The sequence below is a fragment of the Canis lupus genome, unplaced genomic scaffold, assembly GCF_011100685.1.
Source record: "Canis lupus familiaris isolate Mischka breed German Shepherd unplaced genomic scaffold, alternate assembly UU_Cfam_GSD_1.0 chrUn_S1672H1866, whole genome shotgun sequence".
Classification (NCBI taxonomy): domain Eukaryota; kingdom Metazoa; phylum Chordata; class Mammalia; order Carnivora; family Canidae; genus Canis; species Canis lupus.
The window spans coordinates 856-71,090 of record NW_023330519.1 but is presented as its reverse complement, the minus strand read 5'-3'; the positions used below and the strand labels follow the sequence as shown (position 1 = coordinate 71,090).

General features: G+C 49.7%; 2 protein-coding genes and 1 long non-coding RNA gene across 4 annotated transcripts in view; 1 reads left to right on the top strand and 2 right to left on the bottom strand.

Annotated features, from left to right (window-relative positions):
• Positions 1-12,014, top strand: part of LOC119868876 (39S ribosomal protein L21, mitochondrial-like) — a 13,365-nt gene extending 1,351 nt beyond the window's left edge. Inside the window, exons 2-7 of one of the 2 annotated variants that reach the window (XM_038589133.1) lie at positions 2,653-2,710; positions 5,256-5,341; positions 6,397-6,560; positions 8,932-8,984; positions 9,920-10,023; positions 11,900-12,014. In XM_038589133.1, the coding sequence (XP_038445061.1) occupies positions 2,653-2,710; positions 5,256-5,341; positions 6,397-6,560; positions 8,932-8,984; positions 9,920-10,023; positions 11,900-11,964 (530 nt within the window). In that variant the 3' untranslated portion in view covers positions 11,965-12,014. Of the gene's footprint in view, positions 1-2,652; positions 2,711-3,315; positions 3,494-5,255; positions 5,342-6,396; positions 6,561-8,931; positions 8,985-9,919; positions 10,024-11,899 lie in introns of those variants that run through there. The other variant, XM_038589134.1, reaches the window with a different exon arrangement.
• Positions 12,015-42,839: 30,825 nt separating this feature from the next.
• On the bottom strand, positions 42,840-44,002 carry LOC119878504. The gene is made up of 2 exons (XR_005386955.1): positions 43,484-44,002; positions 42,840-43,030 (listed from the first exon to the last, which is right to left on the bottom strand). It is a non-coding gene; the product is annotated as an uncharacterized LOC119878504 (long non-coding RNA).
• Positions 44,003-59,414: 15,412 nt separating this feature from the next.
• Positions 59,415-65,800, bottom strand: LOC119878503 (uncharacterized protein C2orf16-like). Its single transcript, XM_038589132.1, is given in 3 exon segments — positions 59,415-63,859; positions 63,862-64,072; positions 64,075-65,800. Coding segments are annotated over 3 exon segments (5,493 nt in total). The 5' UTR covers positions 65,524-65,800; the 3' UTR covers positions 59,415-60,026.
• Positions 65,801-70,235: the final 4,435 nt, after the last annotated feature.

Genomic DNA, 70,235 nt, shown 5'->3' with positions numbered 1-70,235 from the left:
AGGACGACCCCCTGGGAGAGGAGGGAGCACATTTGTTCCTTCCGGGGTCCAGGACTGAGCCAAGGCCGTAGATGAGTTACAGTGAGGTGGCTTCCAAGGGAGGCGCAGAGTCCACTGCCAGGGCATATTCCAACCAGGGCTTCATTCATTCGCCCACCATTTACTGAGCACCTCTTATGCGCAAGCACTGATGGGGGGAAGGGTGGAATACATCGTAGACTTAAATAATCCCTGCTCTTAATGGTGCTAGTATTCTGATGGGGGAAGGGTGGCTGTGGAAAGACAGGCAACTTTTTTTTTTTTTTAAGATTCTGTTTATTTATGAGAGACACAGAGAGAGAAGCAGAGGCACAGGCAGAGGGAGAAACAGGCTCCATGCAGGGAGCCCAACGTGGGACTTGATCCCAGGACCCCCAGGATTAGGCCGTCAGTTGAAGGCGCCGCTAAGCCACAGAGCCACCCAGGCTGCCCAAGAAGGAAATTTTTTAAAATAAATTACATAGTGTATTAGAAGCTGGTGAGTCTTAGGGAGAAAAATCAAGCATGAAGCGGGTGGGAGAGGGTCAGTTTTAAATAGGATAGTCCAGGAAGACCTCTCTACTGAGATGCTGTTTGAGTCCACCCAGAGAAAATGGGGGAGGGAGGTTTCAGGGGAAGAGCAGCCAAGGCACGCACGCTTCGAGGCAGGCACTTGGCATGTGCCTGGCATGTTCCGAGAATAGCCAGGAAGCCAGAGTGGCAGGTGCAGAATGAACAAGAGGTAGAGTCTGAGACATGGGCTCAGAGCGAGCCAGAGAGAGAGGGGGCATCACACTGCCCGTGCCCTGTAGGCCCTTGTGAGGGTTTTGGCTTTTCTCTGAATTAAATAGGAAGCTCTTGGAGGGTTTTGGCAAAATAGTGACAAGATCTGACCTGAGTTTTCACAGCGTCACTCTAGCTGCTGCACAGAGAAGGGAGGTAATGGGGAGAGCAGGGTGTTAGTAATAATTCCAGCAAGATGTGATTGATGGTGGCTTGGGGGATTTAGGTGGTCAGACCCTGGATCTCGAAGAGAGAGCTGATCTGCTGATAGCTCTGAGGGTGTGAGAGAGGAAAGGGTCAAGAGGGACTGAGATTTTTTGGCCTGAGCAACTAGAAAGGTGACATTGCCATTTTGTGAGATGGGGAGGAAAAGCAGGCATGAGGGTGAATCTGGAGCCTTTGTAGTTTTTGAGATGCCTGTCAGACTTGCAAGTGGTGACAGCAAATGGACAAGTGGGTGGTCAAATCCAGGCTGCAGGTGTAAACCTGGGAGTCACCAGTGTAAACAAGATACTTAAATCCATTCATCTAGATACAATCACCCGAGGAATGGTCCCAGAAAAAGAAGAGATACGGCCGAACGAGGATCTAAATCCCAGGCACAGCAAGGTAGTAGAGGAGAACCCAGCCCAAGATACCAATAATTGGGAACACCTGCTAAGAGGTAGCTGTAATAGGGTGAATTTCATGGAAAGTACATTGTAGCTCAATATTTTAAAAAAAAATAAAAAACTAAATGCAGGACGACTGGGTGGCTCAGCAGTTAAGCACCTGCGTTCAGCCCAGGGTGTGATCTTGGAGTCCCGGAATCAAGTCCCACATCCGGCTCCCTGCATGGACCGTGCTTCTCTCCCTGCTTCTGTCTCTCATGAATAAATAAATAAAATCTTTAAAAATAAAAAATAAAAATCAAACACATCAGTAGATGCAAGAAATGTTTGGCGGGATTCGATATTCATAACGACAAGTCAAAGAACTAGATAGAGGAAACTTTTAATTCATTTTAAGTAGACTCCACACCCAGTGTGGGGCTCAAACTCACGACCCCGAGATCCAGAGCTGCATAGTCTACCGACTAAGCCAGCCAGGGGCCCCCATAGAGGAAACTTCAGTAACAGGACATCTTTAGAGGCAATGAATAAATAAATCCTCAACAGTTACTGAGTTGCTACCCTCTCCTTTTCTCTTCTAAGCTCCACATTTGATTTCTGGGCCTTTGTCCCTTGGTGTATTAGTCATCTACTGCTGCATCATAAGTCACCCCAAAACTTGGCAGCTTAGCGTGGTTGACATTTGTCATGTCCCACCATTTCCAATGGTCAGGAGTAGTACAGGAGCAGGTTAGCTGGGTGGTTCTGGCTCTCAAGCTGCCCTCAGGCTGTCTGCTGGGGCGGGATCTTCTGTTTCCCAGCTCACAACCTTAGTCATGGGCAGGAGGCCTCCATTCTACTCTTTTATAACGTAATTTCAGAAGTGTTGTGCTATCACGTCTCGGCCACATGTCATTGGTCACAGAAACCAACTCCATTTGGGAGGGACAGCATGGGTGAGCCTAGCAGGAGATGGGCTCCTCAGGCCGTCTGGGAGGCAGAGAACAGCATCTGACCCTACGGGGCACTTGGCGATCAAGGAACAGGTCAGTGGGTGAGGGTTCTTGTTTTAGGCCCTTTTCAATGGTGTGATGAACAGATGGACACACACAAGTAATAACCACAAGCAATGGTGTTTTAGCTTTGTCAACGGAGATTTTTTCCACAGACACGTTGTGACCTGGTGCTCCAACTCCAGCACCAGCAATGAAGAGCAGTGGCATTTCTTACCACTAATGATCACTGTTTCTTGTTTCCTCAGCTTCCCTGGGATCTGCTTCCCAAAGATTTGGTTCACAGAGTACTTCAGTTCCACAAGGGTAATGTCAAAACATGGGTTTGAGTGACTCTTCCTTTGTAGGACTATCTTTCTAAAGTCAGAACGGCCTATGTGTGGGTTTTCAATGATATTTACATTTTCTCATACCTTTTTTGATAGTACTTTTAGAACCCTTGACATAAACATCCATGGAACATCCAGAGTCCAAAGATGAATGTGCTTTTAGGCCTTGCATAGCTGTATTTTATTTAAAAAATCTAGTAGCTCCCGGGATCCCTGGGTGGCGCAGCCGCCTGCCTTTGGCCCAGGGCGCGATCCTGGAGACCCGGGATCGAATCCCACGTCGGGCTCCTGGTGCATGGAGCCTGCTTCTCCCTCTGCCTGTGTCTCTGCGCCTCTCTCTCTCTCTGTGACTATCATAAATAAATAAAAATTTAAAAATAAATTAAAAAATAAAAAAACTAGTAGCTCCTAATTAGAGGCTTCTAACCGGAGAGCTAGAATCACAAGAAGGTTGGATCAGAATTTTTAGGAAAAACTTAAATATCTCTTGGAAGATCATATTCAGTATTAAAATATCACTCTTAGAGGAAAAAATCTTTTTTTAATTTTTTTTTAAGATTTTATTTACTTTGGGAAGGGGAAAAAGAAGGAGAGAGAGGATCTCAAGCAGACTCCCAGCTGAGCCTGAAGCCCAAACACAGGGTTGGGTCCCAGGACCCTAAGATCACCACCTGCGTTGAAATCAGAAGTTGGATGCTTAACCGACTGAGCCACCCATGCACCCCAGGGAGAAAAAAACCTTTAATGTAAACTACAGAAGGTAAATTTGACAAAATCCCACCCAAATTCCCAGTAGGAATATCCAAAAGCAGTAGAGGGTAAGAGTGAAGAGTAAGGAAGCTCCTGGTCCTGTCCCAGTCCCACCCCTCACAACCCAGGGGCCCATGAGCAAAGTAGTCCACTCTGAGCTTTGTGCAAGATGGATATGGTGTTAGTATCTCTCTCAGTGGAGTCCTCTGCGCGTTCAATAAATTTGCACATTTAAAGAGCTTAGGACTAAATAAATAAATAAATAAAAAATAAATAAATAATAGCTAGCTAGCTTAGGACAGTGCTTGGCGTACCATGAGTTGTTATGGGGTATCAGCTGCTCCTGCATTCCCAACTCAGAAGTGGGAAGATTCGGGGGGCTTTTATGTTTCTCAAAAGATGAAGTCGAAAAACAGAATCAGATTAGAGAGAGAGAGATCCTAAGGCAGAACATTAGTTAATTTGAGTTAATCTTTCTCTTTCCCCATGAGTTCCAGGTCTCCAGCATCTGTTGTCTTATAGTCTGTCTCATAGGGAGGGCCGGGCCCAGCAAGGGGACCAGAGCTCCCACGATTGGACTCTCCTCCTCCTTGTCTGTCAGAGATCATTGCTTGGCCACAGGGTGGGAACGTGTTTCCAGGTGCCCTGAGATTAGCACAGTGGATGAGCTCAGTTTCATTTTTTGGCCGGTTGACACCAAAGTGATTAGAGCCACAGCATGGGGAGCATTCGTTGTACGCACCCAAGTGGGGCTCCTGATGGAACTCTGCAGCAGAAAGACGGACATTTCCCTCTCTGGTGGCAAACAGCAATAGAAGCTTTAAAACCATTCTGAATAATTCAATTTGGGCTCTACTGAGCTCTCCCCTCTCCATAGATTTCAGGAATTCAAGGCAGAAGTAGATCAAGAAGTGAGAAAGACCCTGCCACCTTTTGCCTCTGTGCTCCCTCCCTGTGCACCCAGCTTGTTTCCTCCAGGCCGAGCGGAGGGAGGGGCAGACCCTGGCTGCAGCAGCACTGCTCCCGCGTGCATCTCCACACTGCCCGGTCCTTCCGGGCACACCATCCCTCCTGATCCTGCACAGCCTTGGGGACAGGTGTTTTTGTTCCCATTTGCTCAGTGAAAGAAACTGGAGCACAGAATAGTGAGATGGTTGCCAAGGTCCTGTTAGTCTGGTGACAGAGGCGGGGCTCCAACCCCTGTCTGTGCACAAAGGCCAAGCAGACTCTTACCTGGTGGGAGTTAGAGGTAAGGGCTGAGCAGCAAAGTGTTCCTGTCACTGGAGCCCTGCCCTCAGAGCCCCTGAGTGTTAGACTGGCACTGCAGCACGGTTGGGAGGCAGAGAATGTCTTGCCTTTGGGTGGAGCGTTGGGGGTGGCAAAGGAGGGGCATCGATGCAGCCCACACCTCTAAGAGAACGTGTGCCCTGACAGTAAGAAAAAGAGTCCTGTCTTCTCGGATGAGCCACCGGCCCAGGGGGGTAGTTCTTCCGAGGAGGGGCGCTTCTGGGATGAAATGGTTGGAATTCCTGTTTTGATTATTGAGTAATTAGTGGATGTTTCTTGAAATATGTGGCCCTTCTGAGAGGATGTGCGGTCACACAGAGGGGCAAGTATGTACTGAGAGTCCCGTGTCCACATGGCCCGGGGCCTCCTGGGAGCATATGGCAGGCATAGCCCTGTCCCCCCAGCTTGAGCACAGCCGTTTCTCACAGATCCTGAACTGTCTTTTTCCATGGGCATGCCGTGTACATGTAAAATCTGTTTTACAGGTACGTTCCTAAAACATCACTGAGTTCACCACCTTGGCCAGAAGTTGTCCTGCCAGACCCAGCTGAGGAGACCAGACACCATGCAGGTAACAGATGTGGAAACGAGGGCGGTACCCCCTATTTCTCCCCCGACAAGGTGGTCCCCTGGCCACAGAACAGGATCTCACATTTCCAGGGGCCCTGAGACTCAGCACGGTGTGAATGCTCAGGCTCTTTTTTGCCGCTTGACACAGATTCAAACCCTCGCGAGCACCAGCCACAGTCCAAGCAGGCAGTGTAAGCAAGGGAGGACCCCCGGCTCCACCTATGTCCACGCTGTTGGTGGAAACACAGTGGCAGGAAAAGATTTCTCCGCCATCAGAAGAACCATGTGCATGGTGGTCAGTAGGTGTGGGTGCAGCCTGGGAGTTGGAGAAACTCGGGGTGTCAGGATTCCTGTCGACCCAGAGCGTGTCCCGTGAGGAGGGACAATGTGGCCGGCCACCGTTGCCACGAGGGAGCGCGGTGTCCTCTGCCTTACAAGGCTGGAAACGCAGGTCAGCGCGTGGCATCTTCTGGTTTTAAAGTACCGTTTGAGATGTGGTGCCAGATAAACAGTGCTCTGCCCTTTCTCCGGGCGCAGCTCGGGCCTGACTCTTTCCAGGGCAGGCACCGTGCACTCCTGTCCCAGCACCCAGCCTCAGGCCAGGCTGGGCAGGTCAAGGCTCACAGATGCTTATCAGACAGCGAACAGGGCAGGAGAGAAGGGATCGCGACCTGAGGTGAGGCAGTGGAAGCCCGGAGCTGTGCGGGCTGTGCGGGCAGAGGCTTCCAGGTGGACCTAGCACCACAGGGTGTAATTCTAGCTTTTCCTGGTTTGCAAAAAGGCCTCTGCTCTCACTTTGCTAGTCCTCTGGCTTTTTCTTACAGAAGACTGGGAATCCAATGGGGTGAAGGTCTTTGCACCCCAGAGTCACAGGGACGGAGCCAGGTGCACCTAGTGCTCAGGCTAGAGAATCACGGGCGGCAGCCCCACCGCCACTTCCCATCCCACTGAGGGAGAGCAGGGGACCTGGGGCCTTGTATGACTGTCCCTGCAGGCCTGTGCCAATGTGAGTAGCTGACCGGCTGGCCACCTGGCCTGCTTTCTCCCCACTCCTAGAGGTCGTGGGGAAGGTGAACGAGCTGATCGCCACAGGCCAGTATGGCAGGCTGTTTGCTGTGGTGCACTTTGCCAGCCACCAGTGGAAGGTGACCTCTGAGGACCTGATTTTAATCAACAACGAATTAGACATTGCATGTGGAGAGAGGATACGGCTGGAGAAGGTGAGTGCAACAGGGTCTGTGTGCCCCAGGAGTTCAGTCACCAGGTGTGCTATCCTGGGGAGCCTTCCTCAGGTCAGCGGGAGAGGGTGAGCAGAGCCAAGGGACAGGAGAGGGCAGGTGTCCCCTTGGGGGTGGCTGAAGCCCAGCAGGGCGAGGGACTGCAAGGGCAGCTCAGGAGACTTCCCCTCACAGGGAGGCGGGCCACCCTTCCTCCAAGGAAAACACGTGTGCTGATGGAGCTCCCGTCTCAGGAGCACCCTCCCTTAGAGCGTAATGAGCATCCCGGTTGCAGACAGGGGTTCAGCCCCACACTGACGGGGCGAGTGTTTCTGCAGGAACACTACTGTGGTGTTAGACTTGATGGCTGCTGCTTTTAAGCAGAAGGACTGGTTTTAGAGGCATTTCCCAGGGACTGGTATGTCTACCGGCCATTCCACACTGCTTGGTCTGCATGTTTAGCCTGGTATTTCTACCCATCACTTACAATTCTTCTTGTTGTTTGGGGCAGACTTCTTTGTTTTTTTCTTATTCTATTTATAAAAGTATATCAAATGTAAGTTTTCAGGGGTGCCTGGGTGGCTCAGTCAGCTGAGCATCAGATTCTTGTTTTCACCTCAGGTCGTGGTCTCAGAATCAGATCAAGCCCCACATCGGGCTCTGCACTCGAGATAGAGTCTGCTTGGGACTGTGTCTCCCTCTCCCTCTGTGCATTCTCTCACCCACTCACTCTCTCTCTAATAAGTTCTAATATATATTTATATATGTATATATGAGGTTTCTATATTAGATCGTTTTTCTAGGATGTGTTTAACTGCTAACATAATGTGCCATAGCATATATGGGTTTTTTTATTGATTAAAACTCCTCTTTTGTGGTTGCAGAGTTTTTGTGTATTTAAACCAAAACTCTGGTTTTTTTAAGATTTTATTTATTCATTTGACAGAGAGAGAGAGAGACAGAGCACAAGCAGGGGGAGCAGCAGAGGGAGAGGGAGAAGTAGGCTCCCTGCTCACCCAACGCAGGACTCAATCCCAGGACCCCGGGATCACGACCTGAGCCAAAGGCAGATGCTCAACCACTGAGCCCCCTTAAACTCTTGTTTCTAAGATGCTGTTCTCAGCCGGTGAACTGAGCTCAGAGCTGAACTAATCAACCATATAGGGCTTCAACAGCCAGGAGGACTTACTTCTCCTTAATGACAGTGGCTCTGTCATGAGCTCACGGGCAAGGGCACACTTACTCTATATAACATCTAAAATAAGTAGGAGACTTTAGAGGTGTATCTGACCATTTTTGAAAGGGAATTTTTTTTTTAGTAATTTACACCCAACATGAGGCTCAAATTTATGACCCCAAGATTGAGAGTCATGCATTCCACGAACTGAGCCAACCAGGTACCCCCTATAAAGATATCATTTTGAAACATTTCACATTAACAAAAACATTCTAGAAACCACCACCTAACGCAAACTGTTTTTCCTAACTTAGGAAATGCAGGGATCCCTGGGTGGCGCAGCGGTTTGGCGCCTGCCTTTGGCCGGGGGCAGATCCTGGAGACCCGGGATCGAATCCCACATCGGGCTCCCGGTGCATGGAGCCTGCTTCTCCCTCTGCCTGTGTCTCTGCCTCTCTGTCTCTCTCTGTGTGACTATCATGAATAAATAAATAAAATCTTTTAAAAAAAAAAAAAAAGGAAATGCAGTAGAAGAGAACGTGTCACCCTGAAAGTGACTGTAATACAGTGTTTTGATTATTTGTCATCATCGAACATATGAAGTCCGTTGATGTTGTTGTAAAATACACTTCACCTTTAAATATTTAAGCTTTATGTCATTGGGTGTTTTTCTCATCTGCCCTTGTAATGCAAAGATGCGTTCATCTGAGGCCGCACTTGGCCATGCAAAGGACAGTTGTTGAAACATCCACGTGGAATTTTGCAATCTTTAAAAAATACACTTGAACCTAAATCTTGGCAGAATTAGCAGTGTTATAAACTGCTTCCAAGGACACCGCAGTAGGATTTTCGCTGTATATAACTTTCTATAAAAAGTAAAAAAAAAAAAAAAAGCCACCGTTATTTACACAGGCGGTTGACACTCTTCTCTGGAAGCACAATCACCGAGTCAGGTACTCAACGACGCTTGTCCTGGCTGCACTGATGGGCCTATCTGGGAGGTAGCCGCAGCTCTGTGGCTCAGCAGCCAGGGGCTGGCTCACATTCCCGCTGGTTTGAACCCTGAGGAACAGCTAGTAGGCTGGCAGATCAAGTCCGTAGCACGCTGTTGGGTGGCTGGTTCCTTCCTCATGCTCCATTGTTTGCATCACTGACTTTTCTGTCACTTGCTGGTAACATGCCTGTTTCATTTCCCAGGTCCTATTGGTTGGAGCTGACAACTTCACGTTACTTGGCAAGCCACTCCTTGGGTAATGCGCTCACTAATGCTGGGCTTTGTCTAGGGCCTGCACGATCTGTGAGGGAGGCCATGCAGAGGACACCCAGGCCAGACCATTGTTCTATTACAATTTATTACAGTGGAGACTTGTACGATTTGTTGACAGACCACCCTGTCTCTTTTTTCTTCTCTTCTCTTTTCTTTTTTGTAAAGTAAACACTCTCCCCACATGTGGCTCAAACTCACAACCCCAAGATCAAGAGTCCCACACTTCTCCAACTGAGACACCAGGTGCCCCTGTGCTGTTCTCTTTTATTAGTATCAGGTTATAATTCACATACAGTATCGTATCCATGTCAGGTGTACACGATGTCTTGGTACATTACAGAGTGCAGTCCGCCATGGGCCTATTGCCCTGGGTCACCTCCCAAAATGATTACAGTGTTGTGGACCATATTCCTGGTGCTGAGCCACCCCCCCATGGCTGGTTTATTTCACAGCCAGAAGTTCACACCTCTTAGTCCCCTTTTCTTTTCTTTTCTTTTCTTTTCTTTTCTTTTCTTTTCTTTTCTTTTTTCTTTTTAAGATTTTATTTATTTATTTATGAGAGACACAGAGAGAGAGAGAGAGACAGAAACAGACACAGAGAGAGCGAGAAGCAGGCTCCATGCAGGGAGCCTGACACGGGACTTGATCCTGGGTCTTCAGGATCATACCATAGGCTAAAGGCGGCACTAAACCACTGAGCCACGTGGGCTGCCCCCCCCTTCTCTCATTTTGCCCATTGCCCCTGCCTCCTCCCCTTCTGTCGTGCTTCTTTGAGGTTTTCAAATTATCTGCAGGGAGGGTATAATTTATAATCAGCAGAAAAGAAAGTAAAACTTTGTTTTGGAAATTCTTACACACCATTAGTAAGATTGAAAAATAATTAAGAAGGTAGGTCATTGTTTATTTTCTTCTTTCTAGAAAGGATCTCGTTCGAGTAGAAGCCACGGTCATCGAAAAGACAGAATCATGGCCAAAAATTAATATGAAATTTAAGAAGAGGAAAAACTACAGGAAGACGAAAGGTGAGTTAGACAAAGTGTGGCTGGTGCCCCGTCCCCACTGTGCTCGGTCCCCCACTATGCTCGGTCCTGTGGCTGCTGGCAGGGACAGCGGCCACCGACACGGGACGGAGCTCAGCCCCGGTCTCCTGGGTTAGATGGGGCCGGGCAGGTAGAAGTCACTCGTAAGCAGAGCAGGGGTGTGGAGGGAGGGGCCCTGGGACCTCAGCCACTGCCACTGGACCACAATGTGCCAGCAGGTCACAATGGCAAGGGGAACATTTGCCTTCACCTCAGACTGGCACAGCGTGTCCCATGACCCACGGACGGGCATCAGTGGCAGCACCATTTGTGCCAGAAGCACCAGAGGTGACTCCTGTCCAGCATGGAGACTCGAAAAATAAACGGGGTGGGGCAAGGCAGTCCTCTCAGCAGAGCATTCCCCCCGCAGTGCCATGAGCAAACTGCCACTCCACACGAGAACCGGAAGGAATCTTAGATAACTGGTGGGACCTGAGCAACACCTGACCTTGTGCCTCTGGGTACATATATCCAGGGGTGGAGGGAGGCCTGAGGAAGAGGGCCGTTGGTTGACAGAGAAGGGAGAGCCAGCGTGGGATGGGGTGAGGAGCATAGGGTGAAGGGCCGTGCAGAGTGTGGCTTGGTGATGAAGTGAGTGTCCCTCTGATGGCCTCACTGCCGGGCAGGAAGTCCAGGGGTCTCCTGGGGACAGCGGGGGTGGAGGGAAGGTTCAGGTGGGAAGGGGTGAGGTCAGGGGTCAAAGTGAAGGAGCAAAACTGACTATGGACGAGAGAGAGAACTGGCAGGGTATGTCAGCCCGGGAGCTGCGTAACGTGCTGGCAGGTACAGCATGAGGGCCAGGGGCAGGGGCAGGGCGGATGCTGACCATTGGTGTCCAAATACTTGGGCTGCACAGCGGGGGGAGGTGGCCCTGATGTGGTTTAAGGAGACCCGGAGTAGAGCAGCAGCAGTGAATGTGAGGGGTGATTTCACAGCACAGACCTCACCCATGGGTGCCCCCCTCCCGCCAGGTGTGAGGGAGCAGAGGGGCCCTGGGGTGGGTTCAGCAGCCAGTTAGCGGGAAGAGGAGAGGAAGCCTCCTGCGGTGGCTCTTTGGGGCACGCTGCAGGGGTGTCCCAGACTATGGTACGAGAGGTCGGGAAGGTGAGGGCATCTCCTGAGTGAGGGCAGTAGCCCCCAGGTGGGGGCCAGGCCCCACACATCCAAGATGGAGGGTCCTGGGACACATGGGGTCACAGGAGGCCCCAGGTAGGTGCCAGACCAGCTGTCACTCCACTTTCTGCCCCTCCCCATCTTGAGGGAGTGCCAGTTGAGGCCTGGCCTGTGCTCCCCCCAACTCGTCCTGTCCCCATTAGCTTTCTTTGGTCCAGTCCGTGGCCACCCCCCACAGCCCCTTGAATCAAAAGCAGGAACAGGCCCATCCCTGCAGTAGGCACCCCTGGAAGTCACAACCCCCCGTAAGGTGGGGGCTCCTCAAGCCTAGGACCCACAGGTGTGGGATCCTGTCTGGGAAGTGTATAGCATGCACAGTCCTCAGTCACCCTCATCACCACTGGCCTGAGCTGCCAGTATTGGGGAGGTGCTAAAATACCCTGACAGAGTAGGCTGGCTCCGCCTCAGGTCAGGTTCACAGGAGCCTCTCCTCCACCCTCTGCTGCTTCTGAAGGGGCTCCCGGAGCATGGGGCGGGACAGGCACGTGGCCAGCGGGGTCCCCATGGGGCCTGGGTTCCGCCTGGGGAGGGCCAGTGCCAGGCCGACCCCCCGTGGAAAGAGCAGGTGGTCCGGCCACAGGGTCTCACTGTGGCTCATGAACACCGCAGACGTGGCCAAGCTGTGACCCTGTTCTCTCTCTTCCAGTTATCGTGAACCCACAGACTGTCCTTCGGATAAACACCATTGAGATCGCTCCATGTTTGTGCTGATCCTGAAGCTCATGTTTACAGAATGTAAAAATAAACCCCTGTTTTCTGGACACCCGAGTTTCTGAATTTCTATATAAAAAGCTTTGCATTCCTGTGACAGATTGTTCTAGCTTGAGTGCCACGTCTGTGAGCTTAGTTCTGTAAGCAGCAGCCTCCCCGAGCCAGAGAAGCCTGGAATTCAGGAAGAAGCACGAGCACGGCCCTCCGGGGGCTGCAGCCTGCAGGCTTGTTTGAGAGACAAAGTCGCGTTCTTGGCTGCTGTCCACTATCCACCCCACTGCAGGTGGCGGGGTCCCAGGGCGTGGTGTGGGGACACAGCTGGGCCCTGGGAGCTCACACCACCTTCTGGCAAGGTGGGCAAAGTACGAGCACACCACATCTCTTGAGTGTGCTTGTTTCTCGTGATTTGCTCTTTTAAGAAGCTGGGATTCAGACCAGTCTGGACCCAGAGCCCCACTCTTGTCCTTTGCCTGTGGTCAGTGGGGAAGGGGAGTGGCAGTCTGGCCAGGCCGGGGCGGCGGGGGTGGGGGGTGGGGGGGAGGATAGGGGGAATTGAGAGTGAGGAAGTGGCTGGGATGTGACAGTAGCAGACAGCAAAGGGGCCAGAGGTGTTTTGGGGCAGATCCTAAAAGCAGCCACCTGTCCTGGAACGTAAGCGCACAGGGAATCCATCAAGGAGGGACAGCAGGTCCTGGACCCGGAGTGGCCCAGGGAACGGGGAGCTGGTTGGGGACGGGGGTGCTCTCTGCTGGCAAGGCCCTCTGAGCTGTGTCATTCCCAGAGGCAGGGCCTCCCCCAGAGAACAGTTAGGGCTTGTGAGCCACACAACAAAACCTGTGGGACCATAGTGCGTGCTTTCTTCTGCAGGGGTCCTGGGAGAGTCCGTGGGGGGTCATCGGGTGGTGCCTGCCATGTGGAAGTGACAGCTCTGGGGGTGCATGGAGCGGCCGCCCCAGAGGAGACTCTCCTGTGTAATGCCCTCCGTGGGAGGCAGGGGGCGCAGTCCCGCAGGACCAGGACGCCCACATGGGCTGCCAGGGCTTGGTGCTGGGGCGTGAGGGGTGCTGGGCCCCAGCCCTGCTGGTGGAGCGCTCTCCCCTAAGGCCACGCCTCGAGCTTCTGAGGACCTCCCTCATGCTGACAGCTGTTGAAAAACATGTGAGACAGAAGTCACCTTCCCGTTCTGTGCCTCTGGCACATGTGTATGCTGGAAACAGAATAGGTTCTGGAAGGCCTGCTCTGGCCAGGCAGTAGGGCTCTGGGGCTGCAGGGCGCTTCTGGAGGGTGTGAGCCCCAGGCGCTGCGGGACCTCGGGGCAAGGTACCCAGGCCCTGGGCTTCGACAGCCTCCCCTGGTGAATGGGGGAGATCCCAGTACCCGCCTCACTGGACCATGTGATGGGAAGCGCCGGGCCCACGTTCACCATGTGCAGCGTCTGCTCTGGGGAACTGGTGACGTGCCTACAGAGCATTAATGTGGCAGATGAGCTAGTGAGCGTTTGCTGCTTTTAAAAACGACTAAGCTTGGGCACCCGGATGGCTCATGATCTCAGGGTCATGGGATTGAACCCCACATTGGGCTCCATGCTCAGCAGGGAGCCTGCTTCTCCCTCTCCCTCTGCTCTTCACTCTGCTCGTGAGCTCTCTCACTCTCAGACAAAATCTTTAAAAAACTGGACTAGCCTTGTTCACAGCAGGCAAAGCGCAGAAAGAATTCACGTGTGTGTCAGCAGGTGGGTGGATAAGCGTGGGCAGTGCATAGTGCGGTGGAATATTGTTCAGCCATGAAGACGGTGAAGTCCTGATGCCGCCCCGTGGGTGAGCCTGAACACCGGATGCCGAGTGGAAGAAGCCAGTCACGAAAGGACACACGCTGTGTGATTCCACTTGTGTGAAACACCGAGAATTCGCGAATCCATAGAGAAAGTAGGTGGGTTCCCAGGGGCTGGAGTCACTGAGAAATAGGGAGCTGATGCCCGATGAGTACAGGGGTTCTGTGTGAGGTCCTGGGAAAGGCTGGAAGTAGATGGTGGTGATGGTTACGCAATATTGTGAATGTCATTAATGCCACCCAGTTGTCACTTAAAAATGGTTAAGATGTGGAGCGCCTGGGTGGTTTGGTTGGTTGAGCATCAGTCTCTTGGTTTTGGCTCAGGTCATGATCCCAGGGTCATGGGATTGAGCCCCACGTCGGGCTCCTCACTCAGCACACAATCTGCTTGTGATTCTCTCACACTCAGGCTCTTCCACTCCTCTCTCATTCTCTTTCTCAAAAAATTGATTAAGATGGTAAATTCTATGTTAGGTAGGTTTTACCACAGTTTTTTTTTAAAGGGAAAACATGGATTATGGATTAGGTTAATGACATCACTTGTCTTAAAAAAAAAAAAAAAAAAAGAGGGCAGCCCGGGTGGCTCAGCAGTTTAGCGCCGCCTTCAGCCCAGGGCCTGATCCTGGAGACCCTGGATCGAGTCCCACGTCAGGCTCCCTGCATGGAGCCTGCTTCTCCCTCTGCCTGTGTCTCTGCCTCCCTCTCTCTCTCTCTCTCTCTCTCTGTCTCTCATGAATAAATAAATTAAAAATCTTAAAAAAAAAAAAAAAGAAAAAGAAACAGCCCCTCGTGTATTTTTGCAGAGTACGAAAGCCCCCCACAGGTTCTTCCCGACAGAGCTGTGCTGTTCTGGCAGCAGCGGGGGCGGGCGGCAGGGGCCAAGGTGCTCTGCCCACAGCCCGCTGCCTCCTGGCTCGCCCTCCGGGCCGCTGTGGGACCTCCCAGGGGTCCCGAGAGCGCAGTGGGCGTTAGGCCTTGTCCGCTGGGAGGCAGCGCAGCCCGGGGCTGACCCCCGCCCTCCACCACCAAGCGCGCTCCTCCTGACTATGGGTATGAACCACGGGCCCGCGTGGGGCTGCCGGGCCGCCCGTCTCAGGAGGACGCTTCCCGGGTCACCGTGTGCTCCCTGTCTTCCTGGGGTCAGCACGTGAGGGTGCTTGTCCCGCGTTTCCCGCCTGCCTCCGTCCCGCCCTGGACAGCCAGTGCCCGGGCGCGCATGACGTCGTTTCGCTCACCAGCCGGGGAGGCCGAGGCCGAGGCCGGGGCTCCCGGAACCCCGGAGCCCTGCTCTAGAAGCGCTGAAGGCGCCCCTGAGCCTCGGTGCGGGTGCCCTCGGCGGAGGCGGCTGCATGCGTTGGCACGGAGGACGGGCTCCCGTGACCTGCTGACCTTCCCCCTGCACCCCGGGCCTCCCTCTGCGGGGCCCAGCCACTTGCGTCAAGGTGGGGCGCAACCCCCGTGGCCGGGACATAAGCGCCGCACCTCAAGGCTGGGTGCACTTTGCCCTACTCCTGTGGGCCGCGCGCAGGGACCGGGGCGCACCAACCAGGACGCCCCTTGTCCCCCCCAGAGACGTCCTCAGGTTTCTCCCTCTGCTCCTGCGCAGCGCCCCCTCTCCGCCCGGCCAAGGGTTCTAGGCTCCGTGTGCGGGACACACTGGCAAAGGGGGGGGTTTCCCTGGGCCCCCCGACCTCCCCGACCCCCCGGCTCCTAACCGAACTTCCGGGCCGGCACAGTCTATCAGATGGTCTCCGGGAATGACCTCTGAGGGACAGAGCACGTCACCAAGGGTCATTTTAAAGTGAGGTACCGGGATCCCTGGGTGGCGCAGCAGGGCGCGATCCTGGAGACCCGGGATCGAATCCCACGTCGGGCGCCCGGTGCATGGAGCCTGCTTCTCCCTCTGCCTGTGTCTCTGCCTCTCTCTCTCTCTGTGACTATCATAAATAAATAAAAATTAAAAAAAAATAAAAATAAAAATAAAGTGAGATACCTGCGTGGGGGCCGCAGGGAAGGCGGGCGAGGCGCCCCGGGTCCTGGGTGCGGGAGCTCAGGGCTGGAAGACCTGGGGGCACTCAAACGGAGGGGGGTCCCCTCTTTCCTTTTATTATTTTTGAGAGAGAGAGCAAGAGTGAGATCACAGAGGGGGAGGGAGAAGCGGGCTCCCCCCTGAGCAGGCAGCCGGATGCAGGACTAGATCCCAGGCCCCCGAGATCGTGACCTGAGCCAAAGGCTGATGCTTGACCCACTGAGCCACCCCGGCGCCCTTAGGGGAGTTTCTGAATCATTCAAAGCAGGGGGTCTAGGGCAGCCCCGGTGGCACAGCGGTTTAGCGCCATCTGTAGCCCGGGGTGTGATCCTGGAGACCCAGGATCGAGTCCCACATCGGGCTTCCTGCATGGAGCCTGCTTCTCCCTTTGCCTGTGTCTCTTCCTCTATCTCGCTCTCTCTGAATGAATAAATAAATAAATCTTTAAAAAAAAAAAAAAAAACCAAAGCAGGGGGTCTGCAGGCTGGCAGGTCTGAACATCCACAGGGCTGAGCCCCCCGGTGTCCCGGCTGTGACGGGGGTGGGGAAGGGGTGGGGGGAGCACACGTGGTTCCCCGCCTGGCCCCAGCTGGCCGCTGTGTGGGGGTAAACATCGACGTTGTCATCACACTCGCTAATTGCTGACACGTGACGTTTTGCTGTGCCGTTTCCCACCTTCCAGAAAAGTTCTCCCGGGAAGACGCAGCGCACGCAGGTGGGAACTCGTGACCTGCCTGCCCCTTCAAGGGAAGACTCTACTGGATTGTCGAGCCCGTCCTTTGAAATGAAACTGTTACTTCCACTGTCCAGGAATGTTTTCCTTAAGAAAACCTTGTAGGGGCACCTGGGTGGCTCAGTTGGGGAAGCAGCTGCCTTCTGCTCCGGTCATGACCCCAGGGCCCTGGGATGGAGCTCAGCAGGGAGCCTGCTTCCCCCCCTCCCCCTGCTCCTCTCTCTCTCTCTCTCTCTCTCTCTCTCTAATAAATAAAATCTTTAAAAAAAAACAAGAAAGAAAAGAGGGACGCCTGACCTGGGTGGCTCAGCGGTTTGGCGCCTGCCTTCAGGTCAAGGCCTGATCCTGGAGTCCCCAGATGAGGCTCCCTGCAGGGAGCCTGCTTCTCCCTCTGCCTGTGTCTCTGCCTCCCTCTCTGTGTCTCTCCTGAATAAAATATTTTTTCAAAAAAGAAAAGAAAACCATCTACATCTCTGAAAACACTGAAAAGAACATGTTTCCCTGAACAGCCTGAGGCCAAACATGGAAGTGTGTCTTCTGATGGTCCCCCTTCCGCACACACCGCAAATCCCCCTCCATTTGCTGCCCAGAACTTTCTGGAGCTCAGCTAAGGCTTGTAGAGTTCTCTCTCCCAGAATGTTTGGACTGGGATAAAGAAAATCCTAGGCAGGGGTAGCCCCGGTGGCTCAGCGGTTTAGCGCCCCCTGCAGCCCAGGGCCTGATCCTGGAGTCCTGGGATCCAGTCCCTTGCATCAGGCTCTCTGCTTCTCCCTCTGCCTGTGTCTCTGCCTCTCTGTGTGTGTGTGTCTCTATGAATAAATAAATAAAAAAAAAAAAAAGAAAGAAAATCTTAGGTGACTCAGTTGGTTAAGCGTTGGACTCTTTATCTCAGCTCAGGTCGTGATCTCAGGGTCATGAGTTCGAGCTCCACACTGGGCTCCGCACTGGGCTGTGGAGCTTACTTACTTGAAAAAAAATTTTTTTTAATTTTTTTAAACCTAGGACTCTCACAGAAGATTCTTGAAGTGGGGCCATTTCAAGGGGCAGGATTTGAGGCCTGGGCTCAGAGCCCTCCATCACCCCAGAAATTACTCCCCGCACAGCACCTTTGCCTCCCCCAGGGCACACCTGTTCTTCACCAATTTTCCAGCTTTAATGTTTCTGTGGGAATGACACACAGCATTGGGGAGTTTGCTGTGCCACTACACAGGGCCTGGGGGAGGGGGGTTCTCTTGGCAGGATTCCTCCACCACCTCAAGCCTTGACCGGGTTCAGAGCCCCAGCTCTGATGGGCAACAACCTCACCGCCTGAGCCTCCGCCTCCTCCTCAGCTGCGTGGGGCCTTAGTGCTATTTGCCTCAGTGAGGCACTTGGCAGGAGCCATCGGCCTTAGTACCCAGAGGGCACGACGACCCCTTCCCTGGCCGCTCCGCACACCTTGCCAGGACCTCGGCGCACGTGCCAGGGGGGCGCCTGTGCGAACCTCTCCTTTCTCCTTCTCCTGGCCAGCAGGGAGCTGCATCCCTCTATTTAATTTTATTTTTATTTTTTCGGCATATGGTTTAAAAATCTTTGATAACAAAAAAATAAAAAATAAAAAAATAAAAATAAAAATAAAAATCTTTGATAACAGACTCTGTTAAATCATACATCACACTTTCTGTGTAATGAAATACGCAAGGTGGAGTTCAATGGCACAAAAAAGCATTCTTCCGCCATGTGCCCACTTCTGTCTCTAGTCGTGTGGAATTTGCTCTGTCGGGCTTCGGGTCAATTTCCGGGATATTTAAGATGATTTGATAGCTAGGTATTTGTGTTCATGGGACAAGACAAGCTTAGGGTCCCCTCCTCGGCCACCACCACCCTCCCCTCTTCTGCATTCCTCTGTTTCAAAATACAGGTTTGTGGGGGTTTGTTGGTTGTTTGTTTTAAGAAAAACTGTATTTATTTGAGAGAGAGAGTGAGCGAGGGAGAAAGAACAGGGGCAGGGACAGAGAGAGAGGGAGAAGTAGATGCCCCGCTGAGCAGGGAGCCAGATGTGGGGCCCAATCACAGGGCCCCGAGATCATGACCTGAGCCAAAGGCAGGCGCTTCACCCACTGAGCCACCCAGACACCCCAAAATACAGGTTTTATTCTCATTAGGACAGTGAGCAGTGAGTCCAACAGATCAGGACTCGGCTGCTGTTGGAAAGATGGTTTATTACACACAGATCCCGAGAGGAAGAGGAGGGGGCCACACAGGAAAGCACTAGGGCCGCTCAGGAGGCAGAAGGAGACGGGAACTGTGGGCAGGAGCCTTCACTGTGGTTTCTGAGGGAAGGAGCAGGCGGGGCGGAATGAACAGGCTGAGGCTTGGCCAGTCTGGATAATTTCAGAGGATGTGGGACACAGGCCGTCCCTGGCTGTCTGGGACCTGCCCTGGGCTGATGAGGTCCTGAGTGTGAGACCCAGAAGACAGGTGGGGGTAAGCAAAGACTCTGGTCCCAACCACTTTTTTTTTTTTTTTTTTTTTTTTTACTTCTGACTCCCATCCCTGCTGATTCCTTAACTCAAATACAGCCACAGAGCCCAGGGGTGTCCCGAATGGAACCCAGCAAGTATGTGCTTGAATCCATTGTAGTACATTCTTTGGTAATAAAGGGTCACCTTTCAAATGTAGGGACCTGTGGCCAGTGCCAGGGGATGTCCACGCAAGGATGTCAGGAGTTCCTTCAGAAATCACCCTGGGTTTCTTCCAGTAGCCAGGCCAGCACCTGGCAACCAAATTCCTGTGTAGGGTCCTTACCACATAATAGTGGTGACACAGAGAGGCAGGGCTGGGATACCTTCGGAGAACAAAGCCTGGCACATGTAAGTGATTGTGCTGATTGTGATTCCTGCAATCTTAAAGAAATAAGATTTTATTTCTTTATTTTAGAGAGACAGAGAAAGCACGGGTGGAAAGAGGGTTGGGGAGGGGCAGACGGTGAGGGAGAGACAATCCCAAGCAGATGCTGCGCTGAGATCATGACCTGAGATGAAATCAAGAGTCAGTCACTTAACCGACTCAGCCCCCAGGGGCCCCTTGTGCTGGTTGTTTTTATTGCCACAGACAGATGTGGGGTATTTGGGAACCGAAGCCAGCTTGAGGAGAGGATCTGTCTTGATCTCTCATCACCAAAGAACACATTTACGATGGGCTGAGATGTCCAGTTATTCGATTCTGTAGGGGAAGCTGCTGGTGTCCGCAGCTTCATTCAGGGTTAAGGGCTTCAAATCTCAGCAGAACACTTGTTCCTTTAGGGGCTCGCACTCCAGTCTGGTCCATGTCCCGTCTAGTTATCAATAAATATTTGTTCACAATGAGCTAGCTCTTCTCTTCAGATACTATTTCACTTGGCTGGGGGGAAATCACAGGAAAAAGTATATGTTTGTGAAAACATGGAATATCCCTCGAAGTTGGCACCCAAAACTGACATAAGTTTCTCTCTTCAGAGTGGGGAGCTGGGAAACCAGAGGACAGGAAGGGCATGCTTTTCTTACATGCCCTTTTGCGCCTTTGGAATTTTTGCCATAGGCAAGTACTATCTGTGCAAAAGAATGCATTAAACTCATTCAGAACAGCCATCATAAAACTCCGACTTCTTGCTTGGAATTCACAGGATCTTTGTGCAGAGGCGCGAGGAGGTTCTGTGCAGGGAAGAATCAAGAGCAAACAACCACCACCTTGCATCCAGAGCTTCCTGCAGGCGCTGCACCTCCGTAAGTTGTCACTCCGTCCCCAAATGATCACACCATAGGAGTCAGGGTTCTCCAGAGAAACAGCACCAATAGGATATCCGGAGATACACGATTTAGTGTTGGAGATTGGCTGTCACAGTTACCAAAGGGGAGATGTCCCATGCTCTGACACGTACAAGCTGAAGACCCAGGAAAGTGTGATTCCACCTCCTTTTTTCTTTTTTTAGGATTTTATTTATTTATTTGAAAGAGAGAGCAAGAGAGCAGAAGTGGGGAGGAGGTGGGGGACAAGGAGAGGGAAGAAGTAGGCTCCCCACTGAGCAGGGAGCCCGATGAGGGACTCGATCCCAGGACCCCAGGATCATGGTCTGAGCAGAAGGAAGATGCTCAACCACTGAGCCTCCCAGGCACCCCATGATTCCACCCTCTTCTGCCAGTTTGCTTCATCCAGACCCCCAAGGGTGGGACAGTGCCCACCCAGTGCCCACCCGCACCCCCAGGGGACCAGGCGATGCTTCTCCCTTAGCCCCACCCATCAAAAGTTAACTTCTTCTGGTAATGCCCTCACAGACACACCCAGAAATTATGTTTCCCAGCTGTCGCTACGTCCCTCAGCCCCATAAGGTCAATGTAAAATCAACCATCACACCCATGAATTTTTCACAATAATCCTGCAAGGCAAGTTTCAGGATCCCTGCCTCACAGGTGACAAGCCTGAAGTTTAGAGATGCCATGCCCAGAGGGGGAGGCACCTGGAGGCCCTACCTGGGGAGGTGGCAAAAATGCAATGGAGCAAATGTAATGACCTGATGGGCTTTATTCAATGATTCATGAATGGGGCAGCAGCCCACCCAGTGGGTAGAGGGGACGCGGAGGATCTGTACAAAATGGAAGGATTAATTTAATGGTCAGAAATGGGGACTTGACAAGGAGGTTATTAGCAAAGAAAAGATGGACTGTTTTGGGCAAAGTCACCTCCTTTTGGGGGTGGGGGGAGGGGGGATGACATCACAAGTGAGGTCCCAGGCCTTGAGAGGCTGAAAATGCCATTCGATGAGGTATGAAGTCTTGGCTGGGCGTAGTGACAGTGAGTGAAAGTGACTCCACTGCAGGCCTGTTGTTTCTTTGCTTTTTTTTTTTTTTAATAAGATTTTATTTATTTATTTAAAAGAGTGAGCAGGAGAGCACAAATGGGGAGAGGGGCAGAGGGAGAGGGAGAAGCAGGCTCCCCACTGAGCAGGGAGCCCAATGTGGGGTTCAATCCCAGGACCCCGAGATCATGACCTGAACTAAAGTGATATGCTTAACCGACTAAGCCACCCAGGCACCCCCACACACACCTTTTTAAAGAAAAAATCCATCTTATGCTCATTACTCAAGTGCACATCCTCCTCAAGAGTTAATAGTTGATGGAGGCACCTGGGTGGCTCAGTCGGTTGGATGTCTGCCTTCAGCTCAGGTCATGATCCCAGGGTCCTGCTCTGCGGGGAGTCTGCATCTCCCTCTCCCTTGCCCGTGCTCTTCCTGCTTGTACTCTCTGTCAAATTAATTAATTAATTAAAAAAAATGTAACAGTTGATGGCAAAATCTTCCAAGCTTATTGCAACCCATTTATCTCTATTAAGCGTTATATAACATAGCATGTATTTTTAATTATTTTTTCTGCATGCATTTTTTTAAAGTTTGTATTTGTTTAATTTTATTGGAGAGAGTGAGAAAGGGCATGAGCAGGGGGCAGATGGGGGGCAGAAGGCAAGAAAGAATCTCAAGCAGCCTTCAAGCCCAGCTTGATGCAGGGCTTGATCTCATTACCCTGAGATCATGACTTGAGCCGAAATGAAGAGTAGGAGGCTTACCAGACTGAGCCATTCAGGCTCAGAAAGAAAATATATTTTCCCCTATCCATCGTAGGTTGTGTGGTTGGGACTCTGTGAGTGAGACTGGCAAAGACAGACGAAGGAGAGAAAATGAAACAGAAGTTTATTAACATGGGCATTGCATGGAGACACACTGGAGCACACTGGGCAGAGCAACCAGTGTGGTGGTTAGAATTTAAGCTTAAATAGACCATCTTATAATAACCGTAAGAATCACCTAAGTTAAAACCAAGGCAAAGGGGATTTGGGCTGCTGGTCAGAGGACCAGTGTTGGAACGTGACAAGGAAAAGAATGGGAAAAGAATGTTAAGCAGATGGGAGTCCCAGCCTTCCCCGCTGATTTGCGTGGAGAGCCCTCCACTTCCTGTGTGAGAGAGGTAGACTCTTTACAAATGGAAATTACCTTTATAAATGTAAATTTCCTTTACAAAAAAACCCTTGTGCCCTGTTTTTAGAGGTTTTCCTGAATCTGCTGGTTTTCAATGGCTATTTTGCTCAAAAAAACCCCAAAGGCCAAAGAGGCCTATTTTGGGGTGGCATATGCTGGCGCCCCAACCCTTCTTCTCCCCTCCGGTTGCCTGGGAACTGCTCCCAGGACCCCCATCTGAGGACCCTGTGCCTACAGAGGTTGACCCAAGGTACCGATCTTGCCATTCTTGATGTAGTTAGTGTTCAGAATTCTGTAGGGTGGCACGTGGTTGGCGCTCCTGCAGCCCACTCTAGGCTGGACCCCACCAAGGCACAGGGTGCCTTAGGGGCCCAGGGAAAAGGCAATCCCATCAGATGTTAATGTTTGTTGCTGTCGCAGCCACAAAAGTACTTCTCCAAAAACAGCCAGCCCTCTCTCCAGGCAGAAACAGCTGAGCCACATTTGGAGTGCTAACTCTGTGTGTGTGTGTGTGTGTGTGTGTGTGTGTGTGTGTGTGTGTGTGTTAAAGAGATTCAATGTTTTGGAAGGAAAATCAAATCAGAGTGAATGTGAATGTTATCCATTGCAAGCCTTATAAAGAGGATTTGGTTGGGACTCCCGGGTGGCTCAGTGGTTGAGAGTCTGCCTTTGGCTCAGGGTGTGATCCTGGAGTCCCTGGATCAATTCCCACGTTGGGCTTCCTGCATGGAGCCTGCTTCTGCCTTGGCCTGTGTCTCTGTCTCTGTCTCTCTCTCTCTCTCTCTCTCTCTCTCTCTGTGTCTCATGAATAAATAAAATCTTTAAAAAAAGGAGGATTTGGCAAATTGTTTCAAAAGTATTAGCATTCACAGACTGTTTCTATCAATTCTAGAAATTTGTCCTAAGAAGATAATCAGATATGTGCCCAAGTGTGTATGTACAAGGACGTGCATCATAGCTGGATTAATAAATAGCAAAATGGGATAAATGCGGACGCCCAACAATACAGGGATGCTCAAATAATTACAGCCATGTGGTGGGCACTGTGCAGTTATCAAAGACCAGATCGATCTTTTCCTGGGGATGGGCGAGATGCTATCCAACCTGGCTCTTGGGATCTCCTAGAAATAGAAACTGACAAGAGGCTAAACAGGTTTCAGGCAAGGCTTTATTGGGGTTTAAGCTCCAGCACAGGGGAGGCTCACAAAGGAAAGAATCCTCAGGCTGACTCCCCACGGAGGGTGTTTTAAAGAAACCCAGGAGAGGAAAGGGTCCTACCGAAGGATGCAGGGCTGTGGACTTATCAGCACCTGTGCACTCAAAGATGATGCTTCTCTCATGTGGCATGTCTAACTAGCATGTTCAATCTCTACCCCCAGCATGTGATTTTTATTTTATTATTTTTTTTATTTTATTTTATGATAGTCATACAGAGAGAGAGAGAGAGAGGCAGAGACACAGGCAGAGACACAGGCAGAGGGAGAAGCAGGCTCCATGCATCGGGAGCCCGACGTGGGATTCGATCCCGGGTCTCCAGGATCGCGCCCTGGGCCAAAGGCAGGCGCCAAACCGCTGCGCCACCCAGGGATCCCTGATTTTTAGTATTATGACAGGAAAAGTTGGGGAAGGGTCACCACTGGGGTCCATCTTGGTGCAGACTAGTTTGGTCCACTCTTTGCCAGTCTTTGTTGTGAGCATCTCCCTCTCAGCTTGCATCCTCCTTCCCTCTGAATTCCTGCAAGATAAGCTATACAAGAAGCATAGAGCCTTAGCTTTTTCTTCTCCTTACGGAGGCAGCCGAAGATTTTGCGGTCAGGGTAAGGGGACCCATGTCCAGCTCCTGCTCTGTCTCTGGGGTGGGGACCACCAAGAATAAGAGGTACTTTTGGAGGTGATGGATATGTTCACTGTCGATTGTGGTCACAGTTTCCCAGGGGTACATGTATGTCAAGACTTACTGAATTGTACACTCTAAGTTGTGTGGCTTATTGTACATCAGTTATGCCCCAACAAAGATGTTTGTTTATTTATTTATTTCTTTATTTCTTTATTTCTTTATTTCTTTATAAGATGTTTTTTAAAAGAACCCTGAAAGGGGCACCTGGGTGGCTCAGTCGGTGAAGCATCTGCCTTCAGCTCAGGTCACAATCCTGGGTCCTGGAATCAAACCCCTCGTCAGGCTCCCTATTTCACAGAGAGCCTACTTCTCCCTCTGCCTGCCGCTCCCCCTGGTTGTTCTCTCTCCTCTCTGTGTCAAATAAATAAATAAAATAAAATCTTTTTTAAAAACATAAAAATTAAAAAATAAAAGAACCATAAAAAAGAACCGAGCATTCAACCAAACAAGGTTTCAAAAATATTCAATTAAATGGCACATGTTATCAAAATAAAATGAAGGTGGAGGGGAATAATTTAGCTCAGACTTTTGGGAGAACAATTTGGTGGTTTGCTGAAAAATGTGAAAGTGTCTTAACCTAGAAAATTTCCCTTCTTGGTGTTATCTTACCAAGGACACAGCTGGAATGATCTTACACACAGCAGTCCAGTGCCATTATACCCAAAAGAACCAAAAGAAAAATCCCACTTCACAGTTGCTTGCAAGGCCCTCTGTGACCTGGCAGCCTACCACCTGCAGCCACTCTGGTCTTGCTGTTCTTAGAGCCTGCCACGCTTCAGAGCGCTCTGTCTGCTGCTCTTCACCTGCGAGGCTGGAGTGTGGGTCCTTTCTCCATATGTTCAGGTTCCTGTGCAAATGTCCTCTCCTCACACTGGGCTTGCTGCTGCAAGTCCCTCCCCACAGCAGTGCTGGGACACAGCATGCTTCTGGAAAAGGAAAGAAGCTGATGTGTATTTCACATCATTTACCAGAATAAGGTCCAAATGGATCCAAGTTTGTTTTTTTTTAATAATTTTTTAAAAGATTTTATTTATTTATTCATGAGAACACAGAGGGAGAGAGAGAGAGAGAGAGGTAGAGACACAGGCAGAGGGAGAAGCAGGCTCCATGCAGGGAGCACCAGACGTGGGACTCGATCCTGGGTGTCCAGGATCATGCCCTGGGCTGAAGGTGGCACTAAACCACTGAGCCACCCGGGCTGCCCTTTTTAATTTTTTTTAAAGATTTTATTTATTTATTCATGATAGACACACACACACACACACAGAGAGAGAGAGAGAGAGAGGCAGAGACACAAGCAGAGGGAGAAGCAGGCTCCATGCCAGGAGCCCAATGTGGGACTCGATTCCAGGACTCCAGGATCACACCGTGGGCCAAAGGCAGGCACTAAACCACTGAGCCATTCAGGGATCCCCTGGATCCAAGTTTTAAATGTAAAATCTGAAAGCATACAAGTGCTGGAAGAGAATATAGGAAAATTTCTTCGAATAATCCTAGAGTGGGAGGACGCATGGGTAGCTCCCTGCGAGGAGCCTGCTTCTCCCCCTGCCTACGTCTCTTCCTCTCTCTGTGTGTGTCTCATGAATAAACAAGTAAAATGTTTTTTAAGAAATCCTAGAGTGGGGATAAATTTCTCCATGAGTCAATAGTCAGAAATCAATGGAAATTGATTTAACTATAGAAAACAAATCTTCATTAAAAAAAATCAGAGTTGAAAGATAAACTGATTAGCCATCAGAGATATGCAAATCAAAGCCATAGTGAGATACTCCTTCATCCCCACTAATAAGGTGTTAAAAAGCAAAATTCAACTGAGTAAATTTGAAGATCTAATTGGTTTTAATGATTCATGAATTGGGCAGCATCCCACCTAGTAAATAGAAAGGAGCTCCAAGAAGTTGTACAAAATCGAAGGCTTTTACGGCCAGAAAGGGGCAGAAAAAAGTTTCTAGCAAAGAGTGGATTCTTCAGGCAAGGTTACCTTCCCTTGGTGGAAGGCAGGGGCCTATCAAGCAGACGACCTCCCTAGTATTGATTAGGAAATTCTAGACTGTTTAAAATTCCATTTTTAGGGATGCCTGTGTGGCTCAGCGATTCACCGCCTGCCTTTGGCTCAGGGTATGATCCTGGATTTCCAGGTTCAAGTCCCACATTGGGCTCCCTGCATGGAGCCTGCTGCATATGCAGGGAGACCTCTGCCTATGTCTCTGCCTCTCTCTGTGTGTGTCTCTTGTAAATAAATAAATACAGTCTTTAAAAAAAAAAAAAATTTCCATTTCTGGGAGAGGCTGAAACTGCAGTTAGGAGTTAAGTCTTTGTTTACTGATGTGGGGTTCAGCACAGATGACTCCATTTGGGGGCCTGTCACAGCTTTGGTTTTTTTTGTTTTTTTTTTAAATGTATTTATTCATTTGAGAGAGAGAGAGAGAGAGAGAGAGAGGAGGGCAGAGGGAGGAGAGAGAAACTTTAGCAGACTCCTCACTGAGCTTGGAGCCCAAAGCAGGGCTCAATCTCATGACCCTCAGAACATGATCTGAGCTAAAACCAAGAGTTAGACACTCAACTGACTGCCATCTGGGGGTACCATGGGGCCTGTTGTGTTTTTTTTTTTAACAATGGCTATAATCAAAGCTATCGGTAATAACAAGTGTTTGTGAGGATGTGGAGAAAGGGGAACCCTCGCACACCACTGTTGGGAATGTAAAATGATGCTTAGCCAAAAAGAGGAACGAAGCCAAATGTTTCTCATAGATGAGTGGATAAACAAAACATGATCTATCCATACAATGGGACATTATTCAGTCATGAAAAAGGAAATTAGAACTGACATATTACAACATGGTTGAACTTTTTGTTTTGGGGAGGAGGGAGGGAGAGAGAATCTTTTCTTTTTTTTTTTTAAAGATTTTATTTATTTATTCATGATAGTCACAGAGAGAGAGAGAGAGAGAGGCAGAGACATAGGCAGAGGGAGAAGCAGGCTCCACGCAGGGAGCCCGACGTGGGATTCGATCCCCGGCCTCCAGGATCGTGCCCTGGGCCAAAGGCAGGTGCTAAACCGCTGCGCCACCCAGGGATCCGAGAGAGAGAACCTTAAGCAGGCTTCACACCCTGTGCAGAGCCCGATGTAGGGTTCAATCTAATGACCCTGAGATCATGACCAGAGCCAAAACCAAGAGTCAGATGCTTAACCAACAGAACAATCCAGGCACCCCTTGAAATATATACTTTAAATGAACGAGTTGTATCATATAGAACTTTATTTTGATAATGCTCATTATAAAAAGACATACCGGTTAAAAAGTTATTTTTTCAGCACAATCTATGAAAAGGCCAACAACCTAGTAGAAAAATAGGCAAAATGTATGAGCAGTACACTGAGAAGAAATACAAATATTCCCCAAGTTTGCAAAAAGATTCTCAGCCTTACTCATAATGAAAAAAAAAAATACAAATTTAAATGCACTAAGACAGTATTTTTCACTTCTGGGACTGGAGAACTCATCCCAAGCAGGGGGGAGGGCAAACCAAGACAACTCCAAGGAGGGTGTAAGGATTAATTTTATTTGTCAACCTGACTAGGCCAAGGTCGGGGGGGAGCCGATATCTGGTCCCACATGATTCTGGGTGTGCATATGAGTCTGCTTCTAGAGGAGATTAACATTTGATTCAGTGGATTAAGTAAATTAACCTACAGTAAAACTTGCCGGTGGAAGAACTGACTTTTGTGCAGTTAACCATTGCAGCAACTTCATTGCAGTTTATAAAGCAAAAGACAGGAAATGCAAAATGTCACAGGACACAAATAAATCATGGTAAAATAAACTATACGATGGAACACTGCGTACCTTCAAACAATATATAAAGTTAAATGACCCCCCCACCATACTCCCTCTCTATGCAATTACAGGAAAATAACACCAAGACATCTTTTTTTAAAAATCTTTTTAAAAGATTTTTTTTAAGATTTTATTTATTTATTCATGAGACACACACACACACACACACAGAGGCAGAGACACAGACAGAGGGAGAAGCAGTCTCCATGCAGGGAGCCCAATGCGGGACTGGATCCCTGGTCTCCAGGATCACACCCTGGGCTGAAGGCAGCACTAAACCACTGAGCCACCCGGGGCTGCCCCCAACACATCTTTTAAAAGGAGAGGGCTATAGTAAACCATAGCAAGTTTCCTTTTACACGAGAAAGAAGGGAAATATATATATATACACTCTCATTTTTTGGTTGCTGTTCATGATTTTTTAAAGTTTTAATTTAAACTCTAGGGAGTAAACATACATTGTAATATTAATTTCATGTATACAGTATAGTGATTCACCACATCCATACATCACCTGGTGCTCATCAGAAGTACCCTCCTTCATCCCCATCACCTATTTCCCCCCCCCCCCCCCCCCCACCTACCTCCCCTCTGTAACCAGTGTAATCAGTGTGTTCTCTACAGTTCAGAGTCTGTTTCTTGGTTTGCCTCTCTGTCTCTCTTTTCCCCTTTGCTCATTTGTTTTGTTTCTCAAATTCCACATAGGAATGAAATCATATAGTATTTGTCACCCTCTGACTGATTTTGCTTAGCATAACATCCTCTAGTTCTAGCCACATCATTGCAAATGGCAAGATCTCATTCTTTTTTGATGGCTGATAATACTTCATTGTCTATATTCACCATATCTTCTTTATCCATTCATCAGTCAAGGGGCACTTGGGCTGTTGCCATAATTTGGCTATTATAGACAATGCTGTTATAAATACTGGGGTGCATGTACCCCTTTGAATTCTGTATTTTTGTACCCTTTGGGTAAATACCCAGTACTGCCATTGCTAAATTATAGTTTTATTTTTAACTTTTTGAGGAAACTCCATTCTGTTTTCCAGAGTGGCTGTACCAGTTTGCACTCCCACCAACAGTGTACAACACTGTATCCTTGTATCTGTATCCTTGCCAACACCTGTTGTTTCTTGTGTTGTTGATTTTAGCCATTCTGACAGGTGTGAGGCAATATCTCATTGTAGTTTTGATTCGCATTTCCCTGATGATAAGTAGCATACATGACTCATTTTGCTTGTTTTTTTCCCCCTTGTATTTTTATAAGGAAATATTGGAAGGATAATACAAGAAACCTAAGACTGATTACCTGTGTGTCAGATGGGGCAGATACCACTTTCCCTAGATCTTTTTAAAAATATTGATTTGATATTCAAACCACATTAGTGATCAGAGCATATTTCCCACTCAAAAAATAAAATATCGGGATCCCTGGGTGGCGGAGCGGTTTGGCGCCTGCCTTTGGCTCAGGCCGCGATCCTGGAGACCCGGGATCGAATCCCACGTCAGGCTCCAGGTGCATGGAGCCTGCTTCTCTCTCTGCCTGTGTCTTTGCCTCTCTCTCTCTCTCTGAGTGTGACTATCGTAAATAAATAAATTAAAAAAAATTTTAAAAAATAAAATAAAATAAAATAAAATAAAATAAAATATCCCCTCCTCACCCACATGCAGTGCTTCTAGACAGTGAGCCCCAAGAGGGTGGCATTATTTTGTTCTATTTTGTTCATCTGTTGTATGTCCCCAGCCTGAGAAAGGTGAGGCACACAGCAGGTGCTTAAGAAACGCATTTGGGATGAATGGTTGAAGAGAGTGAGATTGGAAACCAACTAAAAGCGAGAAACAACAGGGACGCCTGCGTGGCTCAGCAGTTGATTGTCTGTTTTTGACTCAGCGGGTGATCCTGGGGTTCTGGGACCGAGTCCTGCATCGGAGTTCCCACAAGGAGCCTGCTTCTCCCTCTGCTTATGTCTCTTCCTCTCTCTCTCTCTCTGTGTCTCTCATGAATAAATAAATAAAATCTTAAAAAAAAATACACAAGAAACAACAGAGAATGCTTGAAATAGATAAAGGTGCATTCAAATTGTATAATATCATAAAGCAGTGAAGGACGTAGGTCCAGACCAACTGATTTCCAAAATGTACTGTGAAGGGGGAGGGTAGGAAGCAAGTTCCAGAACCGTATACACAACTTAGTTTGGTGTCACTAAAAGAGAGCTCTAAAATAAAACTGTGTATTTCTAGATATACATAAGGTGTGATGTAAGAAGTGCAAAAAGTCTGGAAGAAGATCTTCCAACACTAAGGATGTTGGTTACTTCTAGAGAGGGGAGTTGGATGGAGGTGGGAAGGGAGGGGACGAAGGGGCTTCCAGGCAGCTTCCATTTATCCCCAAGAGAATCCATCCGTTGGGGAAAATGAATAATGTTAAATTAAAAAGAGAAGATGAGGGAACCCTGGGTGGCGCAGCGGGTTTAGCGCCTGCCTTTGGCCCAGGGCGCGATCCTGGAGACCCGGGATCGAATCCCACGTTGCGCTCCCGGTGCATGGAGCCTGCTTCTTGCTCTGCCTATGTCTCTGCCTCTCTCTCTCTCTGTGACTATCATAAATAATAAAGAAAAAAATAAAGAAAAAAAAAAAAAAAGAGAGAAGATGAGCACTTCATAGGCCCTACTCTACGACTTTCATTTTGTGAAAAGCAGGAAAGGAGGGTCTTAAGATCTATAGAAAGCAGCACAAAGGACAGAAAGGAGGGGCGCCTGGGTGGCTCATCCCCTTAAGCAGGTTAAGCATCAGACTCTAGGCTTCCCCTCAGTTCATCGCTGTCCTGGGAGGAGCCCTGCTTCCCCTCGGGGCTCCCTGTGAGCCGCCGGGAGGTGCCCTCTCTGCACTCCCCCCACCCATACTCCCTCTCGCTAAAATAACTAATAAGTTCTTTAAAAAGAAAGAAAGAGAGAAACGAAGGAAGGAAGGAAGGAAGGAAGAGAGGGAGGAAGAAAAGACCCACCAGAAAGGAAATACCCCCCAGCGTTAGGCCCTGAGATTCCAGGCAACCTTGTAAAGCTTTTTATTTTCATTTGACGGTTCAGTGTTTCCTGCGCTTCCACGACGAACGCACTTTACTGTGTGATTCGAAAACGTGATGAGGACGGACCAGAGCAGCGATGCGCGGCGCCCACCCCGACCCTGCGCCGCCAGCCGCGCCGCCCCCGGGCGGGGACCCCGAGCTCGGGCCCTCGCTCCCCGGGCCGCGCCGCCGCCCCTCCCCCTCCCCTCCCCTCCCCCCCCTCCCCCCACCCACACACTCGAAGCGCTAACCAGCTGCCCAGCGCGACCCTGGGACGCAAATGGAGCTGTGGGTGGGCCCCGGGGGGATGGGTGGGGGGCGTGGGCGCCCTCCCCTGCCCCCAGGACCCCCGGCACCCAGGCGGGCTGCTGCGTCGGTGGGTCCCCCTCCGCGCCGTCGTTTCCGCGTCCCCGCCCCCCGCCGAACTTCCCCCTCCCCTGCCGTCCAAAGCGAGTGATCGCAAGGAAATCGCTCGTCTGGCAGCCAATGAGCGTCCAGGCAATTTCCCTCTTTCCCATTCCACACCAGTCTTGGCGGGTTGGCCCGCCCGGCAGGGGACCCGGGGGCTGTTCCGGATCAGGGTCGCGGACCTTAGGGAAGGTGGAGTGTCCTGCATCCCAGACCTATTGGAAGACCCGGAAGAAGGGATTCATCAGTCTCTGGGAGAAATCTGGGGAGGGAAATCTTGGAGCAGGTGGTATCTGACTTTGAAGGAGAAGTGAAATTTTTCCATAAAGGAAAAGAAGACCGGGCTGTATTTCAGGGTCAAGTTCAGAGTGGGAGCTGGGCTCCTGCAACCTCCAGGCATTGGAAGCTGATGTGTGGGTGCTCTAGGCATCCGCCAAAATGTCCCTTTGACACACAATGGAATATCCAGCCACAAAAGGGAAAGAAGTCCTGATACCTGCAAAGACAAAGATGAACCATGAAAACACGAAAGGAGCCTGACACCAAGATCACATAGTGCTGGATTTCATTCATATGAAACATCCAGAGTAGGCAAAGCTGTAGAGGTAGAAAGTAAAGTAGTGCTTGCCAGGGAGGCAGCAGGTATGAGAGGAGCACTGCTACTGGGAATGGGGTTTCTTTTAGGAGGGGATTTGTGGGAAATGTTCTGGAATTGCATCATGGTGGTGGTTGCGCAACCTCTTGTATATATTAAAAACCACTGAATTGTATACTTTAAAAGGATGAATGTTATAGCACGTGAGTCATATCTTAGGTTTCTTTTGGGGGGGAGCACTCGCAGGGGGCAGGGACGGGCAGAGGGAAAGAGAGAGAGAGTCCTAAGCAGTCTCCTCCGCACTCTACATGGAGCCTGATGTGGGGCTCGATCTCAGCACCCTGAGATCACACCCTGAGCCAAAATCAAGAGTCGGATGCTTAACCATCTGAGCCACCCAGGTGGCCTTATAGCGTAGATTTTTTTAAATGGGGGAGGGTTATGAGCAGAACCCCAGGTGGATGCAGCATTGGCCTGGCTGCTGCCCGTTTTGCAACAGAGGAAAGTGTACCAGCTCTGGGCCACGCAGTGGGCAGGGCTGCAGCTAAGCCAGAACTCAGGTGCCCTGTGAGCATTTTCTCTGGAGTCAGGACTAGGTTTGATTTACCGCATCTCCCTTCCTAACGTCTAGCTCATGGCTGTGCACAAAGACAAGCGGTGAGTGGGGAAGGCACCCTGAGCAGGGAACAGTAGGAACAGATGCCCAGAGGCTGGAAGTGGAGTGAAGTCTTGAGGGAAGGAGCACAGAATTCATCGAGGCTTGTTTTTTTGTTTTTGCTTTTTTTAAAGATTTATTTATTTATTCATGATAGACACATAGAGAGAGAGGCGGAGACACAGGCAGAGGGAGAAGCAGGCTCCATGCAAGGAGCCCAACGTGGGACTCGATCCCACGACTCCAGGATCACGCCCTGGGTCGAAGGCAGGCGCCAAACCACTGAGCCACCGAGGGATCCCCTGTTTTTTTGTTTTTTAAATATTTTATTTAGGGATCCCTGGGTGGCTCAGCAGTTTAGTGCCTGCCTTTGGCCCAGGGCATGATCCTGGCTGGAGTCTCGGGATCGGGTCCCACATCAGGCTCCCTGCATGGAGCCTGCTTCTCCCTCTGCCTGTATTTCTGCACCCCGCCCCCCGTCTCTCATGAATAAATAAATAAAATCTTTTTAAAAAATAATAAATATTTTATTTATTTATTTATTTAGAGCCCAAGAGAGAGCACCAGCAGCGGGGGCGACAGGCAGACAGAGAGGGAGACACAGGTTCACCACTGAGCAAGGAGCCTGGTGCAGGGCTTGATTGCAGGACCAGCCCAGGACCCCGGGATCATGATGTGAGCTGAAGGCAGACAGCTGCCTGAGCCTCCCAGGCGCCCCTTCATTGAGGCTTGTAAGCACAGCCTGGGTGGCTCCTTAAGTACAGATTTAGGAAGGCCTTCAAAGCAGGCCCAGTTTCATGGGTGTGCCACCCATGCTGTTACAAGAGCCAGCAATCAGAGTGGCCCTGTGGTTGGTTTAATGCTCAGCTGTCACTGTCCTCAAATGCTTAATCATTTTCAAACAAGAGTCTCTGCATGTTCATTTTGCCTTGGACCTGACAAATTATGCATCTAGGTCTGCCTGAGGCCACAGGGTGCATCAAAGTTGTTGTGACTCAGAAGGTGACCTTAGGCACACCACGAAGAAGGACAGACAGGAATGAAGTTTAAAGATTCTTGAGGAAGAATTTGTGATGGGTTGAGGACATGGAAAAGAAGGGCCCACTGGGAAGGGCATGCGGGAGCTCATACCCATCTACCCACCCATCTATCCACCCATTTACCCATCCATCCACCCATCTACTCACCTATCAATCATTCAGCTAACATTTCTGAGACCCAAGATGAGTTAGGTGGGGTTACAAAGGTTTCTACCTTTAGGAACTTATGCTCCATTGAAAATATAAGCTAGCCTTACCTACCCCATGCTAGGTCATGCACCCTGGGTCCCCCTCCTTGTTTTTTCTCCTTTGCCCTTTCTTTTCACACAAAAGAGTGAATTTGCTGCTTGTCTGCTTCTCCCACCAGAATGAGGGCTCCTGAGGACAGGGCTTGGTTTAAAGGCTCTATTACTGCAGAGTTCCAGTATCTAGAACAATCCTGGCACATTGGAGGTGCTCAGTACATATTTGTCTGATGAATGAATGAATGAATGAATGAATGAATGAATGAAGAAATGAATGAATATGGTTCAGATCAGGGCTGGATTCAGATTTTTTTTTGAGAGAGAGAGAGAGTGAGAGAGAGAGAGAGACCACATGCACAAGCAGAAGAGGAGTGAGAGCCAGAGGGAGAGAGAGAGAGAAAATCTTAAGCAGACTCCACCCCCAGCACAGAGCCTGATGTGGAACCTGATCCCAGGACCCTGAGATCATTACCTGGGCTAAAACCAAGAGTTGCCCACTTAACCAATTGAGCTACCCAGGAGCCCCTAGATTCAGATCTTTTGAAAGCCCTCCTTGCTAAAAGGATTAGGGTGACTTCCTCATATGTAATTTAAAAGATACATACTAAAATGAGTATAAGAAAATCCTTCAGAGTTTTAATTTTCCCCTTGGTGGTTATTTGCTGCTTTCTTGGACATAAGAAATATAACACACACACACACACACACACACACACACACACACACCTATTTTCTCTGTGTCCCTGCTCCACTGGCCCCTGAAACTTGCCTTCTCTTCCTGGTGGGTAGCTCAGCCCTGTCATTTCACCTGGGGAGGGCCCCTCTGGTGAGGATTTGGGAGGATCAGAATGGGGTGTAGTGTGGCCGGGTGGGGGCTCACAGGGGAGCAAAGCTGGTGACGGAGGCAGGGCCAAAGCAAGAGGCTTGGAGCCATATCTAGGTTGAAAGGCAGATGGAGGTGAGCCAGAGAAGGCATCTGAGAACAGGTCCCAGCGGAGGAGGAAAACCTGGGACCAGAGTGACTCACAGGTTACAGGAGGAGAAGGCTCCCGGGAGAGGAAGATGAGGCAATAGTGAAATGTAGCACAGGCTTCCAACAGGATGGGATCTAGAGAAGGAGGCAACTGTGGTTTGCCAAGTGGCCTCTGCTGGTCCAGGGAGCTTGTGGGTCACCACAGTCACTAATGAGCTTCGGGAGGACTCGTGCTGGAGGTGAAGGACAAGATGCAGGATGAAGGGGCCTCTGAGGATCTCACATTCTGCAGTCACTCCCCGGTTAGCTTGTTGCCTGGCATACAGCAGGTGCTCAATAGATTCTTAAAAGTTCTCCCACCCCTCCGAGATGAGTTGGTGTATTTGACCCTCCTTTTATTTTTTTATTTTTTAAAGATTTTATTTATTTATTCAGGAGACACACACACACAAAGAGAGAGAGAGAGAGGCAGAGACACAGGCAGAGGGAGAAGCAGGCTCCATGCAGGGAGCCCGATGTGGGACTTGATCCCGAGATTCCAGGATCAGGCCCTGGGCCGAAGGCTGCGCTAAACCACTGAGCCACCCAGGCTGCCCGACCCTCCTTTTATAAATGAAGAGGGCCTGCTAGGGACAGGAGGGGACAGGCCTGGGGCAGAAATTGGGGCAGGGCAGTGACCTGAGGCCCAGACGGTTTGTGGAGCATGGAAAGCAGATATGCTTGCTCTGGCTTAAACCTAGAATCTTCAAGTGTTTCCTGCTTGGGATAAGGACCAAAGGAACGTGTCATTGGACTCGGCAGAGCCAGTGCTTTTCTCAGGCCTTGATATTTGCAGTCATCCTAGGTCTTTTTTAAAGGAAAAGAAAATATGGAATACATTGGAAATGTGAGGATAACACCATGTATGAGTAGGAAGGTGCAGTACAAGCTGGAGGTCTTGTACAAATGGTCCCGCGGTTCACCAGCTGCCCTGTGCTGCTCCAGGGGGCTCGTGGGTGTGGGTGCCCCCAACTCTTTCCCAGCAAGGTCTCCCCTAGTGTTGCATTGCTGCAGAAACGCAGGAGGATGCTATGGGCAAAAAAAGAGGTCCAAGCTGCTATCTCAATGTCTCTGCCTCTAAGAAGTTTGACCCTGGGTGGCCTGAGAAGTGAGCCCATTTATAACAAGAGACCCCAGAGTCCTAGGAATGTTTGAAGGCCCTCCTCTCTCATCCTTCATTCTCTGAGACGCTTTGTACCAAGTGTCAGCTCTCGGAAAGGCATCCGGCTCTCATGCACAGTAATGTGTGTCGGATAGGATTTTCAGTAAGTCAAAAACAGGACTCTCAAATACAAAGTGAGCAAATGTCAAAGATTTAAATTTATCCGTGAAGGAAAGAAAAAAATAAATAAATAAATTTATCAGTGAAGGACCCAACAGGATGGTGGGAGGAGGAGGATTCTAGAGGCTGAGTCCAGAAGTTCTGACAGAGGAAAGCTGGAACATGATGGCTAGGGAACTATTTCGACTCTGTGAGTTAACAGAAAGTATGCATAGGGGCTCTGCCCACCCCCCCACCCACTCCCGCCCCTGCCCCGCAGAGCTCCTGAAATCCTTGCAAACTCCTAAGCAATAAGAGCGCTGGCACCATCTGTCCAGGCGACTCTGGGGGGACCCCGGGCTGGGGGCTGGTCAGCAAAAAGACCAAGTCAGTATGAGAAGCTTGAAATTCTTGGCTGCCCCCTAGCCCCATTCTTCAGAAAACAGAGAGGGGCTGGAAATGGAGTTAGCAATCCCTCATGCCTACATGAGGGAGCCTCCAAGACACCCCAATAGCACAGGCTGGTGAATGTACCCACGCTTGGAGAGTGATGCATGCCAAAGCCATGGAGACAGAAGCTCCAGACTTGCCCTATGTGCCTCCACTGGGCTGTTCATCAGCATCTTTGTCATATCCTCTAATAAACCAGCAAGTCTAAGTAAGTGTGTCCCTGAGTTCTGTGAGCCACTCCAGCAAATTCCTTGGACTCCAGGAGGGGTCTTTGGAACCCCTGTAGAGGGTTGGCCAGAGCACACATAACAACCTGCTATCTGAAGTGGTGGGCACAGGGGAGCCTTTGGTGAGGATCAAGCCCTTAGCCTGTGGGATCTGACGCTATCTGGGTAGACCATGTCAGAATGGAGTTGAATTCCTAGACACCCTGCAGGTGTCTGAGAATAGCCTATTGCTGTGGGAAAAACCTCCCCGTGTTTGGTGACTAGAAGTATCAGAAGTGAAGTGCTATGATGGTGAGTAGATGAGTCACAGAGCAAACAGACACAGGGCAGGAAGAGCTGCGTTTTCCCTACACAGGAAGGTGGAAAAAAAATCTGAAGTTATCCTAAGTAGGTACAAAACTCCTTAACATCCTACAGGGCAATGAAATCATACCTTTTGAGTCTCTTTCTTTTCTTCTTTTTTCTTTCTTTTCTTTTCTTTTCTTTATTTCTTTTCTTCTTTTCTTCTTTTCTTTCTTTATTTTTCTTTCCTTCCATTCTTCCTTCCCTTCCCTTCCCTTCCCTTCCCTTCCTCCCTTTCCTCCCTACTCCCTCCATCCCTCCTCCCTCCCTCCCTCCACTCTCTTCCTTCTTCCTTTTCTAAAAGTTTGTTTACCTGACAGGGCAGGCACAAGCAGGGGGAGCAGCAGAGGGAGAGGGAGGGAGAAGCAGCTGCCTTCCCAGGGAGCAGGGAGCCCGACACGGAGCTCTATTCCCAGGACCCCAAGATCATGACCTGAGCCGAGGGCAGACACTTCACCGACTGGCACCCAGGTGCCCTGGAAGTACTTTTCTGTTTTTCCTACTTTTTTTTTTCCTTGCATCTAATGCAAAGGATTTCTGTTGGACAAAAATCTACTGGTTAACACATAGAATCTTCATAGAGTCTGGGGCCTGGTCGAGATACGTTTCCCCAGAGAAGAAGCAAATCCTTGGATGGGCCAGTTAGACAACAAGCCCATGAAATAATATTCAAATACCCTTTTGCCTTGTTGCCACATTTCAGATTATTTTTCTTAACTTGTGTGAGTCAGGAGTTTGTAAATGGCTTTGGGAGGTTCAAGAATTAAATTATTTACCATGGTTTACATGCGTGCATTTTTTCTGGGGAAAAGGTTGTAGCTGCCAGTAGATTCTCACTAGTGACCCTCCCAGCATAAAAGCCACTGACCCAAGGCGCTAGCTGCCCATCTTCTTCTCCCTCCAAAGCGGGGGAATTTCCTTCTTGACACAGAAGTCTTCTGCTAATGCTCTCACTTGGATTTCTAGGCACCTACTTGCAGGCGCTGTGGGGCAGGGGGGTCAGTCACCTCTTCCCTATATTTAAGGTCCCAGTGTCCAGGCTGGTGCAGTTCCAGCTAGGGACAGTCAAGCTGTCAACTTCCAGGAGTACCCACTGAGCTGTCACCAGCTTTGTGACCAGCACGCTGCTCTGGTCCCACTACAAGCTCAGGTCCAGGCCCCAGTGCACACTCTCCAGGCAGGCTGGGCTAGTTTGCGCAGACCTCGGAGATGACCGGGATCTGAAGTCCGAATGGTGGCCCTTGAACTCTTCTGACATTTTCCATAAAGAGTTCCCAGATTTATTTAAAATAAAACTCTACAGTTCAAGAAGCCCAACTTTTTTATCCATGGCTGGCAAGTAATGCATCGGGTCTTGGCAGTCTGGACTTTGGAATAAACATCTGTTGAAAGAGTGGATGTGCCTCATGCTGATCGCAAGCTCTGGCTGACAATCATATCTGCATTTCTGATGACTAAACCAGGAAATAAGTTATTCATTGACTACATTTTATTGTTTATAAACAAAAGCTTTTATTATTTTTTTTAAAGATTTTATTTATTTATTTGACACAGAGAGAGAGCACAAGCAGGGGGAGCAGCAGGCAGATGGAGAGGTAGAAGCAGGCTCCTAGTAGGAGGAGGGAGGCTGATGAGGGGCTTGATCCCAGGACCCCGGAGATCATGACCTGAGCCCAAGGCAGACGCTTCACTGACAGAGCCACCCTGGTGCCCCTTAATTTTTAATTTTTGAAATTGAGGCCTACCATGCAGGTAGCAAGAACAGTAAGTGCATAATCTGAGGGATATAGAGCCCTGCATTTTCATATTACTCCACTGAGCCCGCCTGTGGCCTCCTTACTCTGTTTCTCAGTCACCCATCACTGCAATTATTATGCACATTTGTTATAGAAATCATACAGCAAGGGCAGCTGGGTGGCTCAGTCAGTTGGGTGTCTGCCTTCAGCTCAGGTAATGATCTCAGGGTCCTGGGATTGAGTCCCATGCCGGACTCCCTGCTTAGTGGAGCCTGCTTCTCCCTCCACCGTCCCCATACTTGTGCTCTCTCTTTCTACCAAATAAATAAACAACAAATAAATCATATAACATATAAATATTTTGTGTGTTTGTTTGGTTTTCTTTTATATGATATAAGATCTGTAGGATCCATCCACTTGTGTGTTAGCACTCTATTCTTTTTTTTTTTTTTTTTAAGATTTTATTTATTTATGAGAGACACAGAGAGAGGCAGAGACACAGGCAGAGGGAGAAGCAGGTTCCCTGTAGGGAGCCCGATGTGGGATTTGATCCCGGATCCCAGATGCCCTGAGCTGAAGGCAGATGCTCAGCCACTGAACCATTCAGGTGTCCCTTTATTCTTTTTTTGTTGCTCCTTATTGCTCTACTATATGGAGAAATCACAATATATTTATCCATTCTATGTCGATGGCCCCATGGGTTGTTTCTGGATTTTTGTCCATTTGAGTGAAGCTTCTTTTTTTTTTTTAAGATTTTATTTATTTACTTGAGAGAGAGAGAGAGAGAGAGAGAGAGAGAACGAGCACAGAGGGAGAGGGAGAAGCAGACGCCCCACCGAGCAGAGAGTCACCAAGTCCCAGAGCCCCGAGATCATGACCTGAGCTGAAGACAGATGCCCAACCGCTTAAGCCATCCAGGCACCCCTTGAGTGAAACTTCTGCAAACATTCTTGTACCAGACGTCTTTGCGCAGACATGTGCTCTTATTTCTCTTCAGTGATACTCAGGAGCAGGATTACTGACTGGGTCATAGGGCAAGCCTATTCAAATAAGAATACCCTTTGGTTGTTACTAGGAGTTCCTGTCACTAGCACATGGTCGAGCTGTGTCTGAAACAGTTTGCTTGCACCTGCATGCTTTACCTCATTTTGTCCTTACCAAACTCCAGCGATGCTGGCTGAGCAAATATTATTGCCACCTGACGTGGGACTGCTGTTATTTGCCCACTACTGACAGCAGCTCAAGGTTCAAGTTCAGAGGGTTTCAAAGCACTGGAGAGGAGAGAGAAGCACAGAACTCCGGGATTACAAAATTGTTTCCTATGGGAAGTGAGAGCTAAATTCTAGAAAATCCCACATGTTTTGGGATCAGAACCGGCTGGGAGCTGCCAGCAATGAATATGGCTGGCAGGAGAGTGGGACTCAGCCGTGCTCTTGGCAGCCCAAGAGGGCCTACAAGCTTTTTTTTTTTAAAGATTTTATTTATTTATTCATGAGAGACACACAGAGAGAGGCAGAGAGAGAAGCAGGCTCCATGCAGGGAGCCTGACATGGGACTTGATCCCAGGTCTCCAGGATCAGGCCCTGGGCTGAAGGCAGCGCTAAACCACTGAGCCACCCAGGCTGCTCCAGGCCTTACAAGTTTTGTATTACAATTGTTGTGCTATTTTAGGTTGGCCAATGGTATTCTTGGTATGTTTTGTGTGTGTGTGTGTGTGTGTGTGTGTGTTAGGGGGATGTGTTTTTATTTATTATTATTATTTTTTTAAATTTATTTATTTATTCATGAGAGACATAGAGGCAGAGACACAGGCAGAGGGAGAAGCAGGCTCCCTGCAGGGAGCCCGATGTGGGACTGGATCCTGGATCATGGGATCACGACCTGAACCGAAGGGTGGCGCCCAACCACTGAGCCATCCAGGTGTCCCACAGGGGAATATGTTTTTACAAAAAAACTTTTGTCTTTCAGAAATCTGTACTCAAGAACAGGTAGACAGAACAGTAGGATTTCTGGATTTGCTTTAAAGAAATCCAGAGGCAGTGGCAGGGGTAGACAAAAACAAGCTTGGCCCTCACTTGATAATTGTTGAAACTGTTTTGCTTGGTTATCCAGGACTTTATTGATTTCATTAACTTTTATATGCTTGAATTTTTTCATAAAAAGATATTTTCAGGCAGCCCGGGTGGCTCAGCCGTTTAGTGCCGCCTGCAGCCCAGGGTGTGATCCTGAGACCCGGGATCGAGTCCCACGTCGGGCTCCCTGCATGGAGCCTGCTTCTCCCTCTGCCTGTGTTTCTGTCTCTCTATCTCTCTCTGTGTCTCTAATGAATAAATAAAGAAAATCTGAAAAAAAAAAAAAAAGATATTTTCAGAGTAAAAAAAAGGGGGGGTTTCTTAGTGATAATAAAGACAGTACATGCATTTTTTTTAAAAAGAGGTTTCTGTATAGCCACAATAGGCAGCTGCGATAGTATGTTCCTTTCAAACTGGGGAAGAATTGAAAAAAGAACAAAAACAGAAACGGACCTTGAGAAAGATTACTCTAGTTTCTGAGGCCGACTCTGGGATATTTTTGGCCCAAAGAGAACACAGGATTCGACAGGCCCGGAGCTCCCCAGAGGCCTAGTTCCTGGGCTTTTTATTAATAGTGGCTGCTAAGCGGCCCTGGGGAGCTGCAGTCTCGGGGAGCAGAGCACAGGAGGAGAATGAGGCCTCTACGCTCTGGCTGGAACTGCTGGCGGGCGTGGGCTTCCTTACCGTGGCCCAAGAGCCCAGTCACTGGGGCACAGGTGACTGTAGCGACCTGGTGGCCCCATGGACAGCAGTCCTGCCTTTGCCCCTGCCTCACCCGGCCTGCAAGGTGACACGGGGACGTGCGCAGGGAGGTGTGTAAGGTCAAGGCCACAGAGCCCTGGGAACATACACAGCGCAGGGCTGATCCCAGAGGGGAGCACCATGGGACTTAAGTGAGGAAGAAAGTGACCTTGGGCTGGGACCTGCAGACCGCCAGCTGTTGTGTTCCAGGGAAAGGAGAGGGAAGAGCATTTGAGACAAGCCTGGAAAGCCTACTTGCCATGATTGTGGAGTAGAGGATGCAGGTCTCTGCAGGTGTGCCCTGGCCCAGCCCACCTGCTTTGCCAGGCTGCGAAATCTGGAGGGGAGGGGTGGGGGGTGTCGCAGCCTGGGATCCCTGGTGGGCAAGATGGGAGCCGGCAGTGGCGGGAAATCTCTAACTTCTAACTTCAGAGAAATGCAAATTAAAATAAATAGCATTATCTACACGCTCTCCTTTAGGACTGAGAAACATGAAGAGAGCGGATAGAGACAGACAGCACTGATGGTCCCTAGAGACAGGACTCCACTCCCATGCCTGGGTAGGAATAGATAGATGCCAGTAAGCTTTTTTGGGGCGGCTCTGCAAGTGACACCAATGTCACCAAAATGTCACAGGTGCCTGCCCTTTGACTCAGTTGCTTCACTACTAGGGATCTACAGAGAGAAATCAGAGCTCAGAGAGGCCCACTCACAGCCAGTGCAGCTTTATTTATACCCGCAATGGTGAAAAGGGGCTCTAAGGGCCGTGGGGCGCGTTCATCACCGAGACAGAGGAGGTCATCTCTGTATCTCCACAGGGAACCGTCGTCCAAGGGGGGAGCCAAGTGAAAACAAGAGTGTCACAAACAGCACAGATCCTGTGACTTCACTTCAAACAGCCTGGAGAGCGCACACCAACAGTTAACTGTAGTAGCAGCAGTGACGGGGGCGGGAACAAGAGAGAACTTTCATTTTCTCTTCTAAACCTTCCAGTGGTAACCACCAAAGGATACAGGCAGAAAGATGGAGGCAAGCATGGCCTTTTCATTGCCCAAAGAAGTCACTGAGCTCTAGGAGAGCCGGGTCTCTGTTCATAAACCTGGGGCCTTTACGGAGCACCTGTTACCTGCAGGGCCACCAGCTAGAGGGAAGGGAAGGCGCGGGGCGGGGCGGGGCGGGGTGGGGGGAACCGCTGCGCCCCTGACCTGAGCGCCCTGCGGCAGCTGCCGGCCCAGGCCCCGGGGGTCCGCCCACGCAAGGGTCTCTGGGTCACTCTGTCCCCACTACCAGCCAGGTCTTTCCTGGCACCTACACTGCTTTAGGCGCCTGAATGATTAATTTGCCAAATCTTACCAAAGCCCCCGAGGGAGGTGTTTTTCTCCCGGTTAGATGAGGAGGAAGAGGCTCAGAAGGGTCGCGGGAACTCGCAGCAGCGGGTTGGCTCCGCGAGCCACGCGGCCTCCGGCTCGCCTGAGCTGTCACTCCGGGGACAATGTCCGATTTGGGGATTTGGGGCGACGGCTCTGGAGTTAGACTTGGCTCCAGCGTCGGGTCCATTTTCTCAGCCATATGGTCATGCGCGAGTTAGTGATCCTTTCTGCAGCCCCGGCCGGGATCGGCTATTTATGGGGGCGCTTTGCGGATTAGAGGCGGCAATGGCTGTGGAGGGCTCGCGTGAACCCCGCACCCTGCTAAGCACTTTTACGGGCTTGGCCCACAGGAGTTGGCCCATTTTTCAGATGAGAAAACCGAGTCTCCGGGCTGAGGAATCTCGCCCCGGGCCCCAGGCTGGCAGAGGCGTTGGCCGCGTGCCCCCAGCAGCCTCAGTTTCCTCACCCGACACGCTCCCCGGGGAGCCGCGGAGGCCCCGCCCCGTCCCGGTCCCGCCCCCCCCGCGGCCCCCCCCCCTCCGCCCGCCCCGCGCGGGGAGTCTCAGCCCCGCCCGCACCGCAGCCCCGCACGCTCCAGCCAATCGGCGGCGGCGGCGTCGGGTGCACTCGGCCTCGCCCGCGGCCCTCCAGCCCCCGGCTCTCGCTCGCTGAGCGCTCAGTGCGCCGCCGCCTCCGCCGCCTCCGCCTCCGCCGCCGCCGCCGCGCCTCCGTTCGCTGACTCGGTAAGGCTGGGCCGAGGCTGCGCCCGCGGACGGCGCGCGGGCCTGCGGGCTGCGGCGGGCTCGGGGGGGGCGCGCGGGGACTGCCCGGGTCCCGACCCAGGCGGGGGCGGGGGGAACCCCCAGCATCCCTCCACCCGGACGGCGGGTTTCGCCCGGAGCCCGAAACGCGAGCGCGGCAGGGACTCCTCACCTCCCGCCCCGGATCGGATCGCGGGGGGCGGGGGGCGTCCGCCGGGGGCCGGTGTGCGCGCGAGTCCCCGGTGCGGGTCCGGTGCGGCCGCGAGAGGGATGCTCGGCCCCCGGACTTGGCAGGATGCGCCAAGCCCGGGACTAGCAGGGCCACTGGCTTCTTTGCTCGCTCCTCTCCCCCTCCTCTCCCGGGAGTGGATTGGGTGTGAGGGTACGCCCGAGGGTCGGCCCGCCGGCGGGTGCGGTGCCGGAGCTGGAGGGATGCGCGGGTCTCCGGATTTGGCTGGATGCCCCCGGCCCGGGGCCACGAGGGGCGCCGGCTCCCACATCCGCTCATCCCACCCTTCTCTTAGGAATGGTTTGGGCGTGGGGGTCCGTCCGAGGGGCGGCGAGGCTGCAGGACGGATGCTCGGCCTTCTGGACTTGGCTGGGCGCCGTCCACCCGCTCTCGATCCCGCCGCATCCCTCCCCCCATCGGGGTAGACTGGGTCTGGGGGGCCGTCCTGGGGTTCCAGGCGGGAGCTAGAGGGACGCTGGGGCCTCAGGACTCCCCGGCGCGCCGTCCGCCCCCCTCCCCGGCTGCCCCCGCATTGCAGCCGTCGGGACACGCCCTTGACGCGGGGCTCCAGGCGCGGCCCCGAGCGTCCGCCGGGGACCACAGGGGCGCCCGGCCGGGGTCTCCGCTGGCGGACGCCCCCCACCCCCCGGTGAGGCCCTGGGTGCGGGGCAGGTGGGCGCCGAGCGTCCGCCCAAGGTCGCGCCCCCCGCCGCGCGGGGGTGGGGGAGGGGCGTCACGTGACCGGGTCCGGGCTCCCTGGGCCCGCAAGCCCCGGCAGGCGCCGTCCGGAGCCCCGACGGGTGCAGCCCTGACCTCCGCTCCCTCAACGAGGCCACGACCATTTCCTTTCCTTTCGTTTTGCTCGGAAAGGCCGTGGGTCAGCGTGTTTGTTGGCTTTCGTGAAAGCTGGAGGGAACCAAGGTGAGGGCCGACTTGAACACCGAGAGTTAACCATCCCGTATAATTAACCAGGTTCGGTGCAGAACACGCTTAAGCAGTCCCCGCTCAGGACAAGGCTTTCGGTTCCTCGGTGCTCCCTGGGTTGAATTATTTAAAGGGAGATTGTTGTGGGGGAACTGGTAACTTTGTAAGTTGCCGAATAAAATAGAAATCCGTTTAACCTTTTGAAACGTGTATTTTGTTACACCATCCTCTTGCACCGGCGTCGGGTTTCTGGCCATTCCAGATATTCAGGCGTGTTGATTTCCTCCCGAACCTCAAACTAAGGGATTAGAACGTGGCTGGACTCCCTGGTTTTTTTTTTTTTTTTTATTTTGTGCCAGCGAACAGCACCCCTCCCAGCCCCCTTTCTCCGAAGTATTTAAGGTGACTCGCGGTGAGTGTGCACGGAGGACGACCTTAATGCAGATAGATGAGCTGGTCTTTGAGGGGAAGCAGGGTCTGGTGGGAAGGCCTATGGGGCCATCGCGTCCCTCGGAACTGAATGCAGCCTCAGACCGAGGGGTCTGGTGGTTGAGCCTCTGTGAGCCTGGGGGCTCCTCTTCGCCTCGAAACGACCCGTTTCCTTCCTGTGAAGCATTGCTAGACCCGGCCTCGCACCCTGAACTCCCATCTGTTGGAGTCCAACAGAAAAGGGCCACCTTTGGGGGCGCACATACTTTGTGTCAGGGTGGCAGAAACTGGCTTCCTGCGCAGGCCAAAATAAGCTTTCGAGTTGGTCCCGAAAACAAGTGGCCTAACCCGGAGGCCCAGGGAGTAAACCTGGCGTCCCCGCTGCTGCCGCCCTTGGCCCGACCCTGGACGCGCGGTAACCCAGCGGTCAAGCCTGGGCCTCCGGGGAGTCCTGGGGCCAGGGCCGCGCTGATGCAACCCGGCCCTTCGCGCCCATTCATAGAAACACTTCATTTTTCCTGGGGCGGGAGTCCCTTCCGGGCGCGCTTTGGGCGCCTGGGGCGCGGGGCTGCGGGCCGGCCGTGGGGCGGCAGCCGGCGCCCGCAGCCCTTCGGTGCCCTCGGGGTTGGCCACGCGGGGCCGGGCCTTCCCACGGACAGGCGCTGCGTGTCGCCGGGGGAGGAGGACGGGCTGCGCCGGCGATGCGCGCCAGCTCGCTCCGGAAGGTCTCTCGGAGCCGGGCGGGTGGAACAGGATCTGAGCGCCGGGGACGCGCCGGGCCGGGGGCGGGGCTCGGGTTAACCTTTCCCCTACTTTTCGCAGCCGTCACGTGACGCCCGCGGGGGGGGCGGGGGGGCGGGGCGGGGCGCGGCGGCCGCAGCTGCCCGCGGCGCCCTCGAGGACGCGTTCCAGGCGAGCAATTAAAGACGCAGGCGGAGCTCGGAGGGCGGTGGGGAGGTGGGAGGCGGAAAGCGCGCCCGCTGCGGCCCGGGGCTGCTGCTGCACTTTGATCCGGTGCAGTTTTTCCTTTGTTGGAGAAAAGGTTTAGTCATTCTGCGTGGTTCTTACCGGCAGGCCAGAGTGCTGCTGCCGCTGCCGCCGCTGCTGCTGCTGCTGGTGCTCCTGGAAGCCTCAACTTCGCTTCCGGAAGAATTGGTGCTGTTAAGGCTAAAATAAAATTGGCATGTTCAGAGTGCGTGTCACAGATTCTCTGCTGGCTTTGATGGGGCCTCTTCTCTTTCTCCCCAGATGCTTGAGCCACTCCTGAGCAGCTCTTGCCAGCACTGTTCTGTTTGACAGATAAGTAAGGACAAGCACAGGGTCCAACATGAAGGCGGTGCTTAGGGGACCCAAGGATGCGCAGAGTTGGCCTCCGCGCCCAGGTCCCCGCTCCGGGGACCACCCTCTCACAGTGCCTTGGGTGCCTGTAGAAAGAGTCTAGGCTGCACAGGGCGTGCTTAAAAAAAAAAGAAAGAAAGGAAGGAAAAAAGATCTGGTAATTAACACAAGTAAAGAATATGTTCTTTTTGTTGATTTCTGACGTTTATGCCGCTTTTTGTGAACTTCACCTTTTACCCAGCGCAAATATGGGTGGACCTTGGGTTCCCAGCAGGCCCTGGGTGGAAGCCAACTGACCTTTTTGGGGTAAGGTGATCCTGAGCCTCAGTTCTCTGGAATGTCCACCTTTACTTTCCTGTAATGTGGGTTGTTTTTCTGCCTGTTTTTGGAAGTCAACAATTGAAATTTTGCTGCTGCTTTAGGCTTGCCTCTCTCAGTGTACAGTATATTTGCCACCGTGGAAGGCTGCGAGATTGCACAAGATTATCAACTAGTTGTTGGACACCAGGTAACTCAGGTAAAAAAAGAAAGGACTCCATACCACCAATGCTGTGGGTTCACCACCCACCTGTCCCCGCGGAACCTGAGTGTTCTAGATTCTTTCTGACCGTCCCTGAGTGCCACCTGCTACCTTTGCTTCCCACGGGACTCTTAAACTTGCCTTCCTGCTGATTCCTGTGAGCCAAAGTGGCCTTTCAGATATTAATCCAGTGAAGAACATTTGGGATCCGTTCTCCCCTAGATTGCTGCACTTTTCTGATGCGGTGGGGTCCTTAGGGGCTGTGAAAGTCTGTGCCAGGGAAGCAAGCAGCAGACAGAGGAAGCTGTTACGTTCTTCCACCTGCCCGGTGCCCTTGTTTTGCCTTGTGACTGTGCTCAGGGATGTCTGGATGGGAGACCTGCAAGCTCCATACTTCCCACATCAAGGGAGGGACCAGTGACCTCCTCTTCCTACCAGTCTACTGGCTTCCTCCTGAGTCCCGAGGAGGCTGTTGATCCCCAGCGCACCCCTGTCTGGTCACCTCTTTGTTTCCGTGCCCTGGTGAGAAATACGGCTCCATGCAGATGGGACTCGTCCAGTTTCTGAGGAGTCAAGTTCTGAGGGTTAATTCCTTCTCTTTAGAAGCCCTGGCACCTCCTCCCACTGCCCCAGTAAAAGGTAATACGTGTTTAGGTTAAAAGCAAACACAAAATAACCTTGCCTTTAAGAAGTTTTCTTAGGCTGTAACTCTGACTTTACATTTTATGAAAGTCTTCCTCATTTATGAGATAACGCATCTGTCACTAATTTTCCTAAATGTCAACTCCTCTACTGCCCTTAAAAAGATTTAACGTGAAGAGTTTTGGTTTCTTTCTATTTTTTCAAAAACACTCTGTTGTACAATGGGGGGTTAAGGTTAGGGTACGATAAGGTGTACTAGAAATGGATCAGCAGCGCTCCTGCAAGCTGAATACCAGAGTGAGGAGGTCGGTCTGGGAGGTATCTGATGCTGGCAGGGCGTGCAGGGAACGGGGAGAGGGGGGAGAGGGGTCTAGGAAAGAAGTAGAGGGCAGATACACGTGGAAACCCACGTTCCTGGAGCATGGGACCATAGTTCGGAAGGTACAGTGTGTTCCTACATACTGTGGTGTCAGGCCTATTACTTGATGTGAGGGGGGCATATTCTGCATACTTGATGTGCCAGGAAACGATGTTAGGATAAGGCAGTGACATTTGTTCAAGGCCTCCCTCTCTGTCTCCTTGTCTCCCTGTCTCCTACACGCACGCGCGCGTGCACACACACACACACACACACACACACGGCTAAGTGGCAGAGCTGGAGTTCGAATCCAGATCTGTGTTCTCCAAACCTTGTGGCCCGTCTGTCTCCCTGTCCCAGGCTGCTTCCCAGACCCCTGTGCAGGCAGTGTTGGGTGTTAGCATTGCCCCCACCCCACCCCCCTGGATATGACACTGAATCAGCCTTATATGTGTTTCTGGATTTCCAGTTCCTCATCTGTAAAATGGTGCCTCTGACACCTGTTGATTTGTCTCATGAGTGGGGAGGATCCAGTAAGAGGCCAGATGTGAAAATAGTTTCAAGGGTATGAAGTAGGCATGAGTTTTAGCAAATAATACCATAGCCTCAGGCATGTTTTATGGATAGGACCATCCTCTCCAGGCCCTGAGCTGGAACTGGGGCTTGGCAAGGTCAGCGGCATCTCTGGGTGCCAGAGTGAGGAGCGTGCGAGGGAAAGCCACCTTGCCCTTGGTGTCAGGAACATTTGTGGGAACGATATCTTGCTCTGAGCAGAGGTTCAGGGATCTCTTTTGGGTGGAGGCATGCTTCTTCCAGCAGAGGGGCCGCCATCGGCATGGCTGGTGACACAGGTGCTTATGGATCTGCATCTGGAGAAAAATACTTGAGCGGAGCACAGATGATTGGGGCCTGGTGAGGCATTTTGTATTTTCTTCATAAAAACATGACTCTCGGTGACCTTTCCCGAATTCTTTTCTCTTGCGTGGATCATATTTCTTTGTATTTTTCTGATTGGCCATTATTTACTAGAGTGGGCACGATAGCAGGTGTACATTTGAATTTGCTTTATTTTTATGCTAGCTCCGTGGGCAGAAGTTGGGTTTTTCCGGAGCCATAAAACAAACTATAATGATTGAGAATTCCCTCTATAATCTGCCTTGACTCAGCATCCTTACCCCATAAACGTGAATGGTGCCCCGTGAAAGACCGTGCTGCAGGCTCTGCCCACAGTGTCTCCTCTGGAGAGTTTTTCCAGGGTTGGAGGCCCGAGCATCCTCCCTGGTGAGGAGTACGGCCTGTGCTGTTGGAGACCCTGCCTGGTGTTCCACGTGGCTGCTAAGCCGTTGCTTCCTGTGGGTAACCTTTCCTCAAAGGATTCCCAACACAGCTGTTGACCCGCTAGATGAGATGGGCCGCCCTTTGCTGGATTTTAATAGCAGGCTGAGCCCACTCCTGTGCGCGCGTGAATTGTGCAATTTAGTGGAGAGGCTGGTTCCTGTGAATAATTTTAGCGTTGGCACCAATCGTGTTTGTAGTTACTGTAGTTTTATTGCTGACTGCAATCACATCGTTTCGGTTACAACAGGATGACCTAATTTTATATTTGTGTAGCTTTAGGAATCTTACGTGGAACTTTTAATGGAGTACCTACCACTTAACTTGGGAGGTAGGCACGTGGTGTTTGGAGTTGGACGTGGGTCTGCTGGCTGTGACCTTGGGCAGGTGTCTTGGCACCTGCACGTTGATCTGCCCCTTGGTAAATTCTGTGCCCCTTCCCTGGGTTCTCCTGGGAATCAGATGGGTAACGCGGGTGAGACGCGGGTCATGTTGTCCAGTAGCTACAGTTTGGTAGAAGGAATATTTTTGTGTTTTCATTGTTAAAAGCACAGGAAAGAATCTGCTGCATTTGTCTGTCTGCCTACCTACCTTTCTCTCTCCTTATCTGTTGTTTTTAAGGTTAGGTTGAAAGACCTCTGACAGCAACTAATTACATATTTTGGATATCACAGGGCAGGTTTTACTGTTTGTTTATTACGGAGGTGATTTCCATATCTGAATTTCCCCCCCGGGCTGTTTTGGAAGCCAGCTAAGCACTTTGCATTGTGCTGACCTTTTACCTCCTTTCCTTAGCCAGCTGCCTGCCCCAGAATCCTGGCAGATGGGGGTGGCACTGGGCCAGCTCCTCCTGAAGGGTAAGGGGACTAGCTTAGGGATGGCTGATGTTATGATTGCTGGCCGCTGACCTTGTGTGAACAAATTATGGTGAGGAAGAGTTGATGGAGGAGGAGGACAAAGCAGGCACATATGAAAAATGAACTACAGAACAATTTTTTTGTCCAAAGATGTGGTGAGTGGCATTGGGCAGTTATCAAAATTAAAGTAGTCTTACTGAAACTAAGGTATGTGTTACGTCAGCCCCCACCCCCCGCCGGCAGCATTCACTTGGCATTAAGTGTTAGAGAGCTGTCTGTCTGTCGTCCTCAATGGATTCAGAGTAGAACAAGGATTTGTGTCCTGGAGACGCTCCTCACTTCCGTTGGGAGATTAAATGAAAGATTTTTTTTAAGTTTTTAAAAAGGTTTTTATTTATCAGAGAGAGAGGGAGGGAGCGTGCACATGTGAGATGGAGAGGCTGACTCCCCGCTGAGCATAGCCTGACTCAGGGATTCGATCCCAGGACCCTGATATCGTGACCTGAGCGGAAGGCAGATGCTTAACCAACTGAGTCACCCAGACGCCACCTAAATGAAAGATTTACAAATGAAAGTCACCTTCCAGCCTGTGTGGGGAGAATCACCAGCTGAAACCTGGTGGAACTCGGTTCTCTGGGAATGTGGGGTCAAAGGCAGCCTGCAGAAGGGGAGTTTGAAGCTAAGTGTGAACCCAGAAGATGGGAATGGAGAGAGAGCAAAGGCATCCCAGCTGTGAGTTGGAGTTAGCAGGCTCTCCCGGCCAAGGCCCAAGTGGGGGTCTGGCTTGGGAAGCTGTAGGAACAGCCGCATAATAGACCAGTGATGTGAATTTATAAAAATTGCCATAAATAGGTCGTTGCTCTCAACTCGGATCTTGGTGTCTTTCCGAGAGCAGATTAACATAAGATGCTTAAGTTCTCTGGTGCAGACCTTGTAGACTCTCTCTCCAGTAGTGGGCTTCATGATTTTTAAAGTAGCACGTCACATGGTTCCCATGCTCAGCCTGGGGGTGCAGCGCCCAGGTGTGTTCCAGGCCGGGAGGTTCATGCAAGCTCACGTCAGCTGGGGCTGCCAGGTGGGCACTCTCCACCAGAGGCGGCCAGAGGTGGTTTCTGCAGTGCCAGGAAAAATAAGCAGGTCCACAGCCCCACAGCATGCCAAGCCACATAGACCCAGGGGGCTTTCTTTCTATCTTCAGCACTTTGGGTAAATTTCTTCACATCTCAAGTGCCTCAAGTGGCCACTTCCTGGTTTACCCCTAAACTGGTCTGGCAGGTGCACAGCAAGAGGTGGCCTCTTGTACAGGATGTTGGGTGGACACGTGTTTGGTTCTCTAGCATGGACACCGGGGTGTGGAAGTGCGGGGCTGTGTACTAACACCATGTTTTGAGAAACCACCAGACTGGTGTCCATAGCAGCTGCACTGTTGTGCATCCCCAGCGGCAGCACATGGGGGTTCTGGATTCTCCACCGCCTTGCCAGCACTTGTTACCCTCCATCCTTTGGATTCTAGCCATCCTGGTGGGTGTACAGTGGCATTTGGCCTCAGTGTTGATTGGCATTTCCCCGACAGTGATAGGAGGTAGCATTGAAAGCATATATTGTTTTTCTTTTTCTTTTTTTAAAAATATTTTATTTATTTATTTATGAGAGACACAGAGAGAGGCAGAGACACAGGCAGAGGCAGAAGCAGGCTCCATGCAGAGAGCCCAACGTGGGACTTGATCCCGGGTCTCCAGGATCATGCCCTGGGCTGAAGATGGCGCTAAACCACTGAGCCACCTGGGCTGCCCCTTCTTCTTCTTCTTCTTCCTCTTCTTCTTCTTCCTTCTTCCTTCTTCCTTCTTCCTTCTTCCTTCTTCCTTTTCTTCTTCCTTCTTTCTTCTTCTTCTTCTTTTTTTTAAACGCAGGCTCCGTGCCCAGCATGGAGCTTGCACTCAGGACCCTGAGATCAAGACCTGAGCTGAGAGCGAGGCGGACGCCTAACCGTTGACGGAGCCACCCAGGCGCCCCTGTGATTGTAAATGTTTTTAAACACGAGTCTGTGGATGCCAGGACAGAGGGTGGGATTTTCACTTACTAGATTTGCACAGGGAGTTCTTCAAACCTTTGTCTGCAGATACTGCAAACCTGGTTCTGCAGATACTGTCTCGCCTGCCTCCCTGACAGAGGTCAGACCCCTGAGCAAACACTGGACCCACACCTTCAGATAGAATTGACTGCAGACGCTATGTTTAGGTTCCATCTCCTGCCATTAATAATCCCTCACATCTGTATAAAGCCCTGGAAAGAGCTTATAAATCATCCCGAGGGTGGCCAGTCCGTAAGTTTGTTTGGCATGCTTCACTCTCTGCAGAGTGATCTCTGTGACACCTGCCTCCTGCCACATGTGTAGCCTGCAGTCTTTGTGGGGAGGGGTTAAGAGGTGGCCTTGAGGCGCTAGCAGAATCCTTGAGCCACCTGGATAGCTTTTTGAGAACAGGATTCAGAGCTGTTGAGGTGCCCTCTTCAACATCCTGCATTATCTGCAGGAGCCCTTTGCTTGGAGATCTTGCTGCTTTCAGACATGGGATCTGTTTCTTCAGAATCGGCCAGGCTAGGGAGCTTGGCTCCATGCCTGCTGAATAACACGTAGATAACCATGAACACTTTGCAGGTTGCGTTAAGCTAAGGTGATTCCCAGTGGATTGAGTTTTGCCGACTTGCTCTTTGCCTCCATGATCATGAAAGCAGGTTGTGTGCTGACTCTTCCCAGGTGTGCCCAGGTGTGCCTGTCCCAGCCTCTCCCTTTGCCCCTAGCCACGTCACATGTGGTTAAGTCCACACACCACTCCTCTGCTCCCACCCCCGACTTGTCGTCCCCAGGCAGAGACTCTCCTGTGTCAGGCAGTGGCTCTTCTGAGCCAGTGATCAAGCCTGAAGCCCCAGGGTGCCTCTGAAGCCTGTCTGGCTGGAGCGGGTTGTCCTCCTCACCCCCACTCATGCCACTTTGGGCCACTGTCTCCTGGAAGACTGACTGCCCTTACTTCTTACTGGTCTCACGCCCTGCCCTGCCCACCATCCATACTGCAGCCAGAGTGGTCTTCTGTCTGTTAAAGACTTACTCATTTGAGAGAGCATGTGAGAGAGCATGAACGGGAGATGCAGAGGGAGAGGGAGAGGGAGAGAGAGAATCTCAAGCACACTCCCCACTGAGTGCAGAGCCATACATAGAGCCTCATCTTGCCACCCTGATACCATAACCTGAGCCAAAACCAAGAGTTGGATGCTTCCTCAACTGAGCCACCCAGGCGCCCCCAGAGGGGTCTTCTTGAGACAGAAACAGTAACTTAAAGCCCCTGGATGCTCTTCCTTCACCCTTAGCATAAAACCCAGCTGCCTCCCCTGGCTGCCTGTGGGTCATCCTCTCTGACCATAGCTGCCTGCTCTTGACACCAGCCACCCTGTCCTTGACCTGCCCTTGACCTCTGCCCAGAGTCCTGTTTTACCTTTGGGCCTGAAAGGCTTGCCCTCCAGCTGATCCTTCTGGGCTTCCATGTCATCTAGGAGGTCCCCTCTTGGACCCTCTCTACTTTTTGGCCTCCCTATGTGAGCTCTAGAGGGGCAGGAGGAGGACTTTACTGCCAATGTCTGCATCCTCCCCGTGGCTGGCATGTGGGAGGCAGTCAACAAACGCTTGCCGAAGGAGCAAATAAATGCAGGCCGCATGCCTCTCTGGGCCTGTAATGGAACCATTTGTTCCAATTAGCCGAAGACTAATAAGCTAGTTTGGCTTTTGTAACTGGGCATCTTTGAAAGCATGACACCTGTTTATATTGGTAGGTCCTCCTCCCACTCAGTAGGCTTCAGAAGGTAAAAACAGGAGAAATTGTGATAAGAAAACATACAATTTTGGGTTTTCATTATAGTTCTTGGTAGCTTTTCCCCCTTCTGTTAGCTTCCTTTTTATTGTGGGGCATCCGGTATAGAGCTTAGGAAGAAGGAGCATGGTCCCGGGGCTCCAGGAGGTAGCAGAGGGGCTGGCTGTGCCGGAGGGAGCCGTGAGGTGCATCCTGAGTCCCCAAGGAAGAAGACAGGAACCATGAGGAAGGGAGCCGGAATAGACCTGGCTCTGAAGCCGTTGAAAGGAAACACACTTTTATTGGTTGAGGCAGGGCAGCTAGCCTGAGCAGAGACACCCATAGACACCCACTCCGGAGGATTCTCTGTGTCTCCTTTTCATGGAGTCTTCAGTGGCGCCTGAGCCGGTCTCTCAAGACAGCAGCCACATGCATCCCCCAGAGTCCAGTGCTCCTGCCTGGACACAAGGGGTTCAGGGCCATCAGGGACTCATCTGTGGACTCTCTGGGTTTCTTCTGTGCCAGACTCCAGGAGGTTGGTGGGTGGCAGTGAGATTGGCAGGTGGCTAAACGGCTGCCAACTTCCTGGGTCAGCTGGGTGTGGCCTGGAGGCCTGATGGTAGGGGTGGGGGTGAGGTTCCACTCCTGGACTCCACCGGCCACCCCGGGCCTCTGAGCAGAGGGGACAGTGGGCTGGGTAGTGCTGGACAGGTCGGGGAGGGGCCAGTGGCCCCTGGAATTGGGTCTATTAATGGAATATGAAGTTTGTTAGATGGCTGGGAAAGACTAAATTCAGAACACATCCCAGGTCCAGGTAAGGGGCTAATACCTGGTAAAATGCTGGTTGTGTCACACTGTCCCCTTCTCCTAGGAGATTGCCGAAGATGGCGGAAGCTCACCAAGCCGTGGCCTTCCAGTTCACTGTCACCCCAGACGGTATCGACCTGCGGCTGAGCCATGAAGCTCTTAAGCAAATCTATCTGTCTGGACTACATTCCTGGAAGAAGAAGTTCATCAGATTCAAGGTTTGTGGATCCTTGTTTAAATCTATGTGGTGCTCAGCTAGCACCTGAGAATGCGTCTGGGTGCTGGTGCAGGATGGGTGTGTCAGTGCTGACGGGCACGGGGTTGGTACTTCATCGGGACTTATGAAACACTTCCACATGTACTGGCTCACTGAGTTCTTTTACTTTTATTTATGTATTTATTTTAAAGATTGTATTTATTTACTCATGAGAGACACACAGAGAGCCAGAGACATAGGCATACGGAGAAGCAGGTTCCATGTGGGGAGTCCAGTGCGGGACTTGATCCCAGGACCCTGGAATCACAACCTGAGCCGAAAACAGACGTTCAACCACTGAGTCACCCAGGTGTCCCAGGCTCACTGAATTCTTGAAGAAATTCTGTAAGGCAGGCAGGCTGGTTTGGCACCCTGTAGGCAGGTGAGGCGGTTGTTCAGGGAAGCAAAGACTAAAATCCACGTCTCTGAGTTCAGAACTCTTTACACCTTGGAGAAGGAGGATCGTTTCCAGCTGTACGAATCGCAGTGAGTTTATCTAACAGATGCCTCGCTGATAAGACAGTCAGATGTTGAAATATATGCATGTAAATTCAAATAGAGTTGACTTCACATGTTCTCAATTCTGTTTACCTGAAAGACTGGAAATTTATTCACTTTTTTTAAAGATATTTTATTTATGAGAGAGAGCACGCACATGAGCAGGGGGAGGGGCAGAGGGAGAAGCAGACTGCCTGCTGAGCAGGGGGCCTGACTACAGGGTTCCATCCCAGGACCCCAGGACCGTGACCCAAGCCAAAGGCAGACGCCCAACCGAGCCACCCAAGCTTATTTTTTTTATTCAAGCACAAGTCTCGTTTTCCACTTAATCATTATTTTGAAAATCATAGGAGGAATAAGATGCATGTTTGGAAAGAATTCAAGTGAGATGACAGTTCATCAAGTTACCTGCCGCAAGGAATGAGGAAAACTCATAACCGTTTATTTATTTTCCAGTTTCCTTTTCAGAGGGTGTAGCTCAGACTAGCGCTGTTGAGAAGGCCAAGGAGCCAGAGTAGGTGAGAGCAGTGACTCAGAAGGGCGACAGGCCCCCTGGGAACCGGCCTGGCTGGGCAGGTGCTGCCCCGGGTGGGGGTGGGGGTCCCCGCACACGGCCCTGGCAGCTCCCGCGGTCGAGCAGGCGCCACCTACAGGGGTAAGCGCGCTCTGCCACCTGACCTTCCCGAGAGCAACACCTTTTACCGCCAAATCCAGGGAAAGAGAGACTTGGGTGCAGAGCTGTGGCCATGTGTCCTTGCACCCCAGTGGAAGTGTTCTTTGGTTTCAAAGACCTTGTAGTACTGCTGGCAAGACCAGTGGATAGGAAGAGAGAGGATCAATAGTGCATGGCTGCACCTGACTGCATGGTTACAGAGGACCATGTGGCTCGGAGCTGGAGGGGCCGCAGGGGGAGGCTGGGGTGAGTGGGAGACCTCTTATCTGGACCCTTCTTGCCTTGGTTTTAATGTAACGTAATACATGTATGTGTCTTCACCTTAAAAGAACGTTTACTTCAGAGAACACCAGGAGAAACCCCCACTTTGTTTAAAATTTCTTTCTCGGGGCACCTGGGTGGCTCAGTGGTTGAATGTCTGCCTTCGGCCCAGGTAGTGATCCCGGGTTGAGTCCCACATCGGGTTCCCTCTCAGGGATTCTGCTTCTCTCTCTCTGCCTATGTCTCCCTGCCTCTCCTTCTGTATCTCTCCTGAATAAATATATAAAACCTTAAAAAAAAAATCTTTCTCTTAGACCTCTAGACAATAGGAAATCTATGGGAATAACATGGAAGGATGCAAGTAGCTTCTAAAATAATTCAGAAGAGCTTTGAGAGTTTTAAATCCATTGTCTTGGTCAAATCAATCTCTTATTAAGAAGGCTTTAGCAAGAATTTTTTTTTTTTTTTTAATTTAGTTTAGTAGTTTCGAAACAAACACCAAAATAAAGAGAATAAGGAGGGCAGCCCCGGTGGCGCAGCGGTTTAGCGCCGCCTGCAGCCCGGGGTGTGATCCAGTCATCGGGCTTCCTGCATGGAGCCTGCTTCTCCCTCTGCTTGTGTCTCTGCCTCTCTCTCTCTCTCTCCCCCGCCCCCTCTCTCTACATTTCTATGAATAAATAAAATCTTTAAAAAAATGCTACAATTCCATAGCAAGACAGACAACTCAACATTTAAAAATAGGCCAAAGAGGGGTGCCTGGGTGTCTTAGTTGGTTAATCTTCTGACTTCAGTTCAGGTCATGATCCAGGGTCCTGGGGTCGAGCCCCCAGTCAGGCTTCCTGCTCGGCAAAGAGTCTGCTTCTCCCTCTACCCCTCTCCCTACCTGTGTCCGTTGTTTCTCTCATACTCTATCAAGTAAATACATTAAAAAATCTTTATTTTTTAAAGATTTTATTTATGTATTCATGAGAGACACAGAGAGAGGCAGAGACACAGGCAGAGGGAGAAGCAGGCTCCAAACAGGAAGCCCAATGCAGGACTTGATCCCAGGATCCTGGGACTCAGGGATTACACCCTGAGCCAAAGGTAGACGCTCAACTGCTGAGCCACCCAGGAACCCCAAAAACAAAATCTTTAATTGGGCAAAAGATATGAACAGGTGCTTCCCAGAAGATATATGAATGGCTAATAAGCACATGACAGATGTTCTATATCATTATTCATCAGGAAAATGTTAAAATGACAATGAAACACCACTATACACCCTTAAAATTGGCTAAAATTAAAGACTTATTCCTATACACTGCTGATAGGAATATAAAATTATACCACCAATTTGGAAAACAGGCAAATTTTTTAAAAAGTTTAACACACTCCAGACATATGACCAATCAACCTAAGATGGCATATCTTGGTAGAACAATACCATCTCAGGTATTTATCAAGAGAAAAAGAAAAAAAAGGCCAGCCCGGGTGGCTCAGCAGTTTAGCGCCGCCTTCAGCCCAGGGCGTGATCTGGAGACCCGGGATCAAGACCCACATCGGGCTCCCTGCCTGGAGCCTGCTTCTCCCTCTGCTTGTGTCTCTGCCTCTCTCTCTGCATCTCTCTGTGTCTCTCGTGATAAATAAATAAAATCTTAAACAAAAAAATTCCCACAAAGAAGTGCACATGGATGTTCGGAACAGCTTTATTTTAATACTCCCAGAAGGCAAAGAACCCAAATGTCTCAAGGAAGATGGCTAAACAAATTATGGTATTTGTATAATGAAATTCTATTCAGCAATAAAAATTAGTTCTCATTCAAAACCACTATTTTGAATGAAAAAAATCATGCAAAAATAGGACATACTACCTGATTTCATTATATAAAATCCTAGAACATGCAAACCACTGTATGGTGACAGAAAGAAAGGGCAGTGCTGTCTGGGAACAGGAGTAGGGAAAAGAATGGATGACAAAGGAACCCAAAAAATCTTGGGGGAGGGATAGTGACTGTAGTGACACTGTTATGGTTATTTACACATGTCAAAGCTAATCAGTATGGTTTCACTCATACATGGAATATAAGAAATAGTGAAAAGGATTATAAGGGAAAGGGGAGGGGAATTGAGTGAGAAAAATTAGGAAGACAAACCATGAGACTCCTAACTGGGAAATAAACCAAGGATTTGGGAAGGGGAGGTTGGTGGGAGCGGGATAGGGTAACTGGGGGACGGGCAATGAGGAGGGCACTTGATAGGATGAGCACTGGATGTTATAATCTATATTGAAAATTTGATTTAAATTTTAAAAATGTAAAAAAAAAGAGCTGATCATACTGTATGCTTTAAGTATGTATACTGTAAAGATGCATTCTATTGTACTTCAATGGTACCTCAGTAAAAGTATAAAAAATTTTAACAGGAATTAGCAGTACTCTAGGACCAAAACCCACCATCCAAAACAATGGGAGAAATCTCTACTTGGAAGACTTGCTAGTATCAGGAGGCCAATAAGAGTCAAGTCCCCTCTGACTCCTCTTAGTAAACTGTCACCATAGGAATTTCATCACTGTCAGTGTAAGACTCAAATATACCCATATCCCTTCTCATGAATAAGCATAAGCACATTAAAAACAATAATAACAACAACCAAAAAAAACAATACTTCATATGATCAGCATGATTAACATCTTGGGAATTAATCAACATGGTTAAGAAACCACTCCCCCTAGGTCTCTTTTATTTTTCAAAGATTTCAACAATAACGATTGTTTTACAATACTTGTCAAATGAGGGTACTTGATTGCTTACAAAATCTCAGATTAATCCTAAACTTCGATGGCTCCTCTCAGAGGGACTGCGACATCTCCTCTCAGAGGGACTGCGACATCTCCTCTCAGAAGGGCTCCGATGGCTCTTTACAGAGAGACTGCGATAGCTCCTCTCAGAGGGACTGTGATGGCCTTTCTGATAAGGACTGCGATGGCTCCACTGAGAGGGACGGTGATGGCTCTTCTGAGATGGACTGTGAGGGCTCCTCTCAGAAGGACTGTGATGTCTTTTTTCAGAGAAACTGTGATGGCTCCTCTCAGAGGGACTGTGATGACTCTTTTGAGGACTCCGAAGGCTCCTCTTAGAGGGACTGTGATGACTCTTTTGAGGACTTCGATGGCTCCTCTCAGGGGGACTGTGATGACTCTTTTGAGAAGGACCGTGATGCCTCCTCTCAGAGGCACTGTGATGGCCCTTTTGAGAAGGACCACGATGGCTCCTCTCAGAGGCACCGTGATAGCTCCTTCCAGAGAGACTACGAGGGCTCCTATCAGAGGGACTGTGATGGCTTTTTTCAGAAAGACTGTGATGGCTCCTCTCAGAGGGACTGTGATGACTCTTTTGAGGACTTCGAAGGCTCCTCTCAGAGGGACTGTGATGACTCTTTTGAGAAGGACCGTGATGCCTCCTCTCAGAGGCACTGTGATGGCTCTTTTGAGAAGGACCACGATGGCTCCTCTCAGAGGCACCGTGATAGCTCCTTCCAGAGAGACTACGAAGGCTCCTATCAGAGGGACTGTGATGGCTTTTTTCAGAAAGACTGTGATGGCTCCTCTCACAGGGACTGTGATGACTCTTTTGAGGAAGACTGCGATGACTCCTCTCAGAGGCACTTTGATGGCTCCTCTCAGAGAGACTGTGATGGCTTTTTTCAGACAGACTGTGATGGCTCCTCTCAGAGGGAATGTGATGGCTCTTCTGAGAAGTACTTCGATGGCTCCTCTCAGAGGGACTGCGACATCTCCTCTCAGAGGGACTGCGATGGCTCCTTACAGAGGAATTATATGGGGTTCTCTCCCTTAAGAAGCTGTGGTTTTGCTTCTTGGGTGCGAGTTTCTCTTTAAGGTGGCTGTGTGAGGTTCTGTGAGGTGAACCATGTAGATTTCTCCCCCCGACTTGAACTCCGGTTCCTGTTTTGGAGTTCTTGGACTCCTGGCTAGAGATTTCACTTCTGTAGAGCTTTTTCTTACCTTTGCTGCTAGAGTCATTTTGAACAATACCCATAGGCTGTCCAAGTGAACTGGTTTTGAAAGCGGCACTTCCTTGGGAAACTATGGGCTTAGGCAGTTGGGTACGTCTGAGTTGGAAAGAGCTATCTCTTTCTGGTGGTTGAGCTGATCTGAATTGCTCTCTTTCTTCCCATAACATGTTCTGCTTAGTGGTTATGTCTACTGGCTTTACCTTAACAACTGACATCCTGTCTCTTTTGATATCTCTTGATAGGTAATCATTTCTGGCTCTTTGTTTTAGATGCTGGTTTTTGCTTGACCACGAATGGTCTGGCCGTGGCCTGTCCACGGGCTTCTGCCCGGCAGAAGTCATAATTCTGTGTGCTGTCTGCAATGCTTGCTTTAGGCCTTGCAAAAGCAGTTGAATGAATTTGGGTTGGGAGGATTTCTTAGATTGTCTTCTTAAAGACGCAGAGGTAGTTTGAGATGTTCCAGTCCTCTTGCTTCTTACCTGGGCTGGTAATTCCCTAGAAGGACTCTGTATTATGCTTCTACCATTTGTGTAGAGTTTTGTGTTTTGTGTTCTGCTTCCCTTGGTGATTCTTTTCATTGGGTATGGGTATTTTGGATTATGGGTCTTTTTGGTTTTCCTTTTAGCCCATTTTACATTCTGATTGCTTTCAGAGACACTCTCTGGTAGAGAGTGAACCTGACTAAATTCATAGAGCCCCGGCTTTCTAATTTCTGTCTTTCCTACTAGGTCAGGGCCTCTATACTGCCTTCGCCTGATGTGGACTCGTACAGGAGAAGGAGACTGGGAAGATCCAGACTGGAAATATATCGTAGAAGTAGGACTCTTGGAAGCTCGAGTATAGACTTTCGCTGTCCTTAGCGATGGTGATATAGGACTTCGTGGTGTGATGGGTCTGTCTCTTCTGTGGTACTTTGGGACTTGGGGTCTTTTCCCAGTTTGCAACCTAAAGCCAAGTTGCAACCTAATCTCTCCGTGGCCCTCAGGAGTGCGTACAAGGTGGAGCTGTGGATAGATAAGAAGGTAAGGTCCGAAAGTGCCCTGTAATTTATGACAGCAATTAAATCCTGCACATCGGCCACACTGTAAGCAGATAGGGTATTTTAAAACCAGACCTGAAGTTAGAGGTGGAGGTACATTTGGGGGTATTTGACTCCTTAACAGTTTTGCTGCTATTTTTAGCTGCAGATCTTGTAGCAACTGGAACTGTTCTGAGAAGTCAGTCTTGGCCTGGTGGGGAAGATAACTTGGCTTGAGACTGTGTTGGGACTCAAAACTCAAAGAGTTCTCACTCTCTTCCACTGGAACAGAATCTTTCCTGGTGAAAACTATATTGAAGGAAGACTCTAGCTGTACTGGGGCAGGAGGCTGGCCCTCTGATGTGCTGAATGGTATGTGCTGAAAGATGTCCTGGGATATATCAGTGAGCTTTGAACTTCTCTTTAATCTCACTCTAGTCCCAGAATATTGCTGTATTATGGAGGACATGGAGCTACGTGTCCATATTCTTAAGGCTGTTCTTTGCTCGTGACCACGACATGAAGTGTGCCTCTGAATGTAGTTTCTGGCCACTGAAGGCTGAGGAATAACACCTCGACCTTTCTCTAGCAGACTCTGGGAAGGCTTCATCAGTTCAGCTGGAACCCCAAATAAATTCTGGATAGATTGACGGATATCTCTAGTGGCTCTTTCCATTAAAGATGTTGGAGAACAAAGCTTCCTTTCCATCGTGGTTCCCAAGACATCCCCCAACATTAGCATATTGGAGAGATATTTTCGAGGTAGTCGCTGTCTCCAGGAGTGACTCTCCCAGACGTTCTGTTGTCTGCCCAGGACAGAGCTGGTAAGGCCTCTTTGAATTCTTGAGCCTGAGTGGAATGTCCTAGGTGGTGATCTCCAGCTTTGTGGTGGATGTTGGGATAGGCCCTGGAGTGAGTTCCCTAGCTCTTCCACCTGCTTCTTGTCAGTCGTCTTAGATAGGACACCCACTCCTGAGCTCTCAAAATGTGGAGTTTCTACAATGTTAGCTATCTTATCAGAGAGTTGATTGTGAAGGGAAAAGGGAAGAGTTGAAGATTGTATCATAGTAGGGTCTATAAAGGACTCTTCAGGCTGAAAAATATCTGTCCCAATGTTTCTTATATCCAAGGCCCTTGATACTTCTGGCACCTCAAAATCACAAAGGCTTCCGAATTCTGTTTCATCAGAACTTGTGATGAGGGAGTTGGAAGAGTTATGGAGAAATCTAGAGAGATAGTTCTCTATTTGTAACTCCTCTCTTGATGTAAAATCCTCACATTCCCTATTCTGATATACCTGTCGTAGATTCAAATCCTCAGATTCCATCATTTGAGGAGGCCTTATTTTTATCCCTATTGCTTTCACAGCCTGAAGCCCTTGTTCATGAGTGAACACTGCAGGCTCCTCAAAGGGACATGCTGGCTGTGAGAGTAATTCTGCAGATTTCACATGGGTATTTGGCCTTGGAGTTAATTCCACGGGTTCTACCATTTCTTGAAGATTGAAACAATCTATTACTTCTATCGCTGATCCTAATGCTACTCCTATTGGTTCTACAACCTGAGCAATTGGCCCTGGTGCTAACTCCTCAGATTTACAATTTGAAGTGGTGGCCATGGGATTAACACAGTCTTTACAATCTGAAAGCCTGTCGACTTCATTATGTCCAAAATTTGGTGTGTTGGCTCTGTGGTTAATTCTTTAGATTTTACACTTTGCAACCACAGCTCTGAGGTAAACTCAGAGGGTCTCACATCTTGCAGTTTTGGGGTCAGCTGAACATAGTCTATCATTTGAAAGGCTGGCCCTGGGTTAATGCTACAGACTTCACAACCTGAAGTGGTGGCCCAGGAGTCACTTTCACATACTCAGTAACTTTTTGGGGGGCTCCCGGGGTTATTCCTATTGAGAGCGCAGCTTGAAGCTGTGTCTTTGTGGATCCTGGGACTTGATCTAGTGGCTTTGGACTAATCCTCATAACTTCTGTAATTTGAGCCCGTACTCCTGGAGCTCTCTGTGAATATTTTATACTTTGATTCTCTGACTGTGGTAGCCCCACTGATCCATTCTCTGGCTGCCATGTCTCAGATGTGAGCTCTACAGACTCTGTGTGTCCTACAGCTTGACCTGTTTGCTTTTGGAGCAACTCTAAAGATTGTCTCCTTTGAAGCCATTGCCTAGAGGTTAAACCCACAGATTCAGGAACTTGATATCCTAGCCCTGATGTCATTTCTGGAGATTCTGGAACATGATGCAATGGCTTTGTAATCAGTGCGTCAGATTCTCCTCTTTGCAGTCTTTTCTCAGAGATCACCTCCACAAATTCTAGTGCTTGAGGATAGGGCCTAGGACATCTCTCTGAATATCCAGTGGTTTCGCTTACTGGCTTTGGGGTCACTCCGAGGAATTCCTTCCCTTTTTGCCTTGCCTTGGAGGTCAATCCCACAGTTTCTGTAGTGTGATGCCTGGGCTCTGGTGTAATCTCTTCAAATCCTACAGCTTGCTGCAGTGGCCTTGTATGTAACTCTCTCAAATCTCTAAGTTGAGGCCGTGACTCAGAGAGCAACTCTAGAGTTTCTGGGATTTGGTAGCTTTTCTTTAGGGTTAATTTCGAGGATTTAGAACCTTGATTCCTTAGCACTGGAGTCCGATCAACAGATTCTGGTACTTGAAGATCTAGCCTTAGAGGCACTCTTGAAGAATCCATGGCTTTACTTGTTGGCTTTGGGGTCAACTCCACAGATTTTTCTGTGGTTTCGTTGCCTTGATGTGCCAACCTTTCTGTGATGTGATAAACTGGTATTGAAATCAAATTCATAGATTTAGGGACTTGATGCTTTGGTGTCGGGATCATCTCTGCACATTCTACAAACTGATGCCCTGGCCTAGGGATTATCTCAGAGTCTGTGATTTGATAGCTTCTTTTCCGATTTAGCATCTCAGCTTTTGTTCCTTGAAGCAGTGCCCCCGGTGCTAACTCTACAGATTTTGTATCTTGCTGTAGAGAGGCTGAGGACAATTTCACATGTTTTATACTTTGCAACTTTGGATCTGGAGTAAACTCCAAAGATTTCTCATCTCGTTGCTGTGATTCCGGAGACCAATCTGAAAATTTAACGCTAGTCAACAATGGTCCTGGTGCAAACTTTTTAGTTGCCTCTGGTGCCAACACCACCGATTTCATACCTTGCCATCCTGAAGTCAGCTCTCGACAATTCGTACCTTGCTGTTGGAACCCTGGTGTCAATTCTACCGAGTTCATATCTTGAAAACATGGCTCTGGTGCAAAGGTCTCAGAGTTAGCATGTGGTGACTTGAGGCATGTTGACAACCCTAAAGAATTAGCACTTTGACAATGTGGCAATAGGTTTGATTTCAAAGATTTCACATCTTGAGAACGTGGCTCTGATTCAAACACCACAGATTTCTGCCGGAGGCAAGAATTCAAATCCTTAGAATTCACATTTTGAGGTTGCGGTCCTGGTTTCAACTCCAGAGATTTCACATCTTGAAAACACAGCTTTGGTGCAAACACCACAGATCTCACACTATGTCTGTCTAAGGTGTGAGGGCAACTCCTCAGAATTCATACCTTGAGGATGTGGCCCTGGATTTAACTCCACATATTTCATTTTTTTAAAACATGGCTCTAGTGCAAACGTCTCACATTTCAAGTCTTGCAGCTCGGAGCCTGAAATCAGTTTCACAGAATTTGCACCACAAGCAGTGGCTCTTTGTTCATCTCTCCACCGACTTTACATCGTTAAGCAGTGGCTCTGGTAAAAAATAACACAGATTTCATACCATTTAACGGAGAGCCTAAAGTGAACACCGACTGTACAACTTGTGGCTGTGACCCACAGTGATTCTCCAAAAACTGGATTTCTGGAAACTTTGTCCCTGGAATTAACTCAGAAGATTTTACACCTTGCCAATATGCTCCAGCGTTGAACAGAATAGATTTTGTACCTTGATATTCTGATGTAGGGTTAGTTTCAGAGGGCTTTGTGCCGTGCATCTGTGGCCCTGGATTAAACTTTATGGAATTTATGCATTGAAGTTCTAACCCTGGTTTCAAATCAGAAGAATTCATGCTTTGCAGCTGTGGGCCCCAGTTGAACTCCCGTGATGTTATACTTGAAACTGTGTCCCTGGAGTCAATTCCATTTCACATTTTGTAAATGTTGCATAGGGTTGAACATAACAGATTTACACCTAGAACTTCCGTTCCCAGATTCAAATCAAAAGGTCCCATACCTTGACATTTAATCCCTGAAGTCAACTCAAAAGATTGTATACCTTGCAAAGGCGGCCCAAGTATGCACCCCGTAGAATTTACACATGGTAATTTTGACTCTGGATTCAACTCAGAAGAATTTACACACTTCACCTGTGGCCCAGGGTTGCATTCCATAGGTGCTACACCTAGAAACTTTGACCCTGGAATCAATTCAGATTTCAAACATTGCAAATGTGATTCCAAGTTGAACACCACAGATGTCTCACTTTGCTTCTTAGTCCCTGGATTCACCTCAGATCCCATACCTTGTTGACATTTTCTCCCTGAAGTCAACCCAAAAGACTGTACGCCTTCCAAAAGTGGCCCACGTTTGCACCCCATAGAATTTACACATTGTAATTTTGGCTCTGCATTCAACTCAGAAGAATTTACACACTTCATCTGTGGCCCAGGGTTGCATTCCATAGGTGCAAACACTAGAAACTTCGACCCTGGAATCAATTCAGATTTCATATCTTGCAAATGCCGTCAGGGTTGAACACCATAGATGTCTCACTTGCAATCTCTGTCCCTGAACTCACTTCAGAAGACTTCATACCTTGAAGTTTTGAAACTAAAGTTAATTCAGAAGGGTTTATACCTTGCAAAGGTGGCTCAGGGTGCATCCAAAAGAATTTACGCACTGCAGTTTTGGGTTTGAAATAAATGCAGAAGAATTCACACCTTGCACATGTGGCCCAAGGCAGAACACCTGAGATTTTATACCTTGAAGCCCCGGCTGAGGATTCAACTCAGATTTTACACCTTTCAATTGTGGCCCAGTGCTGAATGCCACAAGATTTGTACACTGAAGCTGTGGCCCTGGATTCAATTCAGAGGATTTCCCACCTTGTAATTTAAGGCTCATGCTGAATTCCAGAAATTGCTCATATGGAAGCTTCACATCTGTGCACAACTCAGATTTTATCTCTTGTAGCTGTGGCCCAGGATTGAAGCTCAAAAGACTGCATACCTTGAAGCATACCTGTTCCCTTGCATAACTCGGGAGATTTCACATCTTGCAACTGCTGCTCGGATTGAATTCCATAGCTTTCACATCGTGAAGCTTTGTCTCTTTGCATAATTCTGAAGATTTTATATGTTGCAGATGTGTCCAGGATTGTATACCATAAATTTCATACTTTGAAGCTCGGGCCATGGTTTCAACTTACAAGATTTCTCTTCTTGCCACTGTTTCCCAGCTTTGAACTCAGAAGATTATCACACTGCAAGTCTTTGATTTCAAGGCTAACTCAGAGGGGTTTGGCAACCTGAATTCTGGGTCATGGTTTGACTTCTGTCGTTTTCATTATTCGAAGGTTTATTGGACTCAGGAGATTTTGCACCCTTGCAACTTTGCCCCGGGGTTGAATTTCATAGATTTCACACCTGGAAGGTGTGCCCCTGGTGTCAACAATATGCAGTTTCCTGTTTTGTAACTGTGGGCTGACCCAAACCCCAAAGATTTCACATCTTTGACCTTTGCCACCTAGAGTCCATTCAAGAGATTTCATATCTTGCTTCATGGGTCTGGCAAGGAACTCCCACAGATTCTCCACTTTGAAGCTTTGTTTCTGGTGCCAACTCAGAAGAGGTTACACCTTGTAACTGTGGAACAGGTTTTAACTCAACTGATTTCAAATCTCGAAGCCTGCACTCAGGTATCCAATCAGATTTCTCACCTTGTCTCTGTGGTCCAGGGTTGAACTCCACCGGTTTCATACCTTGAAACTTCCTCTTCTGGGTTAAATTAGATTTCCCACCTTGTAGCTTTGGACCATGGTTGAACTCAGAGGATTTCACTTCTTGAAGCTTTGACCCTGGGATCACTTTAGAAGACTTCATACCTTGAAAGTGTGATCTAGAACTGAACCCCGTAGATTTTGTATCTTGAAGCTTTATACCCATGATCAACTCAGAGCATTTCACATCTTGTAACTGTGGGCCTGATTTCACAGCTGGAAACTTCCTCCCCAGGGTCAAATCAGAAGATTTCTCACCTTGTAACTTTGGATTAGGTTTCAGTTCTACAGATTTCATACCTTGAAGCTTTTCCCTTGGGATCACTTGAGAAGACTTCACATCCTGCAAGTGTGGTCCAGACTTGAAATTCGTAGATTTAATGTCTTGAAGCTTTATACCCATGATCAACCTAGAAGGTTTCATATCTTGTAACTGTGGGGCTGACTTGAAATCCACTGATTGCACCTTTTGAAGCTTTGTCCCTGATATCAGTTCGGAAGATTTCATACCCCTCAACTGTGGCCCAGGTTTGAACTTCACAGATTCCACATCTTGACACTCTGTTTCTGAGATTAACTTAGAACATTTCTCTCCTTGAAACTGTGGCTCAGGGCTGGACGCCAGTTTCATATTTGGAAGCTCTGATCCAAGGTTCAGGTCCGAGGATTTCACAACTTGCGTCTGGGGACTGGGGTCGCTTTCTTTATGTTTTACACTTTGAAGCTTTGACTGTGAGGTCCCCTCAGCAGCATTCACACCTTGTAACGATGACCCAAACAAATCTGTAAATTTGGCACCTTGAATCTTTGTCCCTGCAGTCGGTTTAGAAAAGGTTATGCCTTCCATCTGGGAACTTGGATTTAACTCAATAAATGTCATATCTTGGGACTTTATCTCAGGTGATAACTTAGAAGATTTTAGATCTTGCCACTGTGACCCAGAGTTGAAATTCTCAGATTTCACACCTTGAAGCTTTGTCCGAAGAGTCAACTCAGATGACTTCATCCTTTTCAAGTGTCGTGGGGAGTTCAGCTCTATAGTTGTACCACTTTGTAATTGTGACACTTGGCTTAATACCCCAGATTTTGTGTCAGGAAGCTGTGGCCCTTCCGCAAGCACTAGAGACCTCCCACCTTGAAGCTGTGCTCTTGGGGATGACTGTAAGGATTTCACTTCTTGAAGCTTTGGTCCTGCAGTCAATTTAGTAGATTCCTATCATGCAAGCAAAGCCTAGATTTGAATGTCATAGATTTTATATCACAAAACTTTGACTTTGAAGTCAGGTCACATGATTTCACACTTCTAACCTGTAGACAAGGTTTCAAATCGAAACCTTGAGGCTGATGTTCCTGGAGTGATGACGAAGATTGTATATCTTGGAGCTTTGGCCTTGGAGTCAACGCAGATGACCTTCTATCTCTTAACTGTTTCAAAGCTTTCAACTCTGCAGACTTGACACCTTGAGATTGTAACCCAAGATTTAACTCTACAGATTTCACAGCTTGGAAATCAGGTCCTGGTATCCACTGAATACGTCTCACAGTTTCAAGCTGTGGCTCTCTTTGAACCCAATAGTTTTTACATCTTGAAGCTGTGGCTCCGAGGTGGATGCCAAAGCCTTCCCTTTTTGCAGCTGTGGTCCTGGTAGCACCTCAGGGGTTTTCACATTCTGCAGCTGTGGCCCAAAGTTGAACTCTGTATATGTTGCACTTTGAGGTTTTGGCCCTGGAGTCAATTCAGATGACTTCACATCTCTTAACTGTATCGAGGATTTCAACCCTGCAGATTTAACACCTGGAGAATGTGACCCGAGATTTAAGTCTACAGATTTCACGGCTTGGAAATCAGGTCCTGGTATCCACTGAATACGTCTCACAGTTTCAAGCTGTGGCTCTTTTTTGAACTCAGTAGTTTTTACATCTTGAAGCTGTGGCTCTGAGGTGGATGCCAAA